This window comes from Microtus oregoni, unplaced genomic scaffold, assembly GCF_018167655.1.
Source record: "Microtus oregoni isolate MIOR12 unplaced genomic scaffold, Mior012 000111F_ref0000342, whole genome shotgun sequence".
NCBI classification, from domain to species: domain Eukaryota; kingdom Metazoa; phylum Chordata; class Mammalia; order Rodentia; family Cricetidae; genus Microtus; species Microtus oregoni.
In genome coordinates, this window is record NW_024544729.1 from 2,121,643 (window position 1) to 2,193,731 (window position 72,089).

General features: G+C 36.3%; 1 protein-coding gene across 1 annotated transcript; it reads left to right on the plus strand.

Annotated features, from left to right (window-relative positions):
* Positions 1 to 17,150: 17,150 nt before the first annotated feature.
* LOC121443673 (dynein light chain 1, cytoplasmic-like) lies at positions 17,151 to 58,487 on the plus strand. Its single transcript, XM_041645481.1, has 2 exons — positions 17,151 to 17,156; positions 58,134 to 58,487. The coding sequence occupies exons 1-2, from the start codon at positions 17,151 to 17,153 to the stop codon at positions 58,485 to 58,487; spliced, it is 360 nt and encodes a 119-aa protein (XP_041501415.1).
* The last annotated feature ends 13,602 nt before the right edge of the window (positions 58,488 to 72,089 follow it).

Here is a 72,089-nt window from a genome sequence, read left to right on the forward strand (position 1 = left end):
TGAAAACCTGTACTCCACAGAATTGGAAAACTTAAAGGAAATGGACAACTTTATGGATAAATATCACCAAAATTAAATCAAGATGAGATAAGCAAGTTAATCAGACCTATAACGCCTGAAGAAATAGAAACAGTTCTCAAAAATCTCCCAACCAAAAAAAAAAAAACAAAAAAACAAAAAATCCAGAACTAGATGGATTCAGCTCAGAATTCTACAAGACTTTTAAAGAAGAGCTATTACCAATACTTGTCAAATTATTCCACACAATAGAAACAGAAGGAACATTACCAAACACTTTTTATGACACTTTAATTACCTTGCTACCCAAACCACAGAAAGACATTACAAAGAAAATTACAGACAAATCTCACTCATGTACATCATGTTCCTAGAGAAGCTAAATAAGGTGAATCCAAAGACAAACACATAGGCATCCTTAGGAATATTAACCTTCATCAGGCGATGAAAGGAGACAGAGACAGAGACCCACACGGGAGCACCGGACAGAAATCTCAAGGTCCAAATCAGGAGCAGAAGGAGAGGGAGCACGAGCAAGGAACTCAGGACCACAAGGGGTGCACCCACACACTAAGACAATGGGGATGTTCTATTGGGATCTCACCAAGGCCAGCTGGCCTAGGTCTGAAAAAGCATGGGATAAATCCGGACTAGCTGAACATAGCGGACAATGAGGAATACTGAGAATTCAAGAACAATTGCAGTGGGTTTTTGATCCTACTGCACGTACTGGCTTTGTGGGAGCCTAGGCAGTTTGAATGCTCACCTTACGAGACCTGGATAGAGGTGGGCAGTCCTTGGGCTTCCCACAGGTCAGGGAACCCTGATTGCTCTTCGAGCAGATGAGGGAGGGGAACTTGATCGGGGGAGGGGGAGGGAAATGGGAAGCGGTTGTGGGGACGAGGCAGAAATCCTTAATAAATAAATAAATTAAAAAATAAAAAGTAAAAATAAAAAAAATACTAAATAAAATTGTAGCAAATCAAATACAAGAACATATCAGAACCATCATCCACCACGCTCAAGTTGACTTCATCTAAAGATGCAGGGATGGTTCAAAATACAAAAATCTGTCAATGTAATCTCCACCATATAAACAAACTGAAAAATAAAAACCACATGATCATCTCATTAGATGCTGAAAAGCTTTTGACAAAATACAACATCCCTCCATGATAAAGGTCTTGGAGAGAGCAGGGATAGAAGGAACATATCCAAATTTAATATAGGCAATATACAGCAAGCTAACAGCCAACACCAAACTAAATGGAGAGAAACTCCCAGTGATTCCACTGAAATCAGGAACAAGACAAGGTTGTCTGTCCACTCTCTCCATATCTATTCAATATAGTTTTTGAGGTTGTAGTTAGAGCAATAAGACACCAAAAAGAGATAATAGGTCTACACATCAAAAGAGAAGAAGTCAAACTCTCACTGTTTGCTGATGATATGATAGTTTACATGAGCGATCCCAAAAATTCTACGAAGGAACTTCTACAACTCATAAACACTTTCAGTAATGTATCAGGATACAAGATTAACTAAAAAAAATCAGTAGCAACAAATATCATAAAATATCTCGGAGTAACTCTAACCAAACAAGTGGAAGACTTGTATAAGAAGAACTTTAAATCTTTAAAGAAAGAATGTGAAAAAGACACCAGAAAGTGAAAAGATCTCCCATGCTTTTGGTAGGCAGAATTAACATAGTAAAAATGGCAATCTTACCAAAAGCACTCTACAGCTTCAATGCCATGCCCATCAAAGTCCCAGGAAAATTCTTCACAGACCTCAAAAGAACAGTACTCAACTTCATATGAAGAAGCAAAAAACCCAGGATAGCCAAAACAATCCTGTACAATAAAAGAACTTCTGGAGGCATCACAATCCCTGACTTCAAACGCTACTACAGAGCTACAGTACTGAAAACAGCCTGGTGTTGGCATAAGAACAGACAAGAGGATCAATGGAACCGAATAGAAGTCTCAGATATCAATCCACACATCTTCTAACACCTGATTTTTGACAAAGAAGCAAAATATATTAAATGAAAAAAAGAAAGCATATTTAGGAAATGGTGCTGGCATAACTGGATATCAACATGTAGAAGAATAAAAATAGAACCATATCAATCGCCATGCACAAAATTCAAGTTCAAATGGATCAAAAACCTCAACATAAAGCCAGCCACACTGAATATTATAGAAGAGAAAGTGGTAACTACAGTAACAACATTTGAATGTAATGGCACAGGAGACCACTTCCTAAATATATCCCCAGCAGCACAGACACTAAGAGAAACAATTAATAAATGGGACCTCCTTAAACTGAAAAGCTTCTGTAATGCAAAGGACATGGTCAATAAGATAAAACAACAGCCTACAGAATGGGAAAAGATCTTCACTAACCCCACATCAGACAGAAGTCTGATCTATAGAATATACAGAGATCTCAAGAAATTGGTCATCAAAAGAATACATAATCCAATACAATAATGGAATACAGACCTAAACAGAGAACTCTAAACCGAGGAATCTAAAATGGCTGAAAGACACTTAAGGAAATGTTCAACATTCTTACTCATCAGAGAAGTGCAAATCAAAACAACTCTGAGGTTCCATCTTACACCTGTAAGAATGGCCAAGATCAAAAACACTGATGACAACTTATGCTGGTTATGGGAAAAAGGGAACACTTCTGCATTGCTGGTGGGAATGCAATCTGGTACAGCTTCTTTGGATGTCAGTGTGGTGATTTCTCAGAAAATTAGGAAAAACCTTCCTCAAGACCCAGAAATACCACTTTTAGTATATATCGAAAGGATGCTCAATCTGACCACAAGGACATGAGCTCAGTTATGTTCATAGCAGCATTGTTTGTCATAGTCAAAACCTGGGAACAACCTAAATGCCCCTCGACAGAAGAATGAATAAGGAAAATGTGTTACTACACAACAGAAAAAAAATCTTGAATTTTGCAGAAAAATAGATGGAGCTAGAAAATATTATTTTGAGTATGCCAACCCACAGAAAGATAATTATCACATGTACTCACTCATAGGTGGTTTTTAAGCATAAAACAAAGAAAACCAGCCTACAAACCACAATCCCAGATAACTTAGACAACAATGAGGACCTTAAGAGAGACTTACATAGTTCTAGCCTACATGGGAAGTAGAAAAAGACAAGATCCTCAGAGTAAATTGGGAGCATGGGGACTTTGAAGGGGGAAAGGGGAGAGGCAGGGAGGTGAGCAGAGAAAAATGTAGAGCTTGATAAAAATCAATAAAAACATAGAAAAAGAAAATTATAAAAATAAAATATCTTTTAGATTTACTGATTTTTCTGCTCTAAAATTTTTTGAGACTATCTTGTTAGGTACATATTAACTGAAATTGTGACAATTTAAAATTATAGTCTTATCCATTTTATATTTGTTAATATTTCTTGTCTATTTTCTCTGTTGCTAAAACAATAGCAAAATTCTTATATTTCATTCTTTAATTTTAGCTAACTTCTTACTTTTATATTTAATGTATAATATTTGTAAATTATAATTGAGTTTTTGCTTTCTTAATCAACCTGAGAATGACTTTTTAAATATTTTATATTGTTTAATATAATCCACCACTAATATGATTGGATTTAAGCCTACCACATTATTATTTATTTCATATCTTTATTCTATATGCCTTGTTTCTTTTTCAAGTTTTATTTATTCTTTGTGGTTTTCACACCATGCATCTCAATTTCACTCATCTCCGCATTCCTTTATATCTCCCTCTGCCCTTAAAATTGCCCCCATACAAAATAAAATAAAATAAAATTTAAGAGAAAAGATAAAAATATAAAGAAAAATCTCCTCATGGAAGCTGTAGTGCGACATAGCGAGTCACACAGTGTTCCCTTTAGTTCATATATCTTCATTGTAGAGTCATTGGGTTTGAGGCCCCTGATTTCTGCTACTCTATCAATACTGTGCCCTCATAGAGACTATTCTTGGATATCCTGTTGTTTTCCTCTGTCAGGGAGATCCTGCAGCTTCGGAGCTGCAGGACCTGCCTCTTCATGTGCTCCTGCAAATTACAGATGCCATGAATGTTTAGGTTAACCGATTTATAGTCCTGGTTCTGTGCCTAGGTGATTATAGGATTGGTCAGCACCCGAGATATCTTCTATCCTCACCACCAGGGTAAACTCTACAGAAGTCTAAGGCTATAGGAACAAAGGGATGGGAATGGTTATCCTGCTGGCCTCTGTGCCAGCTCACCGTTACCACACCACTAAGTCCAGCTAGCTCTACTGTGTTGCCCAGGCCATGTGCAGGGGATCATCTGCAGAGTGTTGCAGTTGGTGAGGAACAGTGACAGCTCTCCCATTCTCATTACCTCAGGGTCAACTCTCCCACATGACAAAGGTGGTTGAGGATGGGGACCATCTCTCCCTCACCATTGCTACCGTATGGCAGCTAGGAGGCAGAACCAGGTCTCTCATATTTACATTCTTGGAGACAGGTCACCTATGTTCCTGTCAACAGGAACAGCTCTACTGTTGCTGTGGGAGCACATTCTGCTCCTTCAGCCAATAGCCTTTAGGATACCAGCCCACTTGTGCATGACCTCTTATACTGTAAAAAAACAGCAGTAACCATGTGCCTGTTCTCTTGCTTCTGGCTCCCGCTTCTGGCTGCTAGACTCTGTTCCTGTTTGCGCTCAGAGGACTGTCTAGGACAGTGATCTGTACATTTTCCCCTTTTACTATCCATAATTCTGAATTGGTTTGGGATTGTTTTGTGACTTACGCCTTCATACTCTGCCGCCAAGGTGAGATACAGGGCTTGATCTCCCGAGTGTTACAATTGGTGAAGGACTGAGTCAATTCTCCTGCTCACTGAAAGTGGTGAAGGGCAAGGGGCGGCATCTCTACCTAAACCATATGGCAGACAAGAGATGTGGAGCCAACTCTCCCACTCTCAAGTCCTCAGGGCCAGCTCACCTTAAGACAGCTCACCTCAGGCCAAATGAACAGGGTGAGCTCTACTGTGCTGCTCAGGCAAGGTGTAGGACCCATTCTCCTGAGTGCTACAGCTGGTGAGGGGCGGGGCAATATGATGGGAATCATTCTTTCTCTCTCTTTCTGTTTTACCACACCATATATTTGCTCACCATAATAGTGCCCAACCACCTAGCTCTGCAAGAAACTGGGCAGTCCATGTTTTCTCCTCACTGCCTGTACAGGCTGCCCAGGCTGGTGTGTGGGTCTCCTTCTCCTGCTCAGTCTTAATGGGACTAGGCAGAGTCATCTTTCATTTTCTTAATCAACCAAACATTATTGGGAATCTATTATTTTCCCTATATTTTATGACTATATACTTAGTGATAATGCCCTAATTCTAGTCTATTTCATAATAATATAATTCCATGTATGCTTTTTCAATAATCTATTAGATTATATTTTTGGCAATAGGATTGCATATGTTGTGTGTAAAAATTATAATTTTTCCATAGAAGATATTTTTTCTGAGAGAGTTCGTCATATTTTCACGGAAAAAGAAATTCAAGGGTCAACTAGTTTAACCCAGATCTGAATTAATTTAAAAACTAGGATTAAATCTTTCTCATATTCTTTTTGTTTTCTGTTTGTTTTTGATGTATAACTCTATTTAGGAGGTACTGAATTTACTTGGTGTTCTTCTCAACTTCTAAATGTACTTTAATTATAACATTTTTAATCACCAATTCTGGTTTTCAGGCATATTTGTGTGCATGTGTGTGTGTGTGTGTGTATATGTGTGTGTGCGCATGTTTGTGTGTGGTGTATCCATATATTTTTATATAAAAGGAGTATGTGGAAGAAAGGGTTTGATGTTGGCGTCTTCCATTTTACCTTTCTTCTTTTCTTCCTCTTCTTCTTTCTTCTCTTTTATGCCCTCCTCCTCTTCTTTTTGAAACACTTCTCTCAGTAAATCCAGAGCACACCATTTTGGTTAGGTTGACAGCCTAGGGCTCCCAGGATCTGCTCATTTCCAGCACTGTACTACCTGGGTTTCATGCATGTACTGTCATATCTTGATTTTCTCAGGATGTTGAATAGCCAAACTGAAGTCCTTGTTCTTGTTTTTATATTTTATTTTTATGAATATGTGTGTTCTTCTCAAATGTGTTTCTGTGTACCAGGTGTGTACCTGTGACCCAGAGAAGCTATAAGGTTTCTGAAGCCATGGAAATGGAGTTATCGGTAGTTGTAAACAAATATATGGTTGCTGGGAAACAAATTCTAATCCTATGGAAAAGCAGAAAATCCTCTCAACTACTAAGCCATCTCTCCAGATTCATTCTTGCACAGAAAGCACTTATTCACTGATCTATCTACCTCTTACGAAGATGCATGTTGAGTCTTGTCCTCTCTTCACTACATTATTGATAAGAATTCTGTGTTGGGCTTTCCTTAAATAAAAAAAAAATAGCTATAAAAGACAACTACTCCAATATCTCATACTCCTTGTGTTTTCCTTATAATTTAATAGTAACATGAAGTAGGTACTCTGTCATTTGAATATGAGTGGACCTGCTTCAATTTGGGAACAAATCTATGTCATTCCTGCAACTAAGTTATAAGAGAAATATGACTTCTTTACCTGGCACTTTTGTGATATTCTCTATTGGAATTAAGATACCATGCTGCAAATTAATCACTCACTCTTACATAAATGCCATAGAAGAGCACTTAAGGCTCTGTTCTATACTAGTAGCTAGCATCAACTAGCAGACATTGAAGTGGAGAAGGGAGCCTCAATAGGTTTCAAGTCTTTAGTCATAAAACACCTTCAGCTGTGATCAAGGGTGTGGTTCATTTAAAGCTTTCCCAAATGAAGAGAATTATGAGAAAGTTAGCATTGCTGTTGTTTTAACTTCTTGGTTTTTCAGGTATCTCATTATTTATGAATAGAAAATTTAAGCATGCAACTTTTTGCTTAGTTTTTGCTCATGACATTTGAACAAATACCCTGAGGACAATACTTCCAAATACTAGGAGTCACAGTTCTGTCTCCCTCTTTTTAACGGAATCTCAGAGGTATACATCTTGGCTGCTTTATTGCTCTCAATCTCCAATCTTTGTTTTTGCAAGCCCCAGGGGATTGCCAAGTCCTGTGTTGCCTTCTTTGCTTCTTGACTGCAGCCTTCTGACAGAATTCTTGGCATCCTTCCCAGTTCTAAGAAGTAGCAGGTGCCAGAAAATGAAAAGGAGCTTAGAAAATGTTGGCTCACCTCCCCACACATCACTTCACTCAGGTATCCCAGTCTCTGAAGCGGATATTTTACATTTATTTTTCATTCTTGTCTTTGGCTACCAATAATAACACTGGTTGCACACAATTACTATATCAGAGTCTACAATAGAAGTTTGTATTACATTTTAAAATATCACCCTTGTGTTAAAATATAAAGACCAAATTTCATAGAGACAAGCTTAGAGTGATGAGCAGCAGTGTAGGTGGGAAGTAATGATGGATGTTGTTGTAACAAAAACAAAACTAGAAAAGACAATAATAATAATTAGCAAATGATTAGCATACATACTTTGCATGATGTGGTTTTAGTTTAGGAGAAAAAGAGAAATACAGGAAAGCATGTAAAAGTCTAGCATAAATAATAGGGTACATGCTAAGGTGCTTCATTGAGTAAGATGTTTATATAAAAAAAATTATCCACTATGAATCTATTTTAAAATGGAGATTTTTACAGTTGAGATATGGTTTGCCTTTCTAACAGGAAATGGAAATTGCCAATGACCTCAGAACCCTCAAAAGCAGCCTGGACAAGAGACAGAAAGAGTGTTGGAAGGCTACAGAATACCCATGGCATTTTTTTATACAGAGTTGAGTTAAAATTATTCAAGAAGAACACACAAAATAGAAAATGATGCATGACAAGATGAAACAGACTTGCTTTCTAACTTTTCATCATGAAGTGATATGTACTAAAACACACGAATCAGTTTCATGGTTATACACTTAATTTCTCGTATGTTTTGTATCCAATATAAATTTATATTATCATCACCTGATGTGTAGAAAACATTTTTAAATGAAAAGAATAAAACACCTTGATAATGTTATGATTCAAAGGGAAATAAAACAGCTTCCTGTGCTTCTCAATTTTAAACAATATAAAGTGGCTAAAGTACCTTGGGTAAACCATTACTTGTTCATATTATAAGCCAAGCTTATGATCTTGATTGCCAGGACAAAGAAAACACCCCAGAAAAGGCACAGGTGTATTTTCAGTGAATTCACTTCCAAAAAAAGAAAATCAACTTACTAGAAATATTATGAACTATAGATAAAGCAGCAGTGACAAATAAAGGGAGAAAGTCTGGCACTATAAAATCTTTATCGTTTGAGCTGAACATCAGTTTTCTGAAAGGTAATAGATTATATCCCTTTGTCTAGTCTACTATTTGAACCAATCAAGTAGTTTTAATTGATTGATGAGAAATATACTAGAATTAGACTATTTTAATTCTATTCACACTATGACATATTATTAATTCAGCATATTTCAAGCATTGAATAAATTCTTATTCCAAAACAGATAAAAAATTATATCAAATAATGATATGGAAAATGAAGTAATATGGAAATATATATGGCATACTATGAATGTCTTTACCAATATACTGCCCATTATTATTTCTTCTAGTTATAGAATTCTTAGTTTCTGTTATACATGAAAATCTGTTCATATATATATACTTCTGGAAATTGGCGAGACTACCTTAACTACAAGGGCAAACAATTGTCTTACTCTGAATTGTGTTCATTACATCTTGCCAGCCAGGGAGATTGATCCAAGTAACTAGAAATAAGAATCAGCTCTATTATTAACTAAATATTTCCAGTGACACCACAAAATGGAAATATGACATCAATATCTTATCTTTTCTATCTAACATTTTCTTCTAATCTGGTAACTACCTTTCTCCTCTTTGCTTTCATGAGATTTATATTTTTTTAAGATTTCATATAATGATCTTTCAGAAGTATGCACACGAATATAACTTCCACAGAAAACAAATATTATAATCTTTGCCATCTAGCCAAAATTTTTTGACCTCTGTAGACATAGTCATCTTCCTGTACCTCTATCTACTAGGAATAACTAAAATTCTGCTACTCTGAATTTTCCTCTTCTAAAATTTTATAACAATATAATTATTAAAAGTATAAATATTTGTGTATGAGTTAGATAAGCATTATTTCTAATCAAGTAGGTACACATTAAAGATGAATATATGTAGGTGAGGAAGAGTTCCTTAAGCACTTCTATACCAAATATCTTTTGGGGTTTCCATATATATGTATCTGTTTATGTATTGAATTAATTATATATAGGGTTGTATGTAGCTATCCATAATATACCAATTCATTTGAGTCAATTTAAGCTATGAAATATGCAATCAATTCATAAATGCCATTGTCATGCATAACAATAAACAAACATATCTATTGTTCTCATTTCACAAAATGTAAGAAATACCACTTCTAAAACATACCTCAATTTCATATTTTTCATATGCTTGCTTATTATCTCTCTGGGTCATAAAGAACACATCTTCAGAAAAGTCAGAATTCCCAAGAATTTAGTAGCACGATTATATTTGATTCTGTCTCAGAGAGATATCATGCTTTTTAAATAAACTCCTTGATCATATTTAACTATTTATAATCTCATTAATGACAAATGGAATGAACAGCTTTGAGTAATCTATGACAATCAGTTGTAACATGCAAGGACATATAAAAGGAAGTAAAAAGAGCTCACATTTTAGTTTTATACAACCTCATCTTACAAAGATGAGGTTATAATTTATAAAAAAAATAGTTATATTACAAATAACTAATTATACAAGGACCAACATTTTCCCTTTGCCTTACCCAGGAATGCAAGTGCATCTGAGGGATAGAGATTTGGCTTCTGCTTCCTGTTCCTGAATATAACCTGAATTCAAACTTTAGCACTCAGATCCAGCAGCTAACACCTCCTGTTACTCCAGCTTCATGGGGTACATGTCCCTTTATGACATACACAACTATTGCACATATGTACATTTATATGTGTATATATATGTACATATTAATATGAAAGCTCATTTAGGAAAAATGTTTTAATCATTTAATCACTTTCAAAATGGTTTTAGAGCTGATAGCAGAGCCTGCATGGCCCTGTCCAAGGTCCTCTGCATGCATGCTATGATACTGTAGCTTGAGTTTTTGTTGAACTTCGAATAATGATAGTGGCAGTGTCACTGTCAAATTTGCCTGCTTGTGGGACATTTTTCTTCTTGCTGGGTTGCCTCATCCAGTCTTGATATAAGGCAATATACCTAGTCTTATTGCATCTTCTCATGCCAAGTTTTGTTGATATCACTGGGAGGCCTGCTCTTAAAAGAAATGAAGGAGCATTGGATCTAGGGGCAAAGGATGGAAGAGGAGATGTGGTGAATGGGAGGGAAAAGAGGCTGCAGTTGGGTTATATTCTATGAAATAAAAATAAATATATAAAATTATACATATTTTAGTTATATGTAATTTTAGATATAACTATATATTACATATAAACAAATTTCATTTATTTATGAATATTGTATGTATGTGTATATATAATGTTCTTAGAGCATTGGCAGTAAGGTAGAAAGTCCATATGAGTAGAAGCTGAAATTCTTATATCTGCACAATGAAAGATCTTTGAATAATTAATAATAGCAGAGGTGGATTATAGTAAAATCCTTTTCTTTATATATTCTATATTCCTCTGTGTCAAGATTCAGGCTTATGCTTGCATTAGATTGAATTAGCTAATAATATATTTACAGTCCACTTGATTAAAGCAGTTATCAGGTTGAAAATGTGGAAAAGCAATAGTTGAATCCATTTAAATATAATTTGTCTATGGTTGAAATGATGTTCTACCTTGTTAAGGATTTGATTAGAGGAGCAATGCATCTAAAATATTTGAGAAATGTTTTGTAGAAGCAAGGTTCTAAATTAGTTAGGGATAAAAGATGGGTCAACAAGAAAACAACCACACTGGAACAAGCCCTTCTCTATTTTGTTTTGACGAACAAGAATTAATGCTCTTTAGAAGGCTGCTGGATCAAAAAGGAAGTGATTTTTTGCATCTATGCAGCAAATATCATATATCATTTTTAAGCTATTGCCAAGGTTGCCTAGAAACAGGCAATATTGAGACTACAGTGCCAGTGAAAGTGTGTAGGAAAAATGAATCTACTGCAATTATATCCAAGAAGGCTTTTCACAAATATCCGTAAAATACAGGTGCTGTTATTTTAATACTTTGTTGTTAGAGCTTATGTATATACTAATGAGTCCTATAATTTTTCCCTTCAATTAGATGGACTTTATTTTGATGAGCTAATTATCAATGATCTGGGTGAGATTTGGATTGATTAGTACTTTGAAATAATTGAGAAATATGCTTTCAGTGTTGACAATATTTCTTTATAAGAACCTGTAATTCAGATTAAAAAATTCTCAAAAGGAAACAATGGACAAAAATTATGAAGTACTTTGTCAAACTGAGTCCTGGATCATTCTACAAAGTTATTAAATTAGGCTAAGCAAAGAACTAGGACTTGTATAAAAATTAAACCCACAAACACCTCTTGAATGTTTTTTTATGTACCAGAAAGTGTTCTAAATGTTAATTGTTCATGCACACAAAAAGTCCTAATAAGGCTAATATTCCCAAAAAAAAGTTTGACTTAACACATTTATTTCTTAGTTATTCAGATTAGCATCTGCAAAAGCAAACTTGGGTGTACAGGTCTAGTATCAATAGCATCCTCAGTATTCCTACTGCCTTACCCTTATCTACTACAGTAGTGTATGCTATGAAATGCACATAGTACAGTTTAGTTAATAGAATTTTACAGTGACTAAGAGTAGACATAAAACTCATAGAAAAGAATGTACTTTGCTCATGGAAAGTGTTTGATCTGATTCAAGCACACATGCACACATACACACACAAACACATACATGCACAAACACACACACACACACACACACTCACTCACTCACTCACTCACTCACTCACTCGGAATTTACTATGATTATGTTAAGGGAATTTCTACCAGGTGTTTAATGGACACAAAGCAACAATTAACAATTTTCAGTGACTTGTTTGTCTATCATCCATCTACTTACTGGGTTTTGACTACTTTCATTAAGTATTAGGTTAGTGTATACATTAACTATTTCCATCACCATATTTAGATACATGATTAACCTAAAATATTTTAGCTATCCTTTTCTAATAACCTCTCTGTATATATAAAATTGAGGGAGGAGGAGAGATGACTCAGAGGGTAAGAGGACCTGAGTTCAATTCCCAGCAACCACAATGTGGCTCACAACCATTTATAATGAGAGCTGGTGCCATCTTCTAGCATGCAAGTGCACATGCAGGCAGAATACTGTATACCTGAGAAATAAATAAATCTTTAAAATAAAATTGAGAAATTTATATGTCATATAGGCATGAATAAAAAATGACTGTCATAAAATATTCAAGATAACTCTCTTCAGTTACCACTGAATTTTCTTTTTACATTCCACTGTTCATTTTTTCTACTGTCAAAAATGCTTTTGCAACATCTTATTTGTGCCTTGAAATGAGTACTAAAATATGTAAGAAGATGTTCTTTTAAATACATGTAATTTTAGCATTGAATTTAAAACAAAATTAACATCCATTATACTGTTAAAAAGCTTTTACCTCTTTCCAACTTTGTTTGAAAAATTATTAAACTTATTTTCCATGGTTATGGGATAAATTCAGCTTCCATAAAATTAAAGGACAGCTACTTTACACTCTGTTGGATGCTCATGCACACGCATAACATATTTTGTATGTTCTAATAAAAATTCTTTTCGTTTTTAAATAAAAAGGTGTTTATCTGGGTATACAGTTGTAGAGGGTTAATTAGAGTCCATGATGATAAAGCAAACTCATGGCAACAAAAAAAGATCCTTTAATGGAAAATTTGTTGTTGCTTTGTTTTATTGTATTTGAGGCTGAAGTTAAATGGAGAACTGAATATTGGTTAAGATCAAATACACTGGTATTCAGAAACATGAGAGTAATTTTTTCCTTGTGTATTATAACTTTTACTAGAAACATTGAAAAATATCTAAAATTTTTAAGTCAAGCATCTGATTTCTGTTTGATTGTTTTTAAGTTTTTATTTCGAAGCTTTTCTTCTTTTACATTCTAACCACAGTTCCTTCTCCCTCCCCCTACCTTCACTCCACCACACCCCTATCTACTCCTCAGAAAGCATAATGCCTCCCATGGGGAGTTAACAATACCTGGCACATCAAGTTGAGGCAGGACCTGGTCCCTCTCCCCTGTATCAAGGCTGACCAAGGTATCCCTCTATAGGAAATGGCCTCCAAAAAGACAATTCATGTACTGGGGATAAATCCTGGTTCCACTGCCAGTGGCCACACAGACTGCGCAAGTCACATAACTATCATCCACATTCAGAAGGCCTAGTTCGGTCCTATGCAAGTTTCCCAGCTATCAGTCCAGAGTCAGTGAGCTCTCACTAGCTACAGTCAGCTGTCGCTGTGTTTCTGCATCCTGGTCTTTACCCCTTTGCTCATACAATCCCTCCTCCCTCGCTATGACTAGACTCCAGGAGCTTGGTCCAGCTGTGAATCTATGCATCTGTTTTCATCAGTTATTGAATCAAGGTACTATCATGACAATTAGGGTCAATCTGACTACTGGGAAAGACCAGTTCAGGCGCCTTCTCTACTCCTGCTAGGGGTCGTAGCTAGGGTCATCCTTGTGAATTCGTGGGGAGGGGGAGAAGGTTCCCTAGCACCAGATTTCTCCCTTACTGAGCCAGGGCAATAGTACAAGCACCAGGGAACACATGCAAACTCACAATGAGTAATCAAAATTGGCCAATAGCTGTCAGCAGACCAAAAGCATGCTAATTAATGACACTCACTCCTAGCCAATCACAACACACTAGCAGTGACTGCCAATTTCAAAAGAACCAACCAGAAACGTTTCTGTGGCAGTTTAATTTCCCTAACCCTATAACCACCCCCCTCCAACTTTTTTTATAATAAAGACGCTCTGCAATGGAATCTCTCAGTGACTGTATCATGTCTTCTTGGCCTCTGACCCCCATCCCGAAACAGCAATTGGACAACAGGAAACAGCAAAAGCCCATAAAAATGTAGAAACTACAATATAACTGGTGCCCGACCTGGATAAATCCTGTCTTTTTGCTCTCTTTTTGGGTTTTCCTTACTCTCTTTGGGGCATTTTTCTTTTTTTGGTTGCTGCCCCAGCTGCTGTCCCCATCCTGATACTCCATTGGCATCTTGAGTCTGCCCACTTGGGTTGATTTGGTAAGTTGACCCGTTTTCGTTTTCTAAGCCCTTGGTGAGTTAGGGCTTTATTTCCTATCCTTACATTTTATTTTCTTTTCGTTTTGCCATCCTAGTCAAGATTTGTCCTGGTACCTCCACATAAGGGCTCACCACCCAGGAGGTGGAACCAATAAGGGACCCGCTGATAGGTCCTTTTCAACCAGAGATACTGTATGAGCATATGGCCACAGCCTAACAAAGCATGGAATTCTCTCACTGAAAGCAGTACACCGGGTCCGCAAACTTTGCTTTCCCCTTTTTTTTTCTGTTCAGTCCTTGTCCTTGCACAGACTCCCGTGGTGGCCTGAGAACAACTGATTGTTTAAAGACTCTCTTACTTTATAGAGAATCCCAATCACTCTTCAGAGAGTATGCTGTCGGACATCCTCCCCTAGTCTCTCTGCTCAACTAATCTGGTTACAGGACCACCTGTTAAAGGCCATTAAGGCAATGGCTGATCTCTTAATTCTTGGAAAGGCTTTGGCCTTTTGACTGTGGCTGAATCCCCTTTCCCTTCTATGATTAGAACTTTCTCCTCAGAGATGGAAGATGCTTCTACTAGCTTTGCTACTTCCACTAACTTAACCCTGGAGCTGAGCGTGAGGACCCAGATATAGTTGTTGCCACTCACCTCATATTTCCTGGCCACTTTCTTCTTTGCTGCTGCTCCTCACAGTATCTGAGTGGAGCCCATCATGAATGGTGCCTCTTGCCCAGAGCATGGGGCCTTCCTTCCTCCAGCAACACTGCCACCACTTTCTTCCCCAAGCTGGCAAGAGTTCTGGGTCCAGTGTGAGGGCTTGCCCACCATTTTCATCTCTACCTGACCTCCCACCTACAATACACAGAGCCTGGAGAAGCTACCTTTTCTGGCTGTTTTTGCTGAGCTATTCTTGTAGCACTTGTGGTACAGACTTTGGGCTCACTTCTCCCAACTGTCTTAGCCCCATTGATCCCTGGTGTGGAGTTTTCACCACCACATGACTTGTTCCTTGACAGCTTCAGGGTGGACAGGACCCTGGCTGTGTTGGTCCCATCTCTATCTTCTGAAGACTTAGCTATTCCCCTTTCTACTTTAGTCTCTTGTTCCTTTGCAGCATCCTCAAAACCGAAGCTCAAGATATGTGTTTCCCTCTGTCCAGTAGATCACTCAGTCAGAAATTCCATATGAGGTATCCTGCAGTGGTGAGGGGCCATTGACACTTCTTCCCTAGCTGGGTCTCTGGAGATCACCCCAGATCCTCCAGTCCTATGTGGAAAGAGTAACTCCTACTCCTCTGGTGGTGCTGGGACAGTAGGTAGGGGATTGACTAGTGGCATAACCTCTGGGGAGTGATGGACTCACCACTTTGAGAGGTTGAGACTGAGTCATGGATGGGGAACCTTGAAAGATGGAGCAAAAATGGTACAGAGAGAAGAGTTGCTCAGTTTTGTGAGGTCTGCAGAAGCTGCCCCTGACCCAGTAGTAGTGGGTTGTGAAGGAGAGGCAGCTGGGCTGACATCAAGTGGAGGAGGGTAATCTCAGTGGCAGAAGTGTTGCCTACTGCTCCAAAGTGAAGAAGGCACTGGCTCCCATGGTGTCTTCCTAGTACATCAAAATGAGACAAGATGTGGTGAATATGTACCTATTCAACTTCCAGGGCAGGATCAAGCACCTTCATTTGTCACTGAATGAGGAGGGTCACTCCTGGGTCTACCATGTGTTGTTCCAGTTTATTTTCAAAATGTTTGAGCATTTCAGAGTGCATCCCAGCCCTGTAGAGCCTGGAGGCTCCAGTGATGTTCTCCTTGTCAGCTTTGTGCCCTACCAGAGGCAACAGGGCCAGGATCTGGTGGGGAGCCAAACAGGGGTGTGTGAGGGAGACCGATGCTACCCTGATTCTCATTATTTTGAGTAGGTTCTCAGACAATGGACCATGCAGCTTCAAACCCATTATGATTGGTACTTCATTTTGAAGACAGTCCTTGATCCCTCAGTTTTAATCCAAAGGCACTCTGTTTATGATGTTGTAGCAGAGACCCAACCAAGCCCATAAAAATTTGCAGTTTGGACTTACTGCCACCCTTGACATGCTTACTGGCCATGGACAATATGCTGATCCTGTATCACAATCCAAGATTAGCCTGCATGCCTATTTCCAACAACTGTTCGACTGAGCCTTCAAGGCCCTCAAATTGAACAATTTTGTCCAGCAGGCTGCAGAAACATTCCCTGAATGTTTGACCTATGTCACCAATGCTGCTAAAAGGCACATTCCATCTGGCCTTACCAAGAATATCCTTATTAAACAGATAACTCGGGAAGAACTCAACATTGTCACCTATAATGTGATCACACCTATTAAAAATGAAAATATTCTTAGGTGGGTCTTACTGCCAGTGATATTGACACACAGAACGGGCCCATTTCAGTCCTTATGGCTTCCATCAATGCCTTGGTCAACACCAAACTTGACAAGGATGATAATTTTGTGCTGCCAAACTGAACTTGCCAGGGATGTGGACAGTCTGGCTACTTACATAGGGATTGTCATGAGGCTCGTCCAAAGAACAAATGTCCTAAATGCCAAGAGGGCTATCACTGGTCATGAGAGTGTACACGCTCTCAGTGGTTCCTGATATGAATGATACACTGGACAATGGCTTTATACTCATGATACATGACGGTAAGTGGTGAACCTTGGTTTGCAGTGGCTAAGGTGAACTGGTTCTCGTCCACTAGACAGATGTCTTCAATTTCAGTAGCATAGTATCTGTCATTTAAAAAGATAGATTTCCCCAATACTTTAGTTCTCTCTGCTGAGGTTACTTGAAGTGCGGTAGAACCAACTTTAATAGAAATTTTGGTGTTTTTGAGTGTTAACTAGAGAATATTGTGGAAGAACTTTAGGTCCTCTTCCAGTTCCAAGGTGGCTACAGGAATCTTTTGCTCATGTTCTGCATGCTCAGCCAGCTTCCTGGGACAGTCTATGAAAATAAACTGTTTGCTGCCCTTCAGGCCAGTCAGCACCTACAAGTGGTACTTGGAGTACTTCCTGACCCAGGAGCTACAGTTGTAGATATAAACTGCAGAGACTTTGTCATAAGCAAAGCCAGGAAAAATAACAAACCACTTAGAGAAGAAGTCTGTTTTATAGCAATTGCTAGGTCCAGAATGGCACACTGGATAATCATTTCCCTCAGGACAGACAACTTTCTGTCCTACCACTTTTCAAATTAAAGAGAAAAATTTATCCAACACCATCAAAAAATGCCATCCCCCAGGCTGCTATAACGTTTACAGATGCCAATAAAACTAATTTGGGGGTAATAATAATAGGAGTTAATCATTAGGAAAGGGCCTATACTCAACCAAATCCTGAATCAGTACAAATGGGGGGAGGAGGTTACTGGTGTTCCTTAAGGTATTGGAAATGGCCCAATCATAACCTGTGCAACTTAACTTGACACAAGTCAAGCCATTGTATTTGTCTACCACATTCTTTGGGCAAGTATGGGACCATATTAAATCTTTGCTAGACTCCTCTGAACTTGTTGCATGGAGTCTTATGGGAGTGGTGGTGGCTCTAATATTTCTGCTTAAGTGTCTCCTACAGCTAAGATCCTGACAACAGCTGGTGAACAAGGCAACACTTCAGGTGTTAATTGCTATGGAGCACCTAGACCAAAACCTCCAAGGGAGGGGTTGATGCTTGGCTAACACAAATATAGGAGGCCATTTAAAGTCCTAGTTCTCCTATAAGTATCCCCTTGATTCTGATTTCTTGGGACCTTCAGGGGACCCAACATACAATAACTAGTAGTCAAAGGCAGGTATGAGCCTGTCCAGCAGGCCAACCTAAGACAGGCACAGGCTAAAATACTGGGGATTCTTTGAGGTGAGGTTACAAAAATCCATAATAATTACTAGGTCACCCAATAAAAATAAAATAAAAAGAGTAAGATGAGCACAAGCACAAGCAAGAAATTGCACACTCACAATGAGCAAGTGAAATTGGCCAAAAAACCTTGTCAGCAGACCAAAATCATGCTTAACTAATGATGCATGCTCCTAGCCAAGCAAAACTCACTAGCAGTGACCACCAGTTTAAAAAGGACCAACCAAAATGTTCCTGTGGCAGCTTAATTTCTCTAATCCGATAAAAACCACCACCAAGTTTTTATAATAAATAGCTTCTACATTAGAATATCTCAGAGTCTGTGTTATTGCCTCCAGGTCTTCTTATCCCCTGCCCCCTGAAAACAGGGATCACATAACAGGCAGCAGCAACAAGCCCATAAAAACTATACCAAATACCATGACTCCCTATATCAAGATATCTCCTTACTTGCCTTATCTTTGCCTCTACCAACTCAACAATCCTATTGCTTAATGTTCTGCCCTGTAGGCCCATATTTCTATGTGGTAAGCAGCCAGGCTATCAAGCCATAGTTCCCCACCTGAAGTGGTCACATACCCTTCCAGACAGGCTATTGCTACCCTAACAAAAGCTCAGAATATACTGCTCCTTACTTTGTAATTATGTAGATAGCCTGATAAGAGGTGTCAATTCCAAGCTAGTGACAGAGCTGTGGATGTGAGAAAATGGGCATAGAAAGGTGTGTTCAAAGAGGTAGATGTGACTAAAAGCCATTCACCTGGTTACCAAGGAAACAGGATGCTAATGTATTTCCCCCTCAGGTTATGTTTTGATATATAAGGCTGTTTGGAGAATAAATGTGAGGAATTCTTCAACATGTAAATCAGGACTTCATGAGGGAACACTGAGAGTCTCCCTCCCGATAAAGCCATGTGAGTTGTGCCTTTATTCCCATGCTTCCACGCCGGTCAAGAGAGAGAGAGATGATTTATGTTGGGGTCTGGTTGAGAGAAAGAATTTATGATCCGGGCTAGCACCAGACTCCAACACTGCCCCCTCCCCTTCACTTCTCCCTCTCCCCCCCCCAATATTCCAAATTTACTCAGGAGATCTTATCTGTTTCCTCTACTCTGGGGTATTAACACATGTCTCTCTTAGGGTCCTCCCTGTTGCTGAGTTTTTCAGGGGTTGTGGATTGTAGCCTAGATATTTTCTTTTTGTCTAATATCACCTTATGAGAGAGTACATATGGTGTTTATCTTTCTGTGTCAGGGTTACCTCACTAAGAATTTTTTTTTATTTAGTTCCATCCATTTACCTGTAAATTTTAAGGTATTGCTTTTTAGAACTGAGGAATAATACTTCATTGTTTAAATGTACCATATTTTCTTTATCCATTCTCAGTTGAGGACATCTAGGTTATTTATAGGTTATGGTTATTAAAAAATAATGCTGCTATGAACATAATTGAGCAAATGTCCTTGTGGTATGACTGAGCATCCTTTGGGTATATGCCCAAGAGTGATATTACTGGGTTTTGAGGTAGATTGATTTCCAATTTTCTAAGAAACTGCCATAGTGATCTTTAAGGTAGCTGTACAATTTTGCACTCCCACCAGTGATGGAGGAATGTTACCCTTACTCCACATATTCTCCTGCATAAGCTGTCATCAGTGTTTTTTTTTTCTTAGTCATTCTGACAGGTGTAAGATGATATCTCAGAGTCATTTTGATTTGCATTTACCTGATGACTAAAAATTTTGAGCAGTTCCTTAACTGTTATTGCCATTTGAGCTTCTTCTGCTCAGAATTCTCTTTTTAGATCTGTATACCATATTTTAATTGGATTAATTGCTATACTGATGCCTAGTTTCTGAGTTATTTATGTTTTGGATATTAGCTTTCTGTTGATTTGGAGTTGGTGAAAATTTTTGTCCATTATGTAGGCTGCCACTTTTTCATTTTTACAGTGTCCTTTGCCCTATTGAAACTTCTCAGTTTTTGAAGGTCCCATTCATTAATTATTGCTTTCAGTGTCTGTGCTACTATTGTTATATTTAGGAAGTGTTCTCCTGTGCCAATGTGTTCAAGGTTACTCCCTGCTTTTTCTATCAAGTTCAATAGAACTGGATTTATGTTTAGGTCTTTGATCCACTTAGACTTGTTTTGTGCATGGTGATAGATACAGATCTATTTGCATTTTCTACATGTCTGTTGTAAGGATGCTGCTTGTTTGTTCCTGGCTATTCAGCAGCTCAGACGCAAAATAACTACACAGAAGCTATATTATTTAAATCATTGCTTGGTCCATTAGCTCTATCTTCTTATTGGCTAACTCTTATGTCTTAATTTAACCCATTTCTAGTAATCTGTGTATTTTGAGTACTATATTGAATAGATATGGAGAAAGCAGATAACCTTTTCTTGTTCCTGATATTAGTGGAATCACTAATTCAGTGGAATGGAGTTTTTCTCCATTTAGTTTGATGCTGCTGTTGGCTTGCTGTATATTGCCTTTATTGCATTAAGGTATTTTCCTTGCATCCATAATCTCTCCAAGACCTTTATCCAGATGAGACATTGGATTTTGTTCAAGGCTTTTTTGGCATCTATTGAGAAATTCATGTGACTTTTTTTCTTTCAGTTTGTTTATATGGAAGATTACATTGACAGATTTTCATATTTTGAACCATCCCTGCATCACTGGGATGCGGTCTCCTTGATCAGGATGGATGACCCCTTTGCCCATTATGTGACCCTTGTTCTTCTGTAAAATTTCAAATCTATATCCTTCTAAGTAAGTAGGGTCGAGAAGATACAACTGTGTTTTTTTTTTCTGAAAACATCACTAAAATGATAGTAAAGAAATTGAAATTTTTATAAGCTCACAAAAAATTGAGAATGAGAGTCATAATAACACTGTGCAAGATGTGTCATCCTGTTTTTGAAAAAAATCACCTAAATGGGTTATGCCTCATTAAGGGAAGCTAATGAAGCTACAACTTGCAAGCTGTATAGACAGTTACTGATAAGTAACAAGTCTATTTGCAGAATGCCGAACACCATAGGACCTGGTGCAAGTTCTAGTGTGGAGGACTGAGATTACCCAGTTGGATGACTACCCCAGTCCCAAAACTTTCAATTATTGAGGGGTTTAAGTATTCAGAGAAGGTGCGTGAAGTATATATAACATAGAACTGGAAGTTGCATGCATTATAAATATGGACAAGTACAATTCTTTTAAACATGTTAACACATTACACAAAAACTATCAAGAGTTTTTTTTTTGTCTATACAAGATGAATATTCACTGATGTAAGATGAGCCTCTGTATATGTGTTGCTTTTATTAGTTAATGAATAAAGATGTTTTGGTCAATGGCTTAGCAGAGATTAGCTAGGTGGGAAATTTGAAGAGGGAGAGAGAGAGAATAGGCAGAGTCTACAGAGACACCTTGTAGCTGCTGAATGAGTAACAATCCACAATGATAAACCACAGCCTCTTGGCAACACACAGATTAATAGTAATGTGTTAAGATGTAACAGCTAACTAGGAATATATCTATGCCATTGGCCTAATAGCTAGATTTATCCAGGAAGAAGAGTAAGACATTGATCAAACAATTGAAACTGATAATAAGTCTTAGAGTGGTTATTTCATAAGCAGCTTTGGGAACACGTGGATAGAGCAAAACTGGGGGACTGGCAGAATGGATAATACTTCTAGCTACAATACTCAAATTAATATACGTCTTTATTTTTCTTTTCTCCTTTCTTCTTCTTCCTTTCTTACTCTTTCCCTCTCTCCCTCCCTCTATCTCATTCTCTCTTTTCTACTTCCTTCCTTCCTTTCTTCATTCTTTCTTTCTTCCTTTCTTTCATTTTCTCTCCAAGTAGCCCTTGTTGGTCTAGAACTTGCTCGGTAGTTCAGTCTGGCTTCTAACACACAGAAATCCATATGCCTCTCTCTCTAAAATATTGTGGTAAAAGATATTTACCAGCACATTGATAAGAAATCTTCTAAAAAGAACATTGTAGTTTATCCTTAATGAATCTAGAACCATCTTCTTCAGATTATACCTGGTCATTAGAATGCTTCTGTAAAGCAAGTTTCATTGTCAATAAATAATATCCATTCATTTGTATCAGATGGCAGTAGAGGCTAATATTTGTAATAGAAATATGAGACTCAGAAAATATAAAATGCTTACTTTCTTGTCTTTTACAGAAAAAGGGCCAGGCACTTCAGAGTAAATCTTAACTAAAAAACACATATATACTGAGTCAACAATTAAGGGAACTTAGTGATTTAAATGTGAGACTATCAGCAAGAATCATTAGGCATGGGAGGTAAGTTTTCCAACAGATGTTTGTCAACAGGCACAATGTTATAGTTAATTAAGAAAAAAAAATTCTGGTGCTAGTGAGGTGATAACTTCTTATATAATTTAGAATATATTTGTCATTCAAAACTTCTATGAGCTTAAACTGAATGATATACTATTTTCCTTTATTTGATTACTGTACAAAGTACTTCTGAATTAAATGATAACATTGTACCCTATAATATTATGTTTCAAACAAATAGACCAAGGATAAAAAAGGTTCAATTTTTAAAAAGAAAATGTCTTCTCATAGAAAAAAATAAGAAAACATCACAAATATAATTCCATTACATGTTATAAGGCAGAAGATGAGAAGTACTGGTACTGGTTCACTTTGCCATCCTGGTGAGGTCTATGATACCACAGTTTACATAGAAAGAAGTTGTCTCAAGATACAAGCATGAAAGACATTTGCTCAAGATTAAAATTCCCAGATTTAATTTTCATATAACATGAGAAAGAGCATCATGAGAAGAACCTCTTGGGTTTTTTTAGGTTTTTTTAATTTTTCTGTGTTCATAAGTGTTGGAATGTTATTTTTCAGATACTGAAGGCTCAAAACAATCACAGAGAAGCCTAAATATCAATTAAACTGCAATTAAATATATAAATAGAATAAAGTAGAATTTTAACCATGCCAGTCACAAAAATATAGGTTTATTCAAATAAAAATGTGAGGAATCTGATTAGAATGAGAAGAAGCATTTTCAAAACTATTTGTTTTTTTTTTTTTGTTTTTTTTTTTTTTGTTTTTTTGGTATTGCTGAATCAAAAAGACCTCTCTTAAAGGGGTTGCAGCATGCTGCCAGCAAGTAAAGCCCATTTGGGGAAAAATATGTCTAAACTCTGTTTGTTTGAGTTTCTAGAATTACTTTCCATGCCCTCTCAAGTTTTATGTGGATTTTAGTTGGCCATGTTGGTGCCAGTTTACATGGCTACATGGCTTCTCTCTGACTCTGTCTTTTTCCTCCTAGCATTCATTTCAGTTTTCCTCACCTTATCAGGTCCAGCCAGTTTACTTTATTCACTTATGGTAATCACAGCATACAGAGCGGAATCCCACATTAAGTTTATTTTCAAAAATATGAATGTATTGTATTATACATAAATTGATACTTTATAAATTTGCATGACAAAGTCTAAAGAAGAAAATTGTTGCTATAAAACTCTCAGAAAAATTATATTTTGGAAATTTACTGGGTTTGATTATATCAAAATGCTTGTGTTTGGGCTGAGTTTCAGATATTAGACTATCTTATTTGGATTATTATGTGTGTGTAATTTTTAAAGACATTTAAATAGGGCATATCGTTATTGGGTAGGGAATTTAACATTTGCTACAGTTTGATGATTTTCTATCATACATCTAAATGCTATCTTGAGTCTCTTTTTCCTCCCATTAATTTATGCCAGAGGTTTCTTAGGTCTATTTACAGTAATATTGATGGAAAGTTGTCTTGATTCTCTTCCTCTTTGTTGCTAAAATTCCTTGGAATAATATAGGTGATATTCTAGTCCACTTGTGTTTAAGTTAAAAATATCAGATCAGATGTTGTAAGCATCAAGCATTTGTTGCTCATAGTTTGGAGAACTGCAAATGCCAGAATCAAGAGGTCAGGAAAACATGTGTCAGATGAAAGCCTACTTTTAGATTTACTTGTGCATGTTTGTCTTCTTGAATCAGAGAAACCAAAAGCCATACTATCTCTTCTTGTAAGAGGATAAATCTCATCATGTGGACTCATTTCCTATAATCTAATCAGGTCATAAATGTTCTATAAAGCTCTCAAAATCATAATCATGTAAAATACAATCTCAAACTCTATAATCTCAAATGTTGAAACATTAAAAACTCTAGTACATATTTTTGTAAGATGAAAAACTAAATTGTGGGGAAGAAATTAGAACATTTTCAATTGTACACAGAGTTGCCATCAAAGTATTCCATTTTGTACTTTTTCTGCCCATTTCTAAAAGTGGCTAAGAATAAGAGGAATCCACTAATCTAAATAAGCTTCTGGGCCTAAGGCAGTTGCTTCTATACAAGTTCCTCCAGTATTACAAAATACATAAAATGGCCACTTAATCTTGGTGGGAGATTTGGCTTTGGCTTTACCTTTTAAAGGTGAAGCAGTTCTTATATTTAGCATAAAAATAAGATTTTTTAAAAAAAATATTATTTGTGTCACATTGCCTATTGAATGACATTTTCAAAATTGATCTCAATGTTTTCTGCCATACAGAAACATAAACACACACACACACACACACGTGTGTGTGTGTGTGTATATATATATATATATATATATATATATATATATATATATACTCATGCTTAATGGATCCCCAAATTCTAACGTTATAGCGATCTGCTTACATATGACTCAAAACAATAATGCATTTTGTATCATTTTTTAAAAGAATTTGATAGGATTTTCAGAAGAAAGTTCAGTTATGTCTTTTGGTCAGGCATATGGCAGTAATAAATATTTAATTTTAAAAATACAAGACATATTAATATTACTATTAGAAGTGGGTTGATAAACTTTTAATGACTTAAACTGATTTGGGCCTATTTTACTGTTTCAAAGTAATTACAGTATAAAAGAGTGAAAAAATATATATGGGATATAGTTACTCTTCAGTCAGTCCCTAATATTTTTCCAGTAGATCTGTGGTTCTGTAAATAAATACCTGTATAATGGGTTTCCTCATACTCCAGAGAGCATTGAAAAATGGTTAAGAATATAGAAAAATTTCTCTAGTGTCAGGTTTCTTGCTAACCCCATAATGACTCCCTCAATTAAAATATCTCTTTCCTGTTCTCATCTCTGTCCTTCCTCTATCTCGATTATCCCATTCCCTGAAGTTCTCCTTCTCCCTCCCTTTCTCTCCTCTTTTTCCCTTTACACTCTGTCTTTTCCCTCATTCAAAATTGACTCTTGACAGGCCAAATGTTGTACATATCCAGTACAGGAAATCTTATTTGCTTTACAATCATGAATGTAATAGCCATGCTATGCCAAGAGATAGCATTTTGCAACCTGTCTTCCTTTCTTCTTGCTGTTATATTTTTTTCCATTTCCTCTTCTGTGTTAATCTGCCATCCTTATTGGCGATGATAAGAATACTTCAGGGTTGAGTATGTGCAACTGTCACTTATTCTCAGCCACAACTCTATATTCACTGTCATTCATTTGAAATAACACTAGTATTGTGAAATATTCCTTTACATTGTGTGAATATATGTCACTATGATTGGTTTAATAAGCAAGCTGACTCCCAATAACTGAACAATATAAAGGTGGGAAAGCCAAACTGAGAAAGATGGGATGATGAAGGGCAGAGTCAGGAGTCTCCAGCCAGATGCAGAGTGAGCAGGAGATGAATTTGCCATGATAATAAAGGTACCACCATCTGGCGGAGCATAAATAAGTAATATGGGCTAGCTTCAAATGTATGAGCTGGTTAGTAATATGCCTGAGCTTTGTGGGGGAGCATGTGTAATTAATATTAAGCCTCAGAGTGGTTATATGGGACTGGGAAGTCGGGACAGGAAACTTCAGCATGCACACTAGGAGTTGCATTTATATATGGGCATAAATATAAATATCTTAGAAGGCAGTTTAACACTATGTTAATTTAGCTTATCAACAGTGGTAAAATCCTCACTTAAGACCTAACTATGACCTCTGCTGCCATGACTTTTTATTTTTTGACTGAGTTTATAGTACAAGACATAAATTCCTTCCTGTGGTGTGGTCCTCATAGCCAAGAAATATATGGTTGGGTACCCTCTAACAGCTGTGACACTACTGTAACAGTGGGCATATCTTGCCTAGAAGGTTATTATTGTAGTTCATAGCTAGATAAGACCATTGATGTCTTTTCTTTCCCAGGTGCCTGCATAGTGCCTCCCAGATTTGTGAATGATAGCCTACAGAGAGAAAACTTGAATCTCATTTCCAGCTTTATTTCAATATCTTTTTGGCAGAAATTAAGCACAGAGGGGGTAAGTATGTAGAAGACAAAGTGGGACGTGGGTTGGTAACAAACTATGAGTGAATGAAGTGATATGGAAATTTCATATTTTATAAGATAATTAAAATATCATGAAAACAAAGAGTTAGGATGAAGATATCCAGCATAGCTAGATAGTGCTTTTTCTAAAAGTCAGGGGTTACTAAACAAAATTTACAATGCCAGATATACTCACTTAAGAGTTATTGATGAGAGATGCCCCAGACACCCTCACAACAATACAGGTAAGCATTCCTAAACGTGTGGGTCATGTACGAGTTGAACAAACCTTTCATAAAGGCATCTTAGCATGATTTGAAAACACAGATATTTACATTACAATTTTTAACTGTAGCAAAATCGCAGTTATAAAACAGCAAAGAAAATAATTTCATTATTGGGGATCACCACAACATGAGGAAATGGATTAAAGGACACAGCATTAGAAAGGTTGAGAACCACTGATATAGGCTCTTGCAATTTCTCTTGGCTGCCTACCAGAAATAGTTGAAGAAACTTTTTCAAGGGCTTTATAAATGATTATTTTTTCAATCAGTTACCATAGTGATATATATTTATACAGTTGTAGGTTTGAGCTACTTCTTTTCAAATATTGTTATCTTGCTCATGACAGTGATACTCATGTAATTGTCATTATTATATTTAAGTATTCATAGTTACAAAAATACATTGTCTATTTTACTATTTAAAGTGACATATGAAGTTCTCTATACATAGTTTATTAGTATTATTTCAAATAAATATCCTTTTAAATTAAAAGTAATAATATTTAAGGATTTTTTAAAAGTAGTTTTCCCAGAATTATATTTTGAAAATTTAACTGTTTACGCATTTGTGTTGTTCTTTTGGTATTTCAGCATTTAAGATTATGCTTTTGAGATCATTCTTTTGCCCGCATTTACACACTTCTGTACAAAAGCTCTTATTACATGAGTCAACTTAACATTTTAACTATATTTAAATAAAATTCAGTGTCTGCTAATAAGTCTTCTAAACTACAACAGAAATCTTTAACTAATGATAATGTCTTATGTAGAGCAAAGCATTACTGAAGAGCAAAATGACATTTCTTGGTCCTCTCTTATTTTACAACCATTATCTTCTAATATTGTATAATAGTAATATATTGTACTGCTCTAATTGTTCAGCATACTAAAACTTGATATCTATCAACAATTTATTATGTTTTATATATGTCATTCAATATTCTTGATAATCTTATAAAGTTTGTTTTATTTTATTACTAATTTAAAGGCAAGAAAACTCATGAATACAGAGGTTAAAATATTAACACATATTTAATTGAAACAAACCTCATTCATTGAATTCCAAGTATGCACTTTAATCATTATTCAAATATACTATGTAATATATATCATTTGAGGGTGACTATTCTTTATAATTTCTGTGAGTATAATGGAATACTTTGCTACTTTCTCTTTAGATATAGATTATTTAAGAAAAAACATTCCTAGAATCCAGAAGACATCTGTGAGTTTGAAGTTAGCCTCATCTACATGGTAAATTCCAAGCCAGGCAAGGCTACATAGTGAGACTTTATCTCAAACATAAATTTACCTAGAAGAAAAAAATAATATACTAGACTTCTGACTTAAGTATTATTATCTATCAATGATTGTTCAAGATCAGGTTGACTATTGTTACAAAATAATCAGAACTACCTAACAGATACCTGCATTTTAAATGATAAGTTATCACTGTAAATCCATTGCATGTGGAAAAAAATCCTGAAATTAACAGGGTTTAGTTACTAGAATGAGTCTTGTTTTTTCATGTTTCAAGTTTCTATGCCTTACTGGATAAAAAGTTGACTTTCCTAATTACTTTTGAAAACAATGAACCAACATTTTACTTTTGATTGCTCCTAACTTAATTTCTTTTCCTGCTCCTCTGATAAAAATGCACTGACAAAAAAATACTGACAGGAAAAATAGTTGATTCCTGTTCATAGTTCAAGGGAAGTTCACTGTGGAGAAGTCAATGTGGCAGGAGCTTGATGCAGTTAACATCCATAATCAGGACTAGAGAGATATAAATATAAACATTACACTGCTCAATACCCTTTCTGAACTCATGTAGTCCAATATATTAGGAAATAGTAACACTTACAATGTGTGGATCTTCCCACATGAATTAAACAGTGTGATCTCCCACAGCATAACAAAAGGTCCATCACCCAAGAGATTCTAGACCCTCACAGTAGACAATTAACAGGGCCAGCTTAATGCTTTAGTGGGTAAATACACCTGTCTCAGAACCTGGTGGCTTTAGTTTCAACTCTGGGAACCACACGATAGAAGAAAAGAACTGACTCTCAACAACAGTCCTCTGAACTGTAATGTGTGCATGCCATGAAACATGCACACACACACACTTCTTAGAAGATATATGATATCAGGTATCTCTGGGAATTTTACCGTCTGCTTTCTCTCTTTTAAACACCACTTGTCCTTAATATCTCTTGGATTCTTCCATCTCTAAAATCAATAATTTTGACTTCTAATGGAGAGTCCCTGGAATGATATACAATGTTTTGTTAACTTAAATAAATTGATCAGAACTCTGAAAAGCTAAAACAGATGATAGCTAAAATGATTTTATTTTCTTGTACTAACAATTTTGGAAAATAATTTTCCTAAAGCTAAAAACAATTGTTTTAACTTGTGTTCTTAGTGATATCTAAATTACCACACTGGAGACAGGAGTAAAGCTTGATAATAATAAAAAATTAAGAGCAGTTCCAAAAGAATTTTTAAATATAACTCAAACCAGGGGTTCCTCTTTAAAACTAAATTTTCTAGATAATATGTGCTTGTTGACAGGGTTTCTGTCCTGCCCAGTTCTTTCAATTGTTAAGTCCTTAAAAAGTCACACAGAGGTCTACATTAGTTATAATATGATTGACCCATTAGCTCAGGCTTCTTATTAACTCTCGTAATTTATATTAACCTGTTATTCTTATCTGTGTTAGCCACATGACTCAGTACCTTTTTCAGCAAGGCAGTCACATTTTACTTCTTCTGTGATTGGGTCAGGACTGCAAAGGAGTGGGATTCCTCCTCCCCAGAATTGTCCTTTTCTCATTGACCTGACTTTTCTTCCTGTCTGGTTGTCCCACCTGCCTGGGTACTAGCCAATCAGTGTTTATTTAAAATATAAACTGACGGAATACAGAACATTCTCCCACACCATGTGGTAACAAAATACTTGATAATATGATGTAGTATAAATTTTCTTGTATTGTTGAGGGAGAGAGGGTCCACTTGTTTTTCCCAGCTGCCTGGCTAGCTTACACCCAAAATAATCACAGAGAAATTGTATTAATTTAAACATTGCCTGGCCCACTAGCTCTAACTTCTTATTGGATAACTCTTACATCTTAGTTTAACCCATTTCTATCAATCTGTGTATCACCACGAGGTCACGGCCTACCACAAAATTTCACCACATCTACTTCCAGCCACAGATCCATGGCATCTCCCTGACTCTGCTTTCTTCCTCTCAGAATTCAGTTATGTCTTCTCTGCCTACATAAGTTATGCCCTATCACGCCAAGCAGTTTCTTTATTGATTTACCAAGCAAAGCAACACATAGACAAAAGGACCACCTACACCATTTCCCCTTTTCTGTTTAAAAAGGAAAGGAAGACTATAACTTTAACATAGTAAAATTACATATAACAAAATAGGTATAAAATAAAAACTACAGTTACACTATTTATATCTACTTTATCTTTTATCACAACTAAGGAAAGCTATATTATTACTATGTATTCTTCAACTCCTCAAAGACTCTAGAATAATATAATATTACCAAAGTAAACAGGAAGTAAATTGTAAGCAACTTGCAAAAATTCTAGAAATGACAGAGACATCTTGCTACCTGGACAGTCACCCAAAGTTCTTCTGTACCATTGGGGTATCTGTCTTCAGCCTACAGGGCCATAGTGTTCAGCAGACTTTTCCATGAAGCACGAAATTTCAAAGAAAGTTCAGTCACTTTCTTCTGTGTCTTACAGAATGTCTCACAGATTCTTGCATGAAGCAGGAACCCCAAAGGACCATCTCACCCTTAGGTAAGTTCAGCAGTCATCTCTCTGTGGGTACTGCACATACAGTGAACCAGTCCAGGCAAGAGCCATTTCTTGCCCAAATGGCTAGCAAACTCCATAAGGAGCCTCTTAGTTGCCCATTTTCCTCTTAAAGTAGATTGTGTAGTGAGGAACAGATCTGTCTCACTGTCATAAAAAGTCATAAACTTTTAAAACATTTAAATGCCATATTCTGAAGGTCTCTGAAAGATTTGAAGGATATATATATATATATATATATATATATAACTGAAATATATCCCTATACATCTAGAAAATCTAACTAACATGACTATATTTTGACTATTATAGATGACTATCTAATAACCTATATTTCTTAATTATACATTACATTTTTAATGAACTACAAAAGCACAATACCTTAATCAAGAGCAGAAATATTCATATAACAAAATTGACCTTAAATTTTTATGAACAAACCAAGATCCATGCCAATTCAAATTACTCCTCTCTATATCATATCCCCCTTTAAATGTAAAAGAACATTTATAAAAAATATTTGGGAATATGGATGCAGTTTTTTTCTCTCCAAACTGCTTCCTGCTGTTAATCATGTCTTTCATGGAGTATCCTGTGTGCTGGGTTCATCTCAGTCAGCAATTAAGTGAAGTAATTTTTCATGGGTGTTCACAGCAACTTTTCAGGAGGTCTTGGTCCATGAAACCATATTTGCCTGCAGGCAATCCACAGGTTCTCATCTTCTGTGAAAAAAAAAGAAAAGAAGAACCTCTTTTCCAAAGCAACATCTTATTAGACTCAAATTTGGAAGTTATGATACCTTTAAAATATACATGCTGGTTTAGCTTAGCAGTCCATACAATGAAATGTCTCTCTGTACTTAGCTGTTTCACAGTCAAAAAATTCAAAAAAAAATACAATAATATACCTAATCCTGACACTTTGTGAATTCTTTATTTTTACATGGCTTACTTTTCTTTACTTCTATGACTATCTGTACTCTGTCTCTTTAAAGACTTTACACTTCTTTTAAAGCATTAACTTTATTTTACGAATCCCTATACTCTTTTTCTTCTTTCTTCCAAGCTTACGTACATTTATCTAACACTGTGTCCTCTTTATAGGTCGTTAATGGCTGAATCTGTCCTATTTTGAATGTGTAATTCTTTACTGTCCAGGAACACTTTTTTAAAATGCTAAGCACTTCTTTTTTTTTAATTAAAATTTTTTTCATTAAAAATTTTCACCTCCTCCCTGCCTCCCTTTTCCCTCCTCCTCCCCCCACTTCCCACACCCCCTCCCCTCCCCCTCCCTCTCCAGTCCAAAGAGCAGTCAGGGTTCCCTGCCCTGTAGGCAGTGCAAGGTCCTCCCCCCTCTTTCCAGGTCTAAGAAGGTGAGCATCCAAACCGGCTAGGCTCCCACAAAGCCAGTACATGCAGTAGGGTCAAAACTCAGTGCCATTGTCCTTGGCTTCTCAGCAGCCCTCATTGTCCACCATATTCAGAGAGTCTGGTTTTATCCCATGCTTATTCAGTCCCAGTTCAGCTGGCCTTGGTGAGCTCCCATTAGATCAGCCCCACCGTCTCCGTGGTTAGGTGCCTCCTTTGCGATCTTGAATTCCTTGCTCATGTTCTCCCTCCTTCTGTTCTTCATTTGGACCTTGGGAGCTCAGTCTATTGCTCCAATGTGGGTCTCTGCCTCTACGTCCATCCGTTGCCAGTTGAAGGTTCTATGGTGATATGCAAGATATTCATTAGTGTGGTTATATGATAAGGCCATTTCAGGCTCTCTCTCCTCAGTTATCCAATGACCTAGTTGTGTACATCTCTCTGGACCCCTGGAAACCCCTCTAGATTCAAGGTTCTTGCCTAAAATGGCTCCCTTAATTAAGAAATATACTTCTCTGCCCCCATATCCATCCTTCCATTATCCCAACCATCCTATTCCCCCAATCTCTCCCCATCCTCCCCTTCTCACTTTTCTCTCCCCATCTCGCCTTTCCCCCATCCCACCCCACCCCCCAGTTGCCAATTTTTTCTCTGCAATCTTGTCTACTTCCAATAACCAGAAGGATAACTGTATGTTTTTCCTTGGGTTCACCTTCTTATTTAGCTTCTCTTGGATCGCGAATTATAGGCTCAATGTCCTAAATTTATGGCTAAAAACCAATTAACAGTGAGTACATCACATGTTTATCTTTTTGGGTCTTGGTTACCTCACTCCCGATAGTGTTTTCTATTTCCATCCATTTGCATGCAAAATTCAAGAAATCATTGTTTTTTACCACTGAGTAGTACTCTAATATGTATAAATTCCACACTTTCTTCATCCATTCTTCTGTGGAAGGGCATCTAGGTTGCTTCCAGGTTCTGGCTATTACAAATAATGCTGCTATGAACATCGTTGAACAAGTACTTTTGCAGTATGATAGGGCATCACTTGGGTATATTCCTAAGAGTGGTATTGCTGGGTCCTCGGGTAGGTTAATCCCAAATTTCCTGAGAAACCGCCACACTGCTTTCCATAGTGGTTGCACAAGTTTGCATTCCCACCAGCAATGGATGAGTGTACCCCTTTCTCCACATCCTCTCCAGCAAAGGCTATTGTTGGTGTTTTTGATTTTAGCCATTCCGAGAGTATCTCAAAGTTGTTTTGATTTGCATTTCCCTAATTGCTAAGGAGGTTGAGCATGACCTTAAGTGTCTTTTGGCCATTTGAACTTCTTCTGTTGAGAATTCTCTGTTCAGTTCAGTGCCCCATTTTTAATTGGGCTAATTAGCATTTTAACGTCTAGTTTCTTGAGTTCTTTGTATATTTTGGAGATTAGACCTTTGTCTGCTGCAGGGTTGGTGAAGATCTTCTCCCGGTCAGTGGGTTGCCTTTTTGTCTTAGTGACAGTGTCCTTTGCTTTACAGAAGATACTCAGTTTCAGGAGGTCCCATTTATTCAATGTTGCGCTTAACGTCTGTGCTGCTGGGGTTATATGGGCTACCTTGCTGTAGACAGGTTATTGAAGCTAAGCAATTTCCACCAGCCCCATTGCCCTCAGCACCCCATCCCTGTGCCCAAACAGGCTGAGCTGGTGGATCCCGTAGCCCCACAGAAGGAAGAAAGAAGGGAGGAGGTTCCTGGGTGCAAACTGGGATGGATGCTTCAATAGCCCCTTTGTTAGTGAGGTTCCTGTCCACCAAGGGAACCCAATCCTGTTCCGGGGGACCCATCAGAGTGGTTGGTGAGTGTGCTCTTGACCTGCGGCAGGAGCCTGGAAATAGAGCAGGTACATTCCCTGAACCCCTTCACTCCCGGGTCATTAAGCAGGGGCTGCTCCCCTATACTGGGGCCTCTCTCTCGCTAAGAACTTCTTAAAATATTCAGGTGCACCCTTGTTAGGGGTAATATGGTACCACCTGTTTGCCTGCTCAATCTAAAATTTAAGCTGCACTGTAACTATGATAAATATGGTAGTTCCTACCTCTGTTCTGCACAGTATAGCATGGCAGAGCCATTGTGCCTCTGAGCCATGCACAGTGCCCTATGATGGAGGTGTGTCTTGTATCTTATCTGTTGCTTTCATTGGTTAACTTATAAAGAAAACTGCTTGGCCTGATAGGACAGAAAATTAGGTAGGCAGAGTAGAAAGAACAGAATGCTGGGAGAAAGAAGCCGAGTCAGTGAGTCACCATGATTCTCCCACCCAACACAGACACAGGTTAAGATCTTCCCTGGTAAGCCACCTCGTGGGCTACACAGATTATTAGAAATGGGTTAGATCAATATGGAGAAGCTAGCCAAATAAGAGGCTAGAACTAATGGGCCAGGCAGTGTTTAAAAGAATACAGTTTCCATGTAATTATTTCGGGTATAAAGCTAGCCATGAGGGCGGCCGGGTGCCAGGAACATAGCCCGCCGCTCTGCTCCTCCACTACAACATTCCTACCTCCTCTCTGCACAGTCTAGCATGGCAGAGCCATTGTGCCCCTGAGCCATGCACAGTGCCTTAATTCCAAGCACACATCCAGTCCAAGTTGCTATCAAGCAAGCTGCTTGCAAACCCCATCCAAATGTTCTGTCTCCCACAAAAGACAGAGGTCATGCAAGCAAAATAGCCCAGAAAACCGGCATTGAAAACTGCCACTTTTTTCCTGCTACAGGAGCTGAGTCAGGAGATTCTCTCTTAAAGGAACTATGGCACGTCACCAGCTGTGCTGAACTCTATATTTGTGTGTGGAATTCTTTTTCAAGCCCTCTCAGGTTTTACGCGGAGGTAGTTGACCTTGTTGAAACACCCCATCAACTGCATCCACATAAAATGTAAAAGAGCTTGGGAAGTAATTCTAGACAGAAAAGAATAGAGTAAAGCATGACTTCTTAGTAGAGCAATTTCTCGGATTGACTCTGATTGCTAGAGGCAAGCGAGAGTTTAAGAGAGGCTTCCTGACTCAGCCTTAGCTGCAAAACCCTGCAGCTCTTTAAGAGGTCCTGCCACAAAAGACTTAAATGGTGTTGATAAAAGCTGACTGCATGCTTTTTGGTTTTCAGCAATGGCAGGAAAAAAGCTGTGCTGTTTTAAAATGCCAGCTTTCTTGTCTGTCCTACCAGTGCAAACTCTTACTCTTTGAGGTAGGAGGTCTGGCTACAGAGAGAGCATCTGAGTGTTGGTGTGTGTTGTGGGAGGTCCTTCCGCTCCTCCAGCCTATAGCCGCTGAGATACCAGCCCATTGGGGTGTGGTCTCTCTCCCTTTAAAAAAGCGGCTATTTCCCTTCTTGCTTCTCTTCGGGTCCTGCTCCGTTTCTGGCTACTAGGCTCCTTCCTGATTGCGCAGAGGGCTGTTGTCTGGGACGGTTATCTGTAAGTTTTTTACCCTTTAAATAAATATCACTCTATTAATCATAATTCCAAACTGGTGTGGCATTGTTTGCGACTTACACCATCAGATGCGGACACACTGTTGCAGCTTGCTTGCTGGCAAGGACCTTGTAACACCATAGAGCTGTGGCAATAAACATGGCTCCAGCCAATACCTCTGCTATGAACCTGGAACTTCAGAAAGCTAAGGAATGGACTGGATCCAGCAGTCAAAGCCATGGCTTTAATTCTCTCTATATTGCTTAGCAAATTAAAGACTTATGTGATCAGAAAAAAAAGAGAGAGATACAGTAAAGAGAGAGTCAAAGATGAAAAAAAAACCTCTAAATGTTTTACAGTGTGTTAAAACAATATATACAGGCTAGTTAAAGCCCTTAAAATAAAAGAAAGAAAGAGAGTAATTAGGTATGGTTGCACACACCTTTAATCCCAAAACATGGAAGCCAGAGGCAGGGAGACCTCTGTAAGTTCAAGTTGTGGTGGCACATGCCTTTAATCCCAGTGCCTGGGAGGCAGAGGCAAACATATCTTTGTAAGTTCAAGGTGTGATAACACACATCTTTAATCCCAGCACTTGGGAAGCAGAGGCAGGTGGATCCCTGTAAGTTCAAAAACAGCCTAGTCTACAGAGGGAGTTCCAGGACAGCCAAAGATATACAGAGAACCTGTCTCAATAAGTGAAAGTAAGGTACTCTCCTGTCCATCCAGGTCCAAGAAGGTGAGCATCCAAACAGGCTAGGGGGGAGGGGGAGAGGAGGAGGAGGGAAATGGGAGGCGGGGAGGAGGTGGACATTTTTTGAATAAAAAAAGTGAAAGTAAAAATAAAAGAAATAGAGGTTTAAGTAAAGCCACATAAAGATGAAAAATACACAGAGAGTCTGGATACTATATATTATTATGTTGTCTTTGAATTGTTTGAATGCTGAGGAAGGAGCAACACCTGCCAAAAGATATTTGTTTATAAATGCTGCTGAATTAATCCAAGATAGGTATTTTGAAAATGCCTTGACATTAAATTGAAGTCAAAATATATGTTACTTTGAAAAAAGGGTTTTGGTTTTGTTTCCACAGAATATGAGAAACTTTGGATTTATTCTGAGTTAAGAAAAATCAGGTTTGATCAAGGAAGACCACCCGAGAAATCTCTGGTATTAACAGATGGCCCAAATGTCAGAGTTCTACATCCAGAACAGGTTCAAGACTGCTGCCTGAGATGATCAAGACTCACAGGATACTCCATTCAGGACTTGATTATAATTCATAATTTTCTTTGGGTCCCCATAAGATTATCAGCGCCCCCAACCAGCAGGAAGTAGCCTGGAATACTACACCCACATTCCCCAAAAATGGACTATAGATATTTTCTTTGTTTAAAAAAAAGAGGGGGAAGTGGTGTGGGGCAATTCTGTATTCTATCAAATATGTTTTAAATAAATGCCAATTGGCAGTAACCAGGAAGGATGTAGAGGCAGGACAACCAGACAGGAAGTAGAGGCAGATCAATGAGAACAGGAGAATTCTGGGAAGGAGAATGGCATTCCTCCGCAGTCCTGTCTAGATACTGAAGAAGGAAGATGTGACCTGCCCAGTTATATAAAAGGTACAGAGCCATGTGGTTAATATATACTAGAATAATGGGCTAATATGAGTTAAAAAAGTTAATAAGAAACCTGAGTTAATGAGCCAATCATTTTATTATTAATATAGACCTCTGTGTGATTTCTTGGGGCTAAACGGCTATGGGAACTGGTGGGAGGACAAAAACCAGGCAGGACAGAAAACTCAGACCAACAAATGGCAAAAAAAAGAAAGAAAGAAATTGAGTATGGTGGTACACACCTTTAATCCCAACACTTGGTAGACAGACGCAAGCAGACCTCTGCGAGTTAGAAGACTACTTTGTGTTATTCAACCAAATTTAGATATTTATTTTGAAATGATAAAATATGTAATTAAACATGAATTTGAAGATACCACTGAAAATTCAAATGATCTTTGTATGGTATTTATATTTATCGTCACAAGGGCACTTAACTATTCGCCCACTAAACTGCAAACATATCATTTGGTTAGGAATTTATTACACATTTAATAAATTGTTAATAAGTATAAAGAATTTTAAATTCAAAAATGCCACCTAAGTATTTAACTCTACAAGTATATGGGAGAGCAATTTAAAAAGATTAAGGGAACACAAGAAAAGATAAACAAATGCAATTAAATGAGTAAGTCAAAGTAAAGAGTATATTATAGCTACAATATTTACATCATTTTGCCATATCTTTAAAAATACTCTACAGTACAGCAAAGACTTGGTTTACTAATCCAAGGTAAAAATAAAATACAAAAGACATTCTAGGTATTTCAATTATATCCCTTCTATATTCTATAAGAGTGTATTTAGATTCACTACATAGGGCTTGCTCCCTCAGTATCGGTATCTAGATCTCTTGAACTGAAAGCAGGGAGATAGATATTATAAATATTGGTAATATCTTCCTAGTTGATGAAATGATTATGAACTATAGTCTGTACTTTTTTTAAAGTTACAGTTGTCATGGATTGAATGAATATGTTCCATAAGATGTAGCATTATTAGGAGGTGTGGCCAACTTGGAGTGGGTGTGGCCTTCTTTGAAGAAGTGTGTCACTGTGGAGGCAGGCTTTACTGTGTCTTAAGTTCATACCATGCTTAGTGTGTGTGAGACACAGTCACTTCTACTGCCTGATGATCAAGATAAAGAATTCTCAGTTCCTTCTTTAGCACCATGTCTGCCTATGTGCTGCAATGAAGATAAAGGACTAAACCACTGAGACTATAAGAGAGCCCCAACTAAATGTTTTTCTTTGTAAGAGTTGCCTTGGTCATGGTGTCTCTTCACAACAATAAAACACTAATGAAGACAAAATTCATGAATACATAATTATTTATTTGCTACAGTGAGCCACATTTTTATCCTAAAATATAACTATGATGGCACAGTTAATAAAAACCTTTTTATTAACATTATATTTCATGGTATCTTTAATTCTTTTTTTGTATCAGTGAATGAGACAAACAATTATTCTAAGTCAATCATTTCTCGGGTTCTTAATAACATTTTCAGTAGTTCAAAATGTTTCTCAACAGAAATGTTTCAAAACCTGAGTGCTATCCCTATAATGAATGCTTTCAGTTATGTCACATTTTGAGCCATTTGAAAAATAACTAAATAAGAAAATTTTCAAGTATCATACCTAACTTCTAATTTCTTCTATTCTGCATTAGAATACTAACTCTTAAATGCATGTGTTTTCTATTTGTACTCTTTATTTATGTAGATTTTTAAATTGACAATAATATCTGTTCATATTATCAGGGCAATTTTCATTACTCTCTCTGTCTTGTGAATAAACTGTGTGCTCATTACATACAGTTTAATTATCTACTCGGCAAGGCAAAAACAAACTTAATGCAAATGCACTTAAAAATAGTTGAGAGAAAAAACCAATGCTCGATATAGAACAGTTCACATATAGCAGAGACCACTGCTAAACATGACCTGAGAAGTACAGTATTAAACTATCTGAGGATATGATAAAATACTTTTTAAAGGCCAATCACACCAGAAGAGTTGGCTGTGGGAAATCAGAAAATTCTCACAGACAAAAAAAGAAAGAAAAATTATATAGCGGCACCCCTACTTTATTGTCCAGTACTTCAGTGTCTGATGTAGATCACAGAGGAATGAATTGAAACTATTGGTATTAAACTCCAGAATCCAAATGTTCAATATCTCAACCAGTTGAGTGCTTGCCTCTGAACCTATACATAGTTATAAATGTTGTGATGTTCTAATAAAGCTTTGGGAAGGAACAGACATATTTCCAGTGCAGACACATGTATTGTTTCTCTATTCATTCATGTTTCAGGAGAAAAAAAAGTTAAATTCCCTGAGATACAAAGAATTTTACCCAAATAGTCATTATTATGGGAGATTATATGACAGTCACAGTTTTATATGTGTTTAATATCACTTGTCACACATTTAACCTGTTTATTATAAAACCAAAAGAATATTATCTTGTGCCGGGCGATGGTGGTGCACGCCTTTAATCCCAGCACTCGGGAGGCAGAGGCAGGCGGATCTCTGTGAGTTCGAGACCAGCCTGGTCTACAGAGCTAGTTCCAGGACAGGCTCCAAAGCCACAGAGAAACCCTGTCTCGAAAAACCAAAAAAAAAATATTATCTTGTATAAATAAATCTGAGTTTCATAGTTTACAAAACCTCATATATTTTACAAAACCTCATCCAAGGTGTTTAACCTATTAAGTGATACTGAAGATATGACTTAATTATAAGAATTTCATATGGATATAAATAAATAGAAGCCTAGTTTCTCATATACCAGAATTAATATTAGTCCGCCTTAATAAAATTCCAGAAAGGAAGCCAAGGAACTTTCTGAAACATTGACATAGCCCCATAATAAAAGGTTTATAGTCTGCGTTGCCTACTAGCTTCATGTTATGGTGAGGGTAAATTTGACTGTTTTTCCTTCTCTGTATTCTTAAACTGGTAGCTCACAAAACTCTTCTTTCTCAATTTATCTCATATTTTCATGACTTTTTAAGATTTCTACCTTTTTCAGTACATATGAATATTTTATGGAACTAGAGAATGTTCTTCACATATTATAGAGACCACTTAATCCTTTTCCTATATTCAGTCTGTCTCGTCTTTCTACCAATAATACTCTGTAGAAGGTTAACTTCTAATATTACTTTCATTGCTCTCTTATTTGATCATCTGAATGTTATAAGATTTTCAAGTTTTATTATTATACTAGCACATCATGAGAAATTCTTTGATAACAAGCATACAAAGCTTTAATATTTCTAAAAATTTTTCTTTGATTTCAAGTCTGACATTTTCTTTCTGGATTTCTTCATGGATTATTGTTTGATTCCATAACAACATATTTCTGTATAGAACTCTTTACTACAAAATCTTAATAAATAACAAACTTACCATAAATTTAATTAAAGCTTTACCAGCCATTTGCATACTTCATATGTGTCACTGATTTCTTCAGGTTTTCTTGTAAACATTAGGGACATTTAAAGACACATTTTCCACAAAAAAAAGAACCAGATTTAGTTTTAGGGGTGAGATCTTTCTGATTTTTCACTATACCTTATAAACATAATTTTCTCCATTTTTCAACAGTATAAATATGTTGATCATGTAAATTATAGTATCATGCTAGATGATTGTATAGTTTTTGAAGTTTAACAATATCACTATTTACTTCTCACACTGTAACTAAAAGTGGTATATTTTCACGTTAAGCATTCAAAACACTGAATAATAATGTCACGTTATGTGCAAAGCTATGTACAGATCATTTTATCCCCCAAGTAATTAGATTGCAACTCTGATAAAATGCAATCTTAAGATGATTTTCTCTTTGAGAAACTTCACTTGGACAGGATGATAATTGGTATCATCTCTTGTAATGTGAATTCGATTAACACATGTATTATGCAGTGAGGTCATATCAACTAATGTTTAGCTCATGATCCACAAGCTATTTTAAAGAATTACTTTATAACATTTGTGAGTCAGAGAATATTTACAATTTTGTGTATATTTTTAAGTCACTGCAGCATTTCTGATCTCCTTCTGAGAATTTAAAATGCTCAAAACAATAAATGTAGGGTTAGAGAAACTCAGTTCTTCCTAGAAAAGGTATACTAGTGACAGGGGTTTTCATAGTTGGTCCTCAGACAACAGCAGCAACATTTCTTGCTAATCACTTAGAAATTTGGACTTAGACCCAACCTCAGACCTTCTGACTCAAATGCTCAGGGTGGATTACATCAGTCTGAATTAAAAAGTTCCTCTAGGTGGTTATGATGGAACTCCAGTTTGAGAAACTCACTCTACATACTAAACCACCTAATTTGTGATTGTCAACTTGACTCTCAAATATATTTTTATGTGGACATGTGTTAGTAGGCAGATTTAAACTTGACTTTTTGCTGACTAGTTAAAGTTTGATACAGTCTATTAGATTACATAAATTCTCTATTATTTCATTTTCCTGACCTTGATTTCTATTTCTGTTTACTTGTTTTTTTTCTTATAAGTACTAAAAAGAGAGTCTCAAAATTGATTTCTCTGATCTTTAAAATGTCCATAAGTCATACATTTATTAGTGTTAATTACATGAAACATAGTCTGAGATGTGTCACCTACCTTTCTCGCTGTTAACATGATACAGCTCAGAGCAACTACATTGTGTCACAAAAGTTCTTTTAAACTCAGTCCTCACCATATGCCTAATAATCCACCAACACAATGCTCAGAATGAGGTTGCTGTAGTCTAATCAGCAAGCATGCTGACAACTTGAGTTCCAAGTAATACATATTTTATCAGAATTTGCTTCTATCAGTCTCCAATGTGATGCTCCTGAAAGTCCCACATATTTTCATTAAATTGCCAGTTTTTGCATTATACCATCACTAATTTCACTTTTCTTGAAATGAATTGATCAAAGTATTTATTCATTGAAATTGAGGACAGCCTATTAAAATTAGAAATGCTTATTTTTAATAGCTCATAATCAAGTATCTATAGATGAGTAATTGGCTAATGCACTCTACTAGTAAGTAGCAATATGCAGAGGCTTATGCTATATAACAACTCCATGTACTTTTGTTTTCTGTAACTGAATTTGGAATCTGGATATATATTCGTATACCTGATTGTGCGTCTGATTTTACACTGTTGTGAGATAATTGTATTCTGTCAATAATGTTTTAAATAAATGCTGATTGGCCAGGCAGGAAGTATAGGCAGGAAAACCAGACAGGAAGTAGAAATAATGCAATTAGAACAGGAGAATTCTGGGAAGGAGGAAGTTGATTCCTCCCACTCCTGCACAGACTCCGAAGAAGTAAGATATGAGCTGCCCTGCTGAGAAAGGTACCGAACCATGTGGCTAGCATAGATAAGAACAATGGGTTAATATAAGCTACAAGAGCTAACATGTAGCCTGAGCTAATGGGCCAATCAGCTTTATATCTTGTAGAGATCTCTGTGTGATTTTCTTTGTGTTTTGCCGGCTATGGGTACTGGGAAGGACAGAAACCCCAACAAGCAAGCCCCATTTGTGTTACAAGAAACATATTTGTTCACAAACCTGATATTTTTTACACTTTTTTCAAAATAATGGTAACAAAAGCACAGAGACATCAAAATACGGTTTCAGTATGTAGCTAATGCATGATTTTAAAACACAATATTTTTTCCCAAAACACTGTCTCTCAAAACGTATCATATAATCATGTTATAGGTCAAAGATTAGTATGTTAGCTTTTGATTACAACATCAGAATAATGAATAAAATTGACATAGAGTATCAAAAACTTGCTTTGAATGATGATATCAGAGATGGAAAATCATGGTGGAATGATTCTAGACCTGTAGTGCGACAAAAACATCAAGATGTGTGATACTGCACAAAGCTCAGACTCTAAAAGGCTCTGGTCAGGGCTCCATGAATCAGCAAAGTTTTGAATCCACGGAAATCAGCTTTGACCATTTTAGCCTATATCTGTGGTCTGATTTCTGCTTAGTTTGACATCTTTCTAAGGGGAACCATTCATCACCAAGCACAAGTATGGCTTGACAGGTCCACTCCTGTGCTGGCACTCATCACTTCTGGTTCCCATCCAACCTCCCACAGAGCAGGTTCCAGAAGATTCGGTTTACATATAGGAGCCTAACATATAGACACTCAGAGAAGTACCAATTCTCAACTTACGAGAAAAAAATACAGTGTCTTAGAGGCACTGTCTGAGATCCAGGGAGATGCTGTACCCTTTTCCTGTAGCCTCTCCCACCCAGTGATGTGATATGGGCACACTGCTAGTTCACTTTCTTAAGAACCTGGATTTAGACAAGAGGCTAACTCACATACTGAACATGCTGAATGCAAGCAAGTTCTTGACTTCCTTTGTGACTGGTACCTTTCTTTTGGGTTACTTCTTGCTCCCCAGAGGAATTTGTATTAAGAGGGACTTCAATGTCTTCTTAGTGAGAAGACTAAGAGAGATCTGGAGGTGTGTTGGTTTGGGGTCAGTATGTTAAATGAAGGAAGGCTCAATACAGTTAAAAGGCCCAGGACCTAGACCAGCAGATGACAGAAGGGAATGTACTTTTATTGGAACATGTCTACCACTCACTTCTGTACAGAACACTGATGGTTGTTAATCATTTAAGAATCTGGCCGACCTAACAGGCAGCAAGCACATAGATACATACAACTTCCTTCTGAACCTTACATTCCCTACTGCGTTTCTGAGCAGCTATAACAGAGACACAAACATCATGCCTCTATATATAAGGAAGAATACAAATATTATCCATCTAAACCTTAGAGGAAGCTTGTCTTGAATAATTGTATACCTGCCATTGTACACCTGAAGCAGTGTTTGACTATAGAGTCATATGAGACTAGTGAGTGAGGGCCAGGACCCAATTATAGCCTGAAAATCATTTAGAAAGAAGATATATTTTGTTTTGTTTGTTTTTGTTCTTTGAGACAGTGTCTTGCTATGTAGCCCAGGCTGGTCTTAAAATCAGAAAGTCTCCTGCCTGAGTCTCCCAAGTGCTAGGATAACTGAAGTGTTTCATTATACCTGGTCAGAAAGAAAATATATTTCTTAATAGTAGAAATACCATTTTTTATGTGTGTGTGTTACTAAATATGAAAATATTTCTATGGAAAAAGTTTAGGTCATCAAAAAAATAGTAAGACAACTCCTGTGACCTAAAAAAAACCAATTCTCAATCCATTGATATTTTTGTCAGTATACCAAAAGTATTAAGAATCAATTTCTCTACCTTTCATTTACCAATATTCAGTAAATTCTGACCCCATATGTTTAAAAAAAGATTACAAGAGCATGTGACAGAGGAAAATTGTTTATTAAAAAGAAAGTTGTTCAGTTTTTCACTTCAAGAAATCCAGCAAGCAGAGAGCAAACCAGGGATAAGTATAAAAATATATCTAGTAAGAGTGTATTCCCAGCAACTCTCCCCAACTAGTCCTCATTTTGTTGGATTAATCACTGGAGGAAATTAGAATCCTTAAATCAAATTACTTTTCAAACTACCACATCTGAGCATTGAAGGACGAAGAGCCAAGCCTTCAACACATGAATCTTCAATAGATACTATTGTACAAATTGTGAAATTAGCCAAAACTTCAATAAATCTGTAGATAGCAAACTTGTCATTTATGGCAGGGATATATGTTAATATTGTAAAAAATGTTCATGTTGACTTCTGGGATTGGCTTCATGCCAGTAATGTTTTATTTACAAATTAAGATAGTGGACCAACTTTGACATGAATGCTTAACCTCATTGCTAGTTGAACTTTAATATATGCAGATGTTAAGTACAATTTCAGTTTCAATACAGATTTTTTCAGATTAATCCTAGATTGAAATTCAAATATCTGCTCTCAGCTGTTTGTTAACATTGCTAGTTAATACGCCCACACTAGGAAGAAAGTCAATACTGCAGAAAGGCATTAATAACATTGACAATTGTCTCAATAGCATCCTTTCAAACAACACAGCCACGTTCCAGAAAGATGAATTAGCCTAAAACTACTTTTTTCACAATACCTTAGTATATTGGTATACTGAAAATTATTTCAATATATTAGTATATATGAAAATTATTAATAACTACCTTTAGGAACTATTAGGTAATAGAATTACAAAAACAATTATTGAATATTTTTAAAACAAACATTTACAGATGATTTGTAAAAACAAGATAAACTATATGTTGCAAAGATAAAATTATAGGTCATGTGATAAATAAATTGAAATCATATTATTATTAAGAGAAATGTCACATAAATCATGAAATAAAATATTTGCTGACAATATTAAATGTTTATCAATAAACAAGGATGTTTGAAATTAAAAAAACTATCATTTGATTCAAAGTATTTGTAGTGAAGATTTTGGCATTATTTGAAAAATAATGAAGCTTGTATCCCCACTTTAAAACAGAACAAAACCTACATATTTATTGGGTATAATACTCTTCAATTACATGTATATTGCACAATAGCTAACTCAACACATGCTTGTTTCCTATACTTATCACTTGTATGGTAAGAACAATTATAATGTGACCTCCACAGCTAGCAGAATAAAAATCCGTGGAAGCAAGAAGATTGTTTGGTTAAATATAAATAAGCAGACAGTGTTGGTTCAGAATTCAAGAGTATGACCCTGAGTAGTTTATTTTAGAAGCAGTACAACTTGTTGAAAATTTTTCTGATGTTAATTAACTCAATCTCATGTGTACAATAAAACTTAAGGCATGCCTACATTGAAACTCTTTGTAAAGTACTTGTAATACCTTCTATAGAGATAGGTTCTATAGATTGGCAAGTTCTCAATGAAGATCTGAGAGAGGATCTAGTGTGGCCTTGCCCACAAAGATAGAAAACTTCATGAGGCTATTTTTTATCACATCTTCTCCTAGCCTTCTGTGCAGATAATGGGTTATTTATATCATCCTTTGAAAAAAATCAACCCTGTGTGTTTAACATTCCTGGTTCCCTTAGTGATTGATTATCTTTGAGAAAGCACCTCTCTTCCTCCTATAAAATGTGAAAAAAAGCAAAAATTTGATATTCACATAAGGTATTTCCTATAGTCACAAGATACCTTGAGATGGGGCTGGTGGCAATATATTATAGATAGCTATTAATATATTAATGTTAATATATTAATATTCATTAACTAATCTCTCCTAAATTTCATCAAAGTATGGAATATGAATTCTTTAAATGAGCAGTAGCACAAGATAGGATAGAATATGAATGTAAATATCAAGATTTTGCTTTTGTCACACTTTCAATTTCTTTGGAACAAGCAAAGCATAAGAATAGGCAACAGATAAAAAAGGAAAAAATAATGAGAAATGACATATTTCATCATGGACAGTAATATCAAAGTGTAATTCCAATGATATGTGAGAGATACAATGGTTTGATACATGTGAGATGCTGAAATAAAGTTATTTCACATGTGGATAAAATATGCATGTTCAAATCAACATTACTTATGTAATATCCACTACAATATTATTGAATTATTTCATAAAAGTGATGACATAAACTAACTTTGCATATTTATGAGTTTCACAAAGACAATTTCAGGTATATTATGTACTTTGATCACAGTCACCTCCCTATACCCTGCCTTTTCTCCACTTTTTCTCTTCTAACTAGTCTGCTTCCTTGTTCTGGATATTATCGCTTCTAATTATAATTTTATGTCATGTAGTTATGAGTTGTATATACACAATAGGAAAAGTAGTGACATTTTTCTTTCTGATTCTCATTTACTTTAATTGTCACAATGTGACCTCTATCTATTTTCCTAAAACTTGACATAATTTCATTTTCTTCCGGTCTGAATAAATTTCATTCTCTGTGTGTACTCTCATTTTCTTGATCTACTCTACTGTTGATGAACACTTAGTCACATACTGTTATCAAACTTGGCATCACAAGCAGTCCCATCACTCATCCTAGATTACTCAAATTAATATTAAAACCCAGATTAGGAATATTGATTCAGTGTGACTACGTTGGGTAGAAAGACAAAGAGATCCCTCCAAGTCCTGTTTTCTGGTGATGTAGGAGTGATTTCTTTCTAATCTGTTGCTTTCATTGGTTAATTAATAAAGAAACTGCCTAGACCCATTTGATAGGCCAACCCTTAGGTAGGTGGAATAAACAGAACAGAATGCTGGGAGAAAGAAGCAGATTCAAGTGAGTAGCCATGATTCTCCCACTCCAGACAGACGCAGGTTAAGATCTTTCCTGGTAAGCCAGCTCGTGGTGCTACACAGAATATTAGAAATAGGTTACATCAATATGTAAGAGCTACTCAATAACAGGTTAAAACTAATGGGGCAAGCAGTGTTTAAAAGACTACAGTTTTCGTGTAATTATTTCGGGTATAAAGTTAGCCGTGCAGGCGGCCGGGTGCCAGGGAAGTAGCCCACCGCTCATATTACTACATTCTGGGGTCCTAAAGAGAGATAAATTTTACATAGTGTATCAAGGATATGCACAGGATGGGTCCCACCCACTACTTGATAGATATTCTTTGGTCTTCAAAGTGGTCTCACAATATTTTCGAATTCCTAGAGACAAGTTCTCCCTCTGACTGAGGCTTTTGGTTCTTTCAGTTTGAAATTTCCTGAAGAAATTTCCATGTCTTTTTGAGCCCAATGTTTCATTAATCTGATAGTCAAATTGAGAGACACATATATCTCTTTTGAATATCGTCATTTTTGCCATGCCAGTTTTAGCTCCAAATTTTGGCTATTGTGACTAATACAACAAACATCAATGTGTCAGTGTCCCTGTAGCATGCTGAGTTAGATATATGATTTTAAGGCTGTCCATTGGTGCTGTACAATTAATTGGTATACTTTTACCTAGAGAAGACTATCTCCCTGTCTTTCAGTCATCCTTAGTTCCTGATGGTTCTTTACATTGGGTTGAGGCCTCATGTGTTTTCCTCCATCCACATTGGCATGTTCTTTGGTGGTATCCAAACTCAGTTCACATTTAGCCAGTCCTATTGATGAAATTTTATGGTTGCGGCTTCTGTCATTACTAGGAGACACAATCTCACAGTAAATTCCCTTATCCTCTGGCTATTACAATCTTCCTACTTTCCTTCCACAATAATCCCTGATATTCTTTTTTTAAAAAATAGACTTAGTTCAGTTTTGGCTCTTATAATAGAATACAGAAGACCAGGTAATTAATAATGAATACAGGTTTATTTAATCAAGGATCTATATGTTTAAATAAAAGGAACTGGCACCTGATGAAAACCTTCTAGTTAAGACATAACATGGTAGAAACTACTGCATGGGTAAAGGAACAAAAAGTTCCCATTCTCCAACACTGTTGCTTTGGGGATTTCCAACTCATGAATTTCTAGAAGCACATTTAAATTAGGGCAATCCTCAGAGGTTTTTTTTTTTTTTTTTTTTTTTTTTGTATTTACGTTCAACGTTCTTATGCAGTTCTTAATCGAAAAAGGTGAAAAAGGTGGTATCAAATTTGTTAGGAGTCATTCACTTAACTTTTATTTCACTCAACTATACTAACATATTACTGAGTTCTGAAATAACCTCTATTTTGGTTGGTAATAAAATAAAATAAAAAAAGATTTCAATTTAAAATATAGTGCTAACTTTTTCAGGTGGAGGTAAATATGAAATAAACCTTATTTGTGTTTATGTTGGATTTTGTAAGCAGTATGTACCATTAATAACAAATTAATATAAAAACCTTCACATTTATTTATTCAATTTTAGTTTTTAAGTATCTCTTGAATTCTTCAAATGTGTTCATTATTACCCATCAATATATCTCTTAACCTTTCTAACACAACTCATGATTCAGTCTTAAAACTTACATGTGGATTCTTATTCAGTTTTATATGTCTTATTCAGTTTTATATGACATACCTATTTAAAAGCAAAGTAAAATATGAAAAAAATCACCTGGGAAAAATTGAATAAATAAAATGATTAGGAACAAGAGTTAAGTAAAGCTCTTTTTTTGTTTTCTGCTCAACTTTTTAAAAAGGAAAAAATAAACCACAAATATGACAAATGTCTGTTTCATATTGAATGATTATTTTCTTCAGATGATACTTTCTAAGAGTTTAAGCTTAGGAAATGGCTCATGGAAACTATTAAAAAAAATTAGAGTCACTGCATTTTTTTTAAATTAGGTTTCAGCTCAGACAAGATTGATCAACTCTTTATTACAAAAGATGAGTCTAACTCCACTCAAGCGCTGTCTTCTACCTCTTTATCTCTGTGCCATTCTTTACAATACCAAGATTTGTGAACATAGTTTACAGCTATAGATCAGTGTTTAACCTCATTGGTAAAAGTCAGTAACTTTATTTTATCTTTCACTTCTAAGTATTTAGTTCATTTGTCTTTTTTTTTTTGAATTTTACAGATTTCAATGATGTAAAGATATGTAAACTACCATCAGAAAACATCAGAAGAGCTCAGGGGTATTACACTCCATTTGTCATTTCATGTCAGAAAGGACAATCTAAAGAATATGATGAGTCCTTAACTGATAACACATTTTACTCGCAGTTACCCTTATAAATGTGCAGCTTTTAGTACGATTTTAAAGACTAAAGAAAATTTTATACTTTTGTTTCAAAATACTAACCAAGGCATTTGTCAGTTCATTCCATTTAGTTCAGGCTGTGATTTCAGAAAATATTTTTTTTTAATGTACTTAATTCTTTGTTGCTAGACTCCTTACCTCAGGTGCACATACTGCTTTCATTTCTGACTGAATTTTCAGCTCTCTATCTTTTGGTCTATCTCTGATTATTTTGTATCTGCTTTCATTGTGATGGTTTCAGTCATAAATCCATGTCAGTAATTCAATTTTTATTTATTTTTAACTAATATCCTTAACGTATTTATTGTTAAATATTTTTTTTTCTAAATGGCGAAACCAAAGAAAAACATATATGTATCCTCCTGGATATTGGAAGTAGTCAAGATCGCCTGGCAAAAGTTGGGAGCACAGGGGTGGGAGTGGGTTGGGGGGAAGGGGAGATGGGGAGAGAGAAGGGAGAAGGGGAGGATTGGGGAGATCTTGGGGGAATGGGATGATTGAGATGGAAGAAGCATGGATATGGGAGCAGGGAAGATGTTATCTTAGTTAAGGGAGCCATTTTAGGATTGGCAAGAGACTTGGCTCTAGAGGGTTTCCCAGGTGTCCAAGGGGATTTCCCCAGCTAGGACCTTGGCATCAGAGCAGAGGATGCCTGACCTGCCCTTCTCCCATAGCCACGACTGATGAATATCTTGCATATCACCATAGAACCTTCATCTGGCGATGGATGGAGATAGAGACAGAGACTGACTGCCTAGTGGTGAGGACTCCCGTGGTGAGATTAAATTTAAATAGAAGGCAAAGAATTTGCACATCTAAAGCTGTATCTCTCCTAACCATGTCTCCATCATTGTCAGTACTTCTTTCTTGTGCTGTAAAGAGAGCATAACAAGTTGTTAGAACCATGCAAAATCTTTTCTAGAAAACAGTTCCCTCTCTGGGTGGGAACTTCTTCCTCTCTCCCAGAATATATTCCTGGAAAATTCACACATTTGTTTGGTGTCTATCATTAGTCTGACAGTTTGAGATACAGAAGTATCTATTTAGAATATCTTCATTTTAATCAGGCTGCCTACAATACTTCCTCTGAATGTGGCATTATCAACAACTATTTGTGCTTTGAAGTTTGTTTGTTTGGTGTGTGTAAATGGAGGCTTTTCTCTCCTGCCTGGTTGCACATTTGCTTTTAAAATAATCACTCAGAGGTTTTGTATTAATTATATACCATTTGACTTACTGCTCAGGCTTGTCACTACTTAAATCAACCTATTTCTGTTAATCTATATTTTAATACATGGCATCATGGCATTACTTATTCTCTAGTACAGTACATCTTGTTGCTCCCGTAGCTCACTGGCATCTGCCCCAGACCCTCTCCTTCTTTTCCCTGTATCTCTACGGGATTTCCAGCCAGGCTCTACCCAGCCTTGCTATACATCAAAGTAGCTTCTTTATAAATCAATGGTAATAAAATTTATTCACAGCATACAAATGCTTTATCCCAGAGCAGATGTGGGGTGTGCGTGTGTGTGTGTGTGTGTGTGTGTGTGTGTGTGTGTGTTCTTTTTTTGAACATTGGGAGATATTATGTGATGAGTTGGGTTTTAGATTTTAGTTCTAAAGACAGCTGTATCTTGTAAACTCTTATATTCTAGCTTGGAAAACCAACACTTAAAGATGATACACAAACTAATTAATGGAATAGCATCCATTCGCTAAGTTTTATTTACCTCTATGGAGCAATGAGACATCCAAGTATTCAATCACTAGAAGTAAAAATGCATCTCAAAATGAGAAAGGATTGGGAAGAAAGTAATGAATACTAACAAGACTAATGTGTTTTCATGAATTGGTAAAATATGTGATTCACAGTTATCATCTTATTTCCTTTCACAGTTTATCACATTCAGCTTTGGCCTCAGGAGCCCATCTCAAAGATTTTGTGCTCATTCATGGAACTCTATCTGTGGGATAGGAAATCTACACACCTTGTAATATCTATTAATTTTATGCTCAACTGTTATCTCTTTAGAAAACGTTTTCTTTCCTAGAATAAAAATAGTGGAAACTTTTTTATTATCCACCTATTTCCCATCCAGTCTTACGATGTATAACACATAGTAGGAGATAAAAGAATGTTGTGAGATGAATAATTGTGTTTTTTGCTGATATCACTTGTCTTTTCTAAGGATATTTGTGTAATTAGACATTCAAATTGCACTAACATTTACAGACCCCTTTAATAAAGTAAAATTATTAATATATTGTTAGGATTAAGTAACATAATCAATCCTTATGGAGGCAGATTATTGTAACATATATGATATTTTTAGAATTAAAGTTCTAAGCTCTAAAATTGCTATTTACTGAAGATATAGCCTTAATGAACACAAGAGGATCATGACAAAATTGTAATTATAAGCATATGCAATTTGATAAACAACAAAAGATTTGCATTTATAGATCAATATTCAGAGAGCCAAGAAAGTGATGATGGAGAAGACTAACTAAGCAGGTTTTATGTACCCAGTATTCCTCATTTTTCTCTCTTAAATAATTGATGGTTTAAGATTCTAAACCATAGCTGAATAGTGGTGGTGCATGCCTTTAATCCCAGAACTCAGGAGGCAGAGGCAGGCAGATTTCTATGAGTTTGAGGTCATCCTGGTCTACAGAGTGAGTGTCACGACAGTCTCCAAAGCTAAACAGAGAAACTCTGTCTTGAAAAATGAGGAAAAAAAAGGATTATAAATCATGGAAACTTTGATAACATTTTTAGTGAATAAAATGGAGACTGCATATTTTTAAGAGGAGCAATGTTACCACTTATATTAAACCTAATGCATTTTCCATTATAGTTCTCCTCACAGGAGACTATTATTACTCTGCTTATATCACTTGTTTTTCATATTGCAGTAAAATTTCCATAGATTGTAAATATTAATTTGTTTTACTAACATAACGTTCCAAACTAAAATTAGGAGGCATTTGTTATTTCACTTTTGAAGACAACATTGCCTAAATTCTCAAAATAGAAGATGTAACCAAGATTTTTTAAATACCTAAATAACTGCATATCTGCTTTGAATGTTTGGCTTTTATTTTGCCTTAAGCAAGCCCATTCTGGGAATTAATGATATTTATGAAGCAGCTTGTTTTTGTCAGAGAAAATATTATCTCTTAAAGGACCAAGAATGAGATGTAGTGAGAATGTTTTGCAGAAGCACTTAAAACAGCATTAAATGGATAAAAAGATTTTGTATTATTAGACTATTCTAAAGAGGTCTAAGGAGGGAGTTCTAGAACAGCCAGAGCCACATGGAGAAACCCTGTTTTGAAAAACAAACAGAAGCAAAAAAAAAAAGCTTCTGTATCTCTAACTGAATGAGAGCATAACACAGAGTGTGATTACCACTTTTGGCTAGGATTTAACAATGAAGATCATGAGTTCCATACAAATAAGAACTAACTAAAATCAAACTAACTTATAAAACTCTCAGTTGAGTTATGAGTGTCATGAAACACAAACTTTTAATCCCCATATTGGAGAAATAGAGACAGGATGATCTCTATAAGTTTGTTGCCAGCTTGATTTACATAGAGAGTTCTAAGAGAGCCAGGGCTATATAGAAAAACAATATGTAAAATAAAAAATACAAATACAAAAGAAACCCTTTCAATTATTTTTACCTCTGGCTAAAGCTATATAACTAGTGGTATTTGACATGTACATCCACAGTGTATATACAACTGTCAAAAAATATCTATAATATTTAATAACTGTATTGACACTGAACTTTTTTACCTTATTATCCTGAGGGTCATATAAGCTAGATTTACTTAGACTTTGCAAGATGTGCAGTTGTAATTGTTATGAGAAGTATGTTTAAAATATTTATTGTAATCAAGTCTGAAAATTAGACTTATATATACAAAATCAAAGATGAGTCCATATTTATAGTGTTTGGAACCTGTTACACACAAACATATTTATAACAATCCTTCATGTCACTTTATGTTCTTAAAATGCATATAGTTTATTGTAAATGATGCTTTATGATCCGCTTCAAACATCTGAACACTAAACACATACTGTAACAGATAGATATATAAAAGTATTTGTTTAAACAGCATCTACTCTTACAATTTTCTTCTTCTGAAGACATATTCATATTTTTCAAGGATCTATTTAAAGTGGTGGATTTTCCTGCAGGATTAGAATGCTTTTTGCCAATATTCCTGATGCCTTAGGTCCAATCTCCATGGTACAGCTCAGTGGTAGAGTGCTTACTTTTCATATTCAAGGCTATGTGTTCAATCTCCAGCACTTACTCAGGAAAAAAAAAACTATCAGTTACTCTTTGCACCTTTGAGAATATTCCATTTGTAAGCTCTTTTGTAATTAATTATAGACTTATGAGTTGCCTATGGCCAATAGTATAAAATCAGAAGTTATTAGGTAGAGTACAAGGAAATTACTTTTCTTTTTTTATTTTATTTTTTTTTAGTTGTTACAAAAAAAAATTCCCATTTCCCTCCCCGTCCTGGTACACATCGCCTCCTCCCCCCATTCCCCTCTCGCATTCCTCTCCCCCTTCCCCCCCCCCATTCCATTCCCCCTCCCTCTCGAGAAAGAAGAGCAGTCCAGATTCCCTGCCCTGCGGGAAGTTCACTGTCCTCCCATTTCTATCCAGGACCAGAAAGGTGGGCATCCAAACAGTCTAGGCTCCCACAAAGCCAGTTCATGTATTAGGATCGAAACCTACTGCCATTGTCCTTGGCTTCTCATCAGCCTTCATTGTCCGCCACGTTCAGAAAATCCGGTTTCATCCAATGCTTATTTAGTCCCAGTCCCGCTGGCCTTGGTGAGCTCCCAATAGATCAGTTCCACTGTCACAGTGGGTGGGTGCACCCCTCGTGGTCCTGACTTCCTTGCTCATGTTCTCCCTCCTTCTGCTCCTCATTGGCCAAAAGACACTTAAGGTCATGGTCATCCTCCTTGGTGATCAGGGAAATGCAAATTAAAACAACTTTGAGATACCATCTTATACCTGTCAGAATGGCTAAAATCAAAAACACCAATGATAGCCTTTGTTGGAGAGGCTGTGGAGGAAGGGGCACACTCATCCATTGTTGGTGGGAATGCAAACTTGTGCAACCACTTTGGAAAGCAGTCTGGCAATTTCTTAGGAAATTCGGGATCAACCTACCCCAAGATCCAGTAATACCACTCTTGGGAATATACCCAAGAGATGCCCTATTTTTTGACAAAAGCATTTGTTCAACTATGTTCATAGCAGCATTATTTGTAATAGCCAGAACCTGGAAACAACCTAGATGCCCTTCAATGGAAGAATGGATGAAGAAAGTGTGGAATATATACATATTAGAGTACTACTCAGCGGTAAAAAACAATGACTTTGCGAATTTTGCATGCAAATAGATGGAAACAGAAAACACTATACTGAGTGAGGTATCCCAGTCCCAAAAAGATGAACATGGGATGTACTCACTCATAATTGGTTTCTAGCCATAAATAAAGGACATTGAGCATATAATTTGTGATCCTAGAGAAGCTAAATAAGAAGGTGAACCCAAAGAAAAACATATAGTCATCCGCCTGGATATGGGAAGTAGACAAGATTCCTAGGGCAAAACCTGGGAACTTGGGGATGAGGTGGCATGGGGCTAAGGGTGAATGGGGTGAGAAACGTGAGAAGGGGAGAATGGGGGAGCTTGGGGAAATGGGATGGTTGGGATAAAGGATGGGTGGACATGGGAGCAGAGAAATATATATCCTAATTAAGGGAGCCATCTGAGGGTTGGCAAGAGACTTGACTCTAGAGGGGCTCTCAGGTGTCCTGGGAGATGTCTCCAGCTAATACCTTGAGTAACTGAGGAGAGGGAACCTGAAATGACCCTATCCTATAGCCATACTGATGAATATCTTGCATATCACCTTAGAACCCTCATCTGGCGGTGGATCGAGATAGAGACAGAGACCCAAATTGGAGCACAGGAAATTACTTTTCTTGCAAGAGATATAAGACTCAGGTACTTTTATGGTCATTTAAATGAGAAAAATCAACCATAGACTTGGACATCTGATGATTTCTTTCCAAGTACTAGTGATGTTTGGGGAAGTGCAAAAAATTTATCCTTGATGGAAGAAGTACCTAACTGTGAGCAGTGGTTTAGATTCAAAGAAATTATTTTCAGGCCCTTGAGGAAGACATCCATGGGTTTCAGAAGGTACACATACATCTCAAAGGAAAAGAGGAAGTATTCAGCATCTTGTGACCTTTAGGTAAATATTTTAAGAAAGGAAAGTCTGTAACATTTCTTCTGATTTTCATGAGTTGTTCTTGGTCAGGATGTTTTGTTATGACAATAGATAAGTAGATAAGTACCTAATACAGCATTTGAATTTTCCCTTAATTTTTTTATCATATTATGTACTAAGTTCTTGAAAGTAGTATAGCCATCACTGTAAATGACAAGATTAAACCTGTATATCTTGCTCTCTGTTGCCCCAGAAGACCCAATCCCTCAGACTTTTCACTAGCATTGAAAGGAATCACTAGCTTCAGTCTCCTCCTCACCCCTCCATTTCTTCTGTGGTTCTTACAGGCCATAACCCCTCTGCCTTCCTATCGATAGTCATCTACATCTCAGACTCCAACACCATCAGGCATTCCCTGTTAACACACCAGCTGAACAGTCCAGCAAAGAATAGCAGTCACACTCTTCAAAAAAATCCAGAAATAAAACAGAAAGAGCAAAACATCCACCCAACAAAGACAAATCTATGATCATCCCAAACCCAGATTCCTAGACACAAGCATAAAAACATGATCAATAACAGTCAAGGCAATATGCCTCAGCTAGAGCGCAGATATTCTACCACAGCAGGCCAGGAATATTTTAACATAGCTGAAGCATAAGAAAAGAAAGCCTTAAAACTAACTATATGAAGATGAGACAGATCTTTAAAGACAAAATGAATAAAGCTCTCAAAGAAAGTCAGGAAAACAAAAACACACAACTGGAAGAAAATAATAAATCTCTTAAATACAGCCAAGCAAAAACAAATAAACAGTTGAAGGAAATGGATAAAACTGTTCAAGACCTGAAAATGAAAATAGAAGCAATAAAGAAATCACAAATTAAGGAAGTTCTGGAAATGAAAGATATAGAAATTTGAATAGGAACTAAATAGGCAAGCTTCAACAAAAGAATATAAGAGATGTAAGAAAAAACTCAGACACTGAAGATACAATAGCAGAAAATTATACATGAATCAAAGAAAATTATAAATCTGAAAAATTCTCAGCATAGAACTTTCAGGAAATTTGGGACACGAGCAAGCCTAAAAATAGTAGGAATACAGGAAGAAGAATACTAAATCAAAGGCCCAGAAAATATTTTCAAACAAATCAAAGAAGAGAATTTACCTAAACTAAAGAAGTATATGCCTATAAAGGTAAAAGAAGTCCGTGGAACACGAAAGAGATTGTACCAGGAAAGAAAGTTCCATCACCACATAATAATTTAAACAATAAACATACAGAACAAAGAAAATATTAAAACCAGAAAGGGAAAATGTCTGAGAAATATATAAAGGAAGACCTATTCAAATTACACATGATTTTTCAAGTGATACTCTGAAAAACAGAAGGGCCTGGATAGCTGTCTTTTAGATCCCATGAAATGACAGATGCAAGCCCAGACTAATATACCTAACATAGTTTTCAATCCCAATAGATGAAAAAAAAAAAACAAAAACAAGATAGTTCATGTCAAAGTTAAATTTAAACAATTTCTACCCACAAATGCAAACTTATATAAGGGACTAGAAGAAAAACTCCAATGCAAAGAAGTTACCTACACAATTGAAAACACAGGGAAATAATAATCTCACACCAGCAAAAAAAAAAAGGGGGGGACACACACATACACACACACACACACACACACACACACACACACACAGACACACACCCCACAACCACCACTACCAACAGTAGAAGCAAAATAATAGGACGCAACAATCATTGTTAATTTATATACCTCAGTATCAGTGGTCTGAGTTTCCCAATAAAAAGACTAAAGATGCGCCACGGCTTCGGTAGCAACCGGCTCTTCTTTGCTGCCTGAGCTGCGCCAGTACCTTCTTCAGGAGCTCACAGCAGCCAGCTGGTCCCTGTGCCACGGCAACCAGGTGCAAATGGAAGGCGGTAATCAAAAATGCAGACATGTCAGAAGAGATGCAACAGGACTCGGTAGAGTGCGCTACTCAGGCATTGGAGTACAACATAGAAAAGAATATTGCCGCCCATATCAAGAAGGAATTTGACAGGAAGTACAACCCCACCAGGCACTGCACTGTGGGGCGGAACTTCGGTAGTTATGTGACACATGAAACCAAATACTTCATCTACTTCTACCTGGGTCAGGTGGCCATTCTTCTGTTCAAATCTGGTTAAAAGCAGGACCGTGCCAAACACCCACTGATCCATCCAAAAACAAGGACTGCATCCTAAATTCCAAATACCAGAGACTGACTCTTTAGCTTTGCTAAGAGAACACCTCGTTTGAAGCTGTTGTGTTTTGTGAGGAGCATTATCCTCTGTAAGAGTTTGTGGTTATAAAATAATTAGTAAAAAAAAAGACAAACTAAAAGAATTACTAAAAACAGATTTCAGTCATTCTGCTGCATCTAATAAATATATTTCAATATCAAAGATAAATATTATTTGATGATAAAACAATATTGAAAATGATATTCCAAAGAAATGGAACTAAGAAGCAAGATGGTATAGACATTTTAATATCAAAAAATATAATTCAAACCAAAACTAATCAAAAAAGATAGAGAAGGAACCTTCATACTCATTAAAGGAAAAATCCACCAAGATGACATTTTAATTCTCAACCTTTATGGCTCAAAGACATGGACACCCAAGTTTTTAAAATAAACACTATTATAACTTAAATCACATACTGACTTCCACACTGATAATGAGAGACTTCAGTACTCCACTCCCACCATTGAACAGGTCATCCAGACAAAAGCTGGATAGAGAAATACCAAAGTTAACAGACTTTCTAAACCAAATGCACACAACAGATATTTAAAGAACATTTCAAACTAGCACAAAACATGTATTATCTTCTCAGAAACTCATGAACTTTCTCCAAAATTGACCACATACAAATACATAAAGGAAATTTTAATAGATGCAATAAAATTGAAATAGCTCCCCATGTTCACCATGGATTAAATCTGGATATCAACAACAACAGAAACAATGCATGTTTATAAACTCAGGGACACTGTTCAATTCTTTAGTGAATGAAAAGTAGTTCAAGACAGAAGTAAGAAAATCAAAACTTTCTAGACTTGATTGAAAATGAGTGCAAATCATACCAAAATTTATAGGACATAATGAAAGTCGTGCAAAAGCAAAGTTCATAGCATGAAGTACCTATATAAATTAATTGAGGAGATCTCGCACTAGTAACTTAACAGCACATATGAAAGTTATATCACAAAAGAAGTTAGAAAAATCAAGAATTTTAGATGGCAGGACATAATAAATGTGAGTGATGAAATTATTAATAGAAAGAAAGTGAACAATACAAAAATCAATAAAACAAAAAATAATTATTCAAGATAATCAAAAATATAGACATAAGCTCATCAAAGCTAAAAAATTGAGAGTAACTATCCAAAATAACAAAATCAGAAAAGAAAAAAGACATAATAACAGGTTACAAAGAAACCCAGAAAATCATAAAAAATAAGTTAAAAATATATACTGATGTGGTATTCTCTTCTATGTGCTGTGAATATGTTTGATTACCGTTGGTTAATATGGAAACTGTTTTGGCCTATGCCAAGGCAGAATATAGCCAGGCTGGAAGAGATATAGTGAAAGAGTAGGCAGAGACAGAGAGACACCATGTAGCTGCCAAAGGAGACAGATGCCACAATCATACCATAAGGCCACAGCCTTATGGTGATATGCAGATTAATAGAAATGGTTATTTTAAGATGTAAGAGCTAGGTAGGAATACACCTATGCTACTGGCCAAACAGTGTTATAATTAATATAATTCTTGTGTGATTATTTGGGTCTGTGTGGCCAGGAAACAAATGAGCAGGCAAAATCTTAAAAAAAAAAAATAAATAACTTTTTCAAAAGGTAGCACTTACTAAACTAAATCAAGATCAGATATACAATTTAAATCAACCTATGAACCATAGTGAAATAGAAGCAGTCATTAAAAGCATTTAAAGTCTCCCAAATAATAGCAACAAAATAAAGTCCCAGGGCCAGATGATTTTAGCACAGAAATCTACCAAACTCTCAGGGAAGAGATAGAACCAATACTACTTAAATTATTCCACAAAGGGAAAATGGAAAAAAAAATATTGACCAATTCATTTTTTGAGACCATGGTTACCCTAATAACCAAATAACAAAAAGACTCAACAAAGAAGGATAAATGTAAAAGGTAGTTTCTGTACAGCCTGGTCCCATAACCATTCAGTAGAAAAGAAACACACAGAGGCTTATATTAATTATAAGCTATTTGATTTAATAGCTCTGGCTTATTATTAATTAGCTCGCACATCTTAAATTAACCCATAATTCTTGTCTATGTTTAGCTGCATGGCTTGGTTCCTTTTCTTGGCTTGGTTCCTTTTCTCATTAAGGCATTCTCATCTTGCTTGCTCTACATCTGTCTGGTGATTGTATCTACTGGTCAATCAGCATTTTATTAAACTAGTTTGAGTGAAAAAAATTTACAGTAACTAAGAGTATTATCTCACAGAATTCTCCTTTTTTTTTTCTTTCCAAAACAAGAACCCTAAAGCTCCTTTGTTTATTGTTTTTCCTGATCATTACACATAATAACTTGTAACCAAAATGTTAAAGAAAAAGAAACATCAATAATCATTTTTTGGGGGGGGGAGGAATGTGAGCCTAGTTTTCTAGGCTACTTCTTGCTGATTTGGGGCACTGGTAACCTTATGGGGACCCAAGGAAAGTTTAGGATTATGGTCAAATCCTGACTGGAGTATTCTGTGAGCCTTGATCATTTCATTCATATACTTGAACCCACCTCGGCCTCCCAAGTACTGGGATTAAAGGAGTTTGCAAGTATACCTGGCTACTCTTTTTAAAGGACTTTATCCTTTTTCTCTCTCAAGCCTGTGTGTATTTTTAAACACAATGTACACCATTTAGAGGGTTTTTCCTTCTGTCTTAATAAATCTTTACTGAATATATCTATCTTTCTCTAAGTATATAAATCTTTAATCTGCTAAGCAGTATGGCTAGGATTAAAATTGTGGATTTGGTGACTGGATTAGCCCCATTCATTGGCTTTCTGAGAGTCTAGCTTAATGGTGAAGGTAGAGGCAGTGGCCATTATTGCCACAACTGTTTGGAGTTACTAGGTCAATGTCACCGTCAACAAGTATGTCACAGGCTGCTCATAAACACTATTTAGGTGTTTGGTTGCAGGGCCTCTGAAACCAGCTGTGAGTGTTTTTGCCACTAATGCTGAGTCGGGAAGAAAGGAGAAGCACCTATGCTTATCTTTAGCAGAGCCCACCCAAGAAAAGATGGTTATGAAGAATCTATGCTTGACTTTACTCTTGTCTATCTTGAATCCCACTTTTTATGCTTTCTTGGGTTTTAAATAAAAATTCTAGCCTCACATTGGGCACCATTTGTATACAGTAGTTTCTGTCTCTCCTGGTCTGGCAATCATTCAGTCCCAGGGAAACATATAAAGTCTCATATTAATTAAAATTTTTGAACTATTAACTCAGGCTTATTATTAACTAGCTCTTACAACTTAAATTAACACTTAATTATTGTGTATGTTTAGCCACATTAATTGGTACCTTTTGCAGTAAAGGCATTCTCATCTTGTTTCCTGTGCAACTGGCTAGTGACTGCATGTACTGGCCAATCAGCATTTTATTACCCAATATGAATGACATATCTTTACAGTGTACATACAATAACATTATCTTACAGCAGAGAATTGCAAACCAATTTTCATTATGAACCTAGATGTATGAAGACTCAATAAAATACTGGCAAACTGATAAAAAATAACATTTTCCATGATTGAGTATACTTCTTGCCAGAGACGTAGGGATTGATCTGCATAAGAAAAACAATCAATGTAAAACACCATATAGAGAAACTGAAAAATATCATGATCATCTTATTAGATAATGAAAAAAAAACCTTTGACAAAATCAAATACTCTTTCATGATAAAAGTACTAAGGAGATTAAGGATACAAGGGACATAACTAATCATAATGAATACAGATTATAGCAATGCTACAGATAACATCAAACTACATGCAGGAAAACTCAAAGCAATTAAACTAAAATTGGAAACAGAACAAATTTGCCCACTTGCTCCATATCTATTCAATATAGTAATTGAAGTTCTTTCCAGAGCAATAAGACAACTAATGGTATCTCCTGGTTTTCATTGTGAGGTAGTATATTTCTGATATTTCTGATTCTAGTCAGCAGCTTTTTCTATTATCAAATGTCTCTCTGTTGCTGTTGTTTTTTCTCATTAGCATTAAGATAAGGTTAATAAAGCATTATACAACCTATTTCTGGGGGTATTTTCCATCCCTTTCTGTTTGTTCAGCATACCCTTTATAGTACAATTTGACCTTTCTATAACTGCCTGACCTGTAGGATTATTTGCAATGTGCTTTATAGTATAATAAGCAAAAAAAGACTGTTTTATTTTCTTAGATTCATATGCCGAACAATTGTCTGTCTTTATTTGTGCAGGAATGCCCATGATGGCCATAACTTCTAGTAAATGTGTGATTACTGAATCAGCTTTTTTCTCTGAGTTCAAGGCTGTTGCCCATTGAAAACCTGAATAGGTGTCTATGGTATGGTGTACATGTTTTAATTTGCAAAATTCTGCAAAGTAGAACACTGCCAGATTTCTTTCCTTTGAGTACCCCTAGAGTTACTCCCTACAGGCAATGGTGTTTGGTTATAGAAAGAGCAAATAGGACATCTCTTTATAATCTCCTTAGCTTGTTGCCATCTAATACAAAAGACTTTCTTTAAAACTTTGCTATTGACATGATGTTTTCTTTATGAAATTCAGAGTCCTACACAAACTTCCAATCAATAATTGATCAATTTCTGCATTACAATGTGCTAGAGGACCTGGAAGACTGGTATAGGATCAGATGTGTGCTATGTATATAGGATAAAGACTATTACTGATTATGTCTTGCATCTGGATGAATACTAAAGTTAATTCCATATCATCTGGTATAAACTCACCAGTTTCCATATGCAAGACAATTTTTTCTGCATATTGGGAATCAGTAACTATATTGAGAGGTTCTTTAAAATCCATTAATAAGGTAAGAATAGGATATAATTCTGCCATCTGCACAGATTTATAAGGGCTTTCTCTGCCTTACTTAATTCTTCTTATTTGTAACTTGTGTTCCCTGATTTATTCATATCACTTTAAAATGTATGGGTCCCAATTATTGGTGCATCACATAAAATTCGAGGAAAAATCCAAGTTCTCGTTATAACTTTAAGTATATTGCTTTTGGGATAATTGCTATTAATTTCTCCCAAAAAATAGCACAATTTCTTTTCCAGGGTTCATTGCCTTCCCATATTTTTTTTATTTCTTCAACAGTAAAAGGCACTATAATCTCTGCTTGGTCTATACCTAGTAATTGACAAAGTCTCAATATATCTTTTAGAATTAATTTATAGACCTTTTCCATATAAGTTTTTAGTTTTTTTTTTACTTGATTTATGTGGTAAAAAGATCCATTCTAAAATAATACCATCCCTCTGCATTAAAATTCCTGTAGGATAAATTCTGGAAGGTGATATCACTAGAATACAATGAAGATTTGGATTCATCTTATCCACATGTGATTCATGTAATTTCTCCTCAACAATTGTCAATTCCTTTTCTGCTTCAACTGTTAATTCTCTGGGACTATTCAAGTCTTTATTACCATTTAGCGTTTTTTTTGAATGAATTATTAGATCAGGTATGATACCAACAGCTGGTCATACACTGGAAATGTCTCCTAATAATCTTTGAAGGTAATTAAGAGTCTGCAACCTGTCTTTCCTAATTTGTGGCTTTTGTGATCTAATTTTCTGTAAACCTATTCTGTAACATAGGTAATTAAAATAATCCCCTTTTTGAATCTTTTCAGGAACAATTTGTAATCCCCATTTAGGGAAGACTTTATTTACTTCTTCAAACCATCCTTTCTGAAGTATCTGTATTTTAATCAGACAACAAAATGACATCCAAGTAATTGTAGATTACACAGTTAGGAAATGGCTTACTTATTATTTTCAATGGCTGGTTGACGAAGTATTTGCACAGGATGGGGCTGTAGAGCATTCCCCATTGGAGAATGGTATATTGATATCTCCTAGTAGGCTGAGAATAAGTAGGCACTGTGAAGGCAAATTCTTCTCTATCCTTTTCTTGTATTATATTGAAGAAAAAAAATCCTTTAAATCAATAACTATGAGAGGACATCTCTTTGGTAACAGAGAAGGCAGAAGAATTCCAGACTGTTGAGGGCCCATAGGTTGAATAACCTTATTGATAGCCCTTAGGTCTGTCACCATTCTCCATCTTCAAGATTTTATTAACAAATACAGGAGAATTCCAAGGGCTGGTAGATTTTTAAATATGTTGTGCATCTGGTTGCTCTTGTGCCAGCTGTTTTAAAGCCTGCAGCTTTTCCTCAACTAGAGGCCACTGTTTAACCCATATTCTCAGTTAACCATTTTAAAGACAGGGCCATTTTTACCTCTGAAAGTTTATTAACTGTTTTGTGTTCTTGTACAGACCTAAAGGCTGGTATCCGTCCTCTATAATATCTTCTTTAATTTTCCTCAAAAACATAAGTTTTGGGGTCTGCAGAAATGTTAATCTGGGTATTCCATTGCTACAATAGGTCATGACTCTACAAACTCACTGCAATATTGGCTATGTGTGTCCTCAATCTTTTTATTTGTTCTTCTGGCCCCATGCATTCAAACCATCTCATGCTTTGTTTTTACTGGAGATAGGGTTTCAACTCCCAGAAACTGAACATCTACCTCTTGAGGAGGCCAATTTGGATGCCAAGATTCTGGAGTAATGATACTTACATCCACACCTGTGACTAGTAAGCCTTTAATAAAAATGCTATATGTACACATTCTTAACTTTGGTCTTTGACCATTTATAGAAGTTTGCCAGAATATACGTTTTCTAAATCCTACTGAAGTTTTTGACTCATCCTCTACATTTATCCCACCATTCAGACTTGTTTTGTTTTTATCAGCAGGCATTGGGTATTTTAATTTTCCTGGAGAGAAACATTCTCCATAGTAACTGGGAATGACTGGAACATGTTTGTCATGGGGGCCTGCAAGAGACCACCCATGACATTTCCTGATTGTATTTAATTGCCTCCTCTGTCTTTTGTTGACCTATATTTATTGGTGTAACGTTGGCCTTTGCCATACCTCCTAAATATACTTAAAGGCTGAGATCTCGTATTCCTGCCATTCCCAGAGAAGACAATTTCTAGGAATCCCTTGTCTACAATCCCTTCTCAGATGTCACATTCTATCACAATTAAAATGTTTGATATTTTGATGTCTTCTCTTACCATTGGAAATTGCTTTTCCTACCCAAGCATCATTACCACAGTCAAGTGTCTCGACATTCATTGTATGTGAGATCCATTCATCTGATCTGCTCTTGAAAGGCCCAAGTATCCTTTTGCATTCTAGGTTGGCATTCTCATAATCCAAAGATTCAATTATTATATGTCTAGCTTCTGGGTCAGTTACCACTGTTTGTACAGCCATAGGTAGTCTTTGTAAAATGTCACTAAAAGGTTCTCTCTGACCCTGTTTAACCTTAAGATATGATTCAATTCTCTTTCCTAGTTCCTGAATCCTGTCCCAAGCCCTTAAAGCTGCTGTGCTACATAGGGGCAAATTGTGTTCTTCATAGAGTTTGATCGTAAAAATCAGAGTAAAGTCCCTTTTCTAGAATTTGATCTAGGAAAATCTCAAGTCCTTTTGCTTTTTCCCATTGCTCTAAATCTAGCTTCTTCCTTTAAAAAGCACCTCCAAAGTAACTACGTTCTTTTTTCTAGAATTGCTGAGATTAACTGAGTCCAGTCTTGTGGCATTACTTTCTAACTGAAAGCCCATGCTTTGACCATTTTGTAGCGGCGTAAACGAATGCAGACAGAGTGTAAAAATATATATAGTTTTAATGTAGAAATAGACTTACAGAACCACCGTTCCCGCAGAGACCAGGAAAGCAGAAGAGGCGGCTGGGAGCACGGTCACCAAATTTATAGGCAGACATTAGCCCGAGGCGAACACGCCCCCCAAGGGGCGGGACTTATCCCTACAGAATGTAGTCTGTAACTACTCCAAGGTATGTAGTGACATAATATAAAGAACCATGGCCAATCTGTAGCAAGAAAGCTGCCGCTGAACAAGAATTTTATATTCAAATGAACTGCTGGCTACATGCACAGGCCATGGCTGAGGCAGGCTGAGGGAGAACTCATGTTGAGCTGGGTGCACTCCGAGCCCTGAAGCGTTTAGTCAGAGACAGGCATTTTAAAACCAAACATTCAGGCACCAGATGATGACAGAAGTCATAAAATAATTTCACACCAGATCAGAATTATGAATAATAAAGGGTTATTTATTTAAGGGAAAACTTACAGATCACTGTTTTAGTAACAGTCCTCTTCACAAACAAGAACAGAGTCTAGCAGCTGGAAGTGGGAGTCAGAAGCAAGACAGGGAGCACACACTTTATAGCTGCTTTGAAAGTATCAGAGATTATGTCCAAGTGGGCTGGTATCTTAAAAACTATTGACTGAAGGAGCAGACTGTGCTCCCAAAGGACTTGTACACATTGGCACAGGAGATTATTTCTTGAACAGAACACCAATAGGGTAGGCACTAAGACCATCAATTAATAAATGTGACTTTATGAAACCAAAAAGTTTGTGTAAGGCAAAAGATACTATCAATTCAACAATGTTATAGTCTGTATATTGGGAAAAGATTTTTTATCACTTCCAAATCTAATAAAGATCAAACATCCAAAATCTATATAGAACTCAATGAACTAGATTTTACAAGGCTAAATAATTCAATTTCTAAATGGGGTACATATCTAAGCAGAAAATTTCAAATAAATTTCTGAAAAACCCTAAAAGAAATGTTCAACATCCATATTCATTGGGAGAATTCAAATAAAAATGACTTTGATATTCCATCTTACACCTCTCATCATAGCTAAGCTCAATAACACAAGGGACAGCTCATGCTGTTGAGGATGTAGAGCAAGTAGAACATTTTTTCATTACCAGTTGAACTGTACATTTATACAGCCTCTATGGAAATCAATATGTCAGTTCCTCAAAAAAAATGGGAATTAATCTACCTCAAGATCCAGCTATACATCTCTTGGACATATACCCAAAGAATGTTCCACCCTCAAACAAGGGCACAGGTTCAAACATATTAATTAAAGCTTTGTTTATAATATACAGAAACTGGAACAAATCTAGATGTTCCTCAGATGAAAAACAAATAAAGAAAACGTGGTACATTTATGTATTGGAATATTACTCAGCAATTAATAAAATGGCATCTTGAAATTTGCAGGCAAATAAATGGAACTAGATAAGAATCATTCTCTGTGAGGTAATCCAGACCCAGAAAAACAAATGTGGCATGTATTCACTTATATGTAGTTATTAGCTGTTAAGTAAATAATAACCAAGTGTTGTAGGAGGCTGCTTGTTCTTTTCCTGACCACCCAGACTCATTTCCCAGCCAGCCAAACTCCTGAAATAATCACACAGAAACTGTATTATATCCAATACTGCTTGGACAATAGCTTAGAAGTATTTCTAGTTAGTTCTTACATCTAGAATTAACTAATTTCCTTTATTTTATATTTTACCATGAGGCACATAGCCTAGTGGCAAGGTTCCAAATGGCAGCTTGTGTCTTTCCCCTCTAGTGGCTACATGGTGTCTCATGACACCATCTTCTTTCTTCAAGCATTCAGTTTAGTTCTCCACCCCCTGCCAAGCTCTACTCTGCACTATCACAGGCCAAGTCAGCTTCTTTATTTATTAACCAATAAAAGCAACACATATACAGAATGACTTCTCACACCATTTTCTTTTTTTCTGCTTAAATTTTGAAAAGGGCTTTAACTTTAACATAGTAAAATTACATATAACAAAAGAGGTATCAAGCAAGAAGTATAGATTTAATATTTATATCTACTTTTTTATCATACCTGAGGAAAACTATAACTATATATTCTTCAACTCCATCAAAGACTCCAGAAGGATATAATATTACCTACCTAAACAGGAAGTACATTATAAGTAACTTTCAAAACTCTAGAATTGACTGAGACATCTCACTGCCTGGACAGTCATAAAAGTTCTTTTGTCACTCTCCAGGCACCCATATTTAGCCTACTGGCACATAGTATATGGCAGACTTTCCCATGATGCAGGAAATCTCAGACAATTCCACCTATTTTGGCAGTTTGTCAGTAATTTTCTTCTGTTTCCTGCAGAATGTCTTGTAGACTCTTTTATGAAACAGCGACCCCGAAAGACTGTCTCTCCTTCTTTAGGCAACTTCAGCAGTCATTTCTTTGTGAATCCTATATGCCCAGTTCACACAGCATATCATCCAGCAGTCCAGGCAAGAGCCGTCTCTTGTCTAAATGGCTAAGAAACTCCATAAGGAGCCTTTTTGGTACCCATCATTCTCTTGAAGTAAATTGGTGCTGCTAGGTGCAGATGTGTCTCACTGTCAGGAAAAGTCCTCAGTTTCTAGAACATTTTAAATGCCATATTCTGACAGTCTCTGAATGATTTGAATAATATCTATATAACTGAAATATATATCTAAATATCTAGAAAATGTAATTAACATGCCGACAAGCTTGACTGTTATAGATGAATATCTGTTAACCTATATTTCTTAATTATACATTACTTTTTAAATGAGTTGCATAAACACAATACCTTAATCATGAAAGAAAATATACATGTAACAAAATAGAATTTAAATTTGTATCAATAAATCAAGATCCATACCAATGCAAATCTCCATAGCATATTCCTTTTAAATGTAAACACACATTTATAAACAATATTTGGGAATTTGGGCATAATTCTCTCTAAACCGCTTCCTCCTTTTTGGGGGCAAAGTAGTTTTGGGGATTCACAGAGACCTTTCTGGTGGTCTTGGACTATCAACCACATTAGTCTGGAATTAATCCATAGGTACTCATTGTCTGTGGAAAGAAAAGCAGAACCTCTTTTATAAAGCAAGAAATCCCTAAACCCAATTTTGAAATCATATATATTTTGTTTAGCTTAGCAGTTCCCAGAATCAAATGTCTCTCTGCAGTCAAAATATTAAAAGATCTCTGGGTGTATTCGATATTTATGTGGCTTATTTTCTTACTTGATTACTTTTTCAATAAGTTTAATATTTATTATATTATCTTTACTCCTTTAATCTATAACTGTCTGTATTCTTTCTCTTTTTTTAAATTAATTTTATTGAGATATGCATTTTTCTCTGCTACCATCCCATCTTCTCCCCTCCCCTTAAAACCTCTCCCATGGTCTCCATGCTCCCAAACTATTCTAGAGATCTTGTCTTTTTCTGCTTCCCATGATGTATTCTTTTTTTTTAAAGTTTTCTAGCTGTTATATTTAAAAAGGTAAAAAAACCAAGTAAAATTAATTTTTAATGTTTATTTCATTAGAGTAAGCATAGTCAAAATAATGTCATTTCAACATTACTAATATAAAATCATGCAGTGGGATATTTTGCATTTTTGTACTTTTTGACATTCAGTGAACATTTTAGAACATTTTAGATAGGAGTACATCTCAGTTTGTATTAATAACCATTCTGTAGTTTTGTGAGACAGGTGTTTTTTTGTACAAAGTAATGCAGAGCTAGGAAGACGTGCCTAGAAATATCAATCATACGTATGTATGGGGCAGAATAATGAGTCTGTATGTTTATTTACTCATCATTTGTAGTTTTATAAAATAGCCCCGAATCATTCTTGTAATAAGATTATAAAACTATACCTAATAAAAACAATCCCCCATAGATACTCTAGATTTTAAAGTAAAACTTCCATTCCTCTAAGGAATCTTCTATGGATAAAGATGTTGTCTATATGTCCAAAACATCTGTAATTTATGAATGGAGTTGCTCATGCTACTACTACAGGCATTTCAGAGACTCTGCATACTTGTGTGTTTGTGGACGGTGATGGAATGTGAGGGTTTTCTGTGGATCCTGGCACTCTCCATAGTCATCCAGGCGCGAGGCCTCAAGGCACAAGCACCATAGCTTTTGAATAATGGTTCTAGCCCCTAGCTGTTGTTGATTCTTGGTCCATTTCAATTTTCTTTATCAGAATAGTCTCACATTTTATTTTATTTATTTTTATTTTTTTTTCACATTTTTTTAAGCTCAGGAAGATTGATTGGCTCAAACACAAAATGTGGGCTAGAGACTAGTTCTTGGATTGTGTGGTAGAGGTTAAATATGAACATCTCAGAGTAGTTGGAGCCAGACTCTCATCCAAAGCAACCCTTTGGGAGTGTAGTGTACTCAAATATTAGCCAAGTTAGGGTCTAGTTCAGCATTCTTATGAAATGGCACACTGGAATTATTCAGTCAGAGGGAGCTATGGAATGAATTCCACCGTGTAGTCAGAAAACTCTGAAATGTAGACAGTGGAGCTGTTGAATGGCAAGTGGAACCACATGGAAATGTGTGGCACTTGCCCCCCAGTGGCCTCAGAGCAGACACTGCATCCATAAACCGTTTGCACTTCGACTGTCTGGGTCTGTGTTGGTGATGGTCTAAAATGGTAGCCTAAGACATTTCTAACTCAGCATTTATTATAGACATTGATTGTAGAAAAATTGTAACAAATTCATTTGATGTTAAGGCTAACACATGCTTTACTGAATCTCTACTCACCAGTCATTATTAGCTTTTCAGGAGCTTCCCAGGTATTCCTGGGCTGGAGCTAAGTTTTAACCATGAGCTGAATCTCCAAGACTGTGATGCAAGCAGTTTGGTCGAGCGTATTCTTAAATTACACTTACTGTCCCTTTATTCATTTTCTTCTCTCTCCCAAGCCTACGTACATTTTTTTTTAAAACATACCATGTCCAACTGAGGGGTCTTTTAAAAAATATCTTAATCTCTCTTTATTATTTTCTGACAAGAAGCGTCTTTTTTTCCTTTTTAGTGTTTTTTTTTTTTCCTAAGCGCTAAGTAGGCATGGCTTTGGCCAATAAAGCTCTGCCTGTAGGCTCTGCCCAGTCCAACATAGAGGAAGCATGTTTACTGCCTCTGAGACTGCACGATGGGAGCCATTCTTACCATCTCAACTCTGGGAAGCACAGTAGAGAATATAAACCCTTTTTCTCTGAGTAAAAGCTAAATCTGCCAAGCAGCACACTTCATGGCCTAGATCTCTGTGTATGGTGGTAGAAATCGACCATGTTCTCCTGCTTGTGACTACCTAGAAGACCTGATTCTGCCTCCTGCCCCTGCAGGGCGTGCTAAGCTGTGTACATGGTCTCAGCTAGTTTTCTACAGACACCCCCCCCCCCCCCCCCCGCCACCAAGTGGGCACATAAGCATCCGGATCTGAAGTGGGTGGTCAGCATTAGCTGCAAATGTTTCAGACTACTTTGGAACACCAGTTTGTTGTAAGAGGCAACTCGTTCATTTCCTGACCACTCTGACAAGTTTCCCAGCTGCCCAAGCTCTTGAAATAATCACACAGAAACTATATTATTTGCAATACTGTTTGGCCAAAAGCTTAGATGTATTGGTAGCTATCTCTTACATATAGAATTAACCAATTTCCATTATTTTATATTTTACCATGAGGCTTGTGGCCTAT